A 60,617-nucleotide genomic window follows, 5' to 3' on the forward strand; every position below is an offset into this window, starting at 1 on the left:
ATAAAATTGCCTACTTCCATTTCACGATTGCAAACTGAAAGGTTGAAGAATCGGGAGACGTTTTAGTTACAGTGACTCAGGATATTTTACACCTTTTCTACCTGGTGGTTTATGTATTGCACATTTTTATGACAAGTAAGGCTTTTTTTTCTATTTCATGTTTTATTCTGTGACCTTTCTCTACTTGTAGCCAAATGAATATAACTAAGCAAAGTATGGTTTCAGTGAAAGTTATGTAGTTCATAACTTCAATTAGCAAAAATACAGATTAGTTTTACTCAGAGGCTAAAGCTAATAGCTAGGTCAAGGAAGACCAACAGCTGGAAGCACAAAAATATCACAGTTGTTCATGTGAACGCTATTATGGGCGTAACGAAAGAAAGACTGAATTTCTGCAGGTTTCGTCAACTCAAACTTAAGACTTTTTAGACCATTATGAGTGGAATTTAACATGTATGTCTTCACAGAAATGGACAAATTTTGTTCAGCCAACTAGCCATAAATTTGCATTTACCCATGGCGGGCACGAAAAAGCTAGCTAGCTAGCTGCTAACATACACTTGCTAGCTTGAGAGCTTGGCAGCTAGCAAAGGTAGCCTCAACCGTCTCAAGTCACAGAACGTAATGAAGATGTGCGACTCAAACGTTTGCCTGAAAGAAAATCCCCGCAAGAAAAACATTAAATATACGAGGTTATGAGATTTTGCCCCGTCGAGATAAAATTTAAGATGTGTAATTAATATATTAAAGGCCAACTTACTTTTTTAAATGAATTCATTTTAAATTAAAGACCATTGTGAATGCAATTTAAAATCTATATCCTCACAGAAAAGTACAAACTTTGTCCAACCAACTGCTGGTAAATTTGCATTTACCCACAGTAGATGCCGAAAAGCCAGCTAGCTAACTGCTAACATACCTTAGCCAGCTGGAGAGCAAGGCAGCTAGCAATGGTAGCCTCAACCATCTTGAGAACGCAATGAAGAGTGCGACTTAAAATTTTGCCTGACTGTAAAGTCCTGCAAGAAAAGAAATTGGATTAAATAATGGTGATTACGAGATTCCGTCGTGTCAAGACAAAATTTGAGACCTGTGATTAACATATTAATGCACAACTTAATGTTTAAAATGTATTTAAGACATTTTAAGGCCTTCATTTTAGATACATAAATTTCAGACATAAGGATGCGGCCACACCTTATGTAATTAATTTCTGTCTGGCGCAACTACCTGACAGAAAAGTAAAGTGGTGTAAAAGGCCGAAATATTATAAACATATTACAAATAAATCATGAACCACCGCCTTAAATTAAGGGTTTTAATAACGCATGACGCATATTTCAAGCGTAACATTTTGTGAAACTTTCAATTCTGTTTTCTGAGATACCTCAGAAACAAGTTGGCATTTTTGTCAGACCTATTTTTTTAATGGTTTTTGGTCGGGTCAACACAAACTTCTAGGGTTGTTCAAACTGATTCTCTGCGGTAAATCTTTTCTTCCAGTAGGTGCACACGGAGTTGTTCTTTTGGTTTGTTTTAAACTCACACTACATATAATGGTTTCAACACGTTCTGACGTCACTGGTCAAGATGGGTAACAAAAGTCCACAATAGAAACTTTTACAGCAAAAACTCACTAAAATAAAAAAAAGATAGAATAAAGAAAAAAAAGAAAATAACCTTTTAGTTTGAGTAAAGAAAAAAAGAAAATAACCTTTTAGTTCGAGTACAGTGATTCAGTGGGGAGAAGTAAATGTTTTTGACAAAATTACCAGTGCCGTTTTCAATGGCTCCCCTACTGTAGAACAAAACCTCTAACATTTAGAGAGACACATAGAGTGAGTGTTAGTATTTTCAGTCAAAGTCATGTTACAGTTGAGCAAACTCCACGTTTAGATTTGTTACAGTAGGTCAGAAAACACCCTTTGTTGTCTCACAGGCTTTTAGATTTAGAAATCATACAATGGTTGTCATGGCGACCTGAAAGTGGCACTTTTTGCTCCAGTCCTCTAGCAGATCCTTCTTTCCCATCCTTGTCGCTTTCCGTAACTGTAAGATAGACATGGGTCGTCATCCATTCTTGTCTGCATCTTCATATAAACGTTAAATTATTTCTCTGACCAAAGATTCGATCAAGCATACACAAGTGTCTATTTTCTTCTGATTGTTCAACAAATATCTGACTTACTAGGATGTTATGTTAGAAGAATAATGCCACGTCACGTCATATTTTTTTTACAAAAATTAAAATGAAAGTTACAAATTACCTACTAATTAAAATTTGCCAAACCCCCTGATCTGATCGACCCAGAAAGAGAAATTCAAACCACATAAACGCTTTGGATTTACTTTGCCGAAAGAGTGGAGTAGGTTTGGCTAAAAAAATTTCTTACTGTACAAGGACCTGACTTGAATATGTAGCAAACCATTAAATAAATTAGCTAGATAAGACGTTTGTTAACGTTTAGGTTCATTCAGTAAACAAGATGTTTTTTTGTTTTTTTATCAGTCCAGCGTTTGCCTCAGTTGTTTAGTTTTTTTTCTGTGTAATCCGACTCTACTGCGGAACAGGCCTCGTCCTTTGGGATGCGCGTTTTTCAAACTCCTCTGACCTATCGACCTGACTCCATCATAAAAAAACAAAACAAAACAAAACAAAAAACACAGTGTCTTATCACCGCCCACCGATGGGAGTTCAAAGGTCACGATAAGCGCAACAATTATGCTGGAGAAGCTGTAAACGCCACTTGAGGATGTTTCACTTTGCGTGGAAACTCAAAGACCCAAGAGCCCTGCTGGTGCGTGTGTTAGCGGTGTGTGTGTGTGTGTGCACGTGGGTGTGTGTGAGGGGAAAACTGAGAGCATGGGCTTAATTATGGTGCTTGTAAACAGGAGTGAAATGATGCAAAGTGCCTTCTTCCAGAGATTGGCGAAAAGAAGCCACTGACCTTGCCGGGGTTACACGGCCAATTTCGATTCAGCCGCAGTGATGTCATCACATCTACTTAGATTTCATCTAAACCCATGGGTAAAAGTCAAATGAAGGTAAAGATACAACACACCTGTCGCCATGGTTGCGAAACGTCTTCCCCGAGTGCCATGGAAACGGACATATTGCTGGCATAAATGAGCCTTCGGATCGTCCGTTGATTCGCCTACCTCACCAAGCATTCATATGCATTAAAACAAATACAAATGTGTTTTTATAAATCTGGAATTACAAGAAAAAAAAATGCTTTTCACTGGAAATTTTAAATAGATTTTGATTGTTTCAATTTATATTCAACAGAATTTCTAATCTTTGTGCTTCTTCCTGTTTTTTTTCCACGTCAGAACCACAACCTTTGACCAATTTTGTTGGGAATTTATTTATGTGACAGAACAACACAAAGCGTCTCATACTTGTAAAGTAGAAGGAATATGTAAGATTTCATGCCTCTTTTTTATTACTTAAACCAAACAATAGTTTGGAGTGAAGCACATTCAGTTGTAATAATTAAAGTTCAAGCCAACATCCTGCTTAGAAAATGTGGTAAAACTTGAAAACTGAAGTTCTCCATCCAATCTAAGTTGAGTTGTGACTCTGAACCAGAAGTGATAACACAAATCCACGCTACAAGTCAAAAACTGAGTTTTATTTTTGTTTCCACGTCACAACTTTGTCTTACTTTGTGTTGGTCACTAATATGCCATAAAAAAGAAAAAGAAAAAAAGTACACTGACGTTTAAGTTGATTTCACAAGATATGGAAAAAGTAATTTGGCAATAACTTTTTGTTATTCAGTGCAAAAACACAAAATCTTATTGAGTATTTTTGGTCTAGTTTCTCTTGCTAATATCTTCGTACACTTGAAATAAGACAAAATGAACTTACAAATAACTTTTCAGCTTGTTTTGAGTCAATATTAATAAAAAAAAGATACTTGCTGGCAGATTATTTAACATATGACATTTTTTCTATTTTATAAATCAAATGAGTGCTTTTTCATCAAAATTAAGAAATTATAGTCTTCTATTTTGCTGAAAAGTTACTTATAAGTTAGTTTTGTCTTATAAAGATATTTCTACACTGTTTTTGCAGTGTTACAACTAACTCCAACAACTTAAGGGCTTTAAATTTCAGTCCATATCCTGATGTAGAAACTTGTCATCCATAAGTCCGTCGGCTCCTGGCTGTTTAGTCAAATCGTCCATGTTTCCAGAAATAGCTCTTTGGGTGCCTCTCTCTGGATCCTGAATAATTTATTTCCGCGGTGACATTTGCTCACGCGGTCCCGGGGTGAAGACGCGGCAGGCGCGTGGCTCCCTCCACGCCCCCCTCCATCCCCCCATCGGAGCTCCGCAAAGGTCAAGTGTTATTGATCCCCAAACACGATCTATAATGTCGGAATCAAACCTCCAAAAGTTTGGATCAGGTCGAACATGACGGATGTGTTGCGCTCAGGCTCATTATCGTGTCTCTCTCTCGCGCGCGCGCCAGCTGAGCAGTAGGTGATCAGACTCTGGTGCGTAAAAGACGCGCTCCGGGGCGGGGACTGATTTGGAGACGCATCAGTAAAAAAAAAAAAAAGAAAAAGGAAAAAAAAAAAGAGCACATCAGCACGACGCGCTGCATCTACAGGTTGTTTCTCTCATATTTTCTAACATTTTCTCAATCTGATAAAATCGAGCCTCTGGAACTGCTTCAAACATCTCCTTGTTTGACTTTTTTTTTTTTAACTGGTTGTTGCCAGAAACACAATGAAAGTCCACGGCGATGGACTTTTCCGAGTCCTCCGTGGAGCGCGTACGGTCCCCCACAGCCGCCGCCGCCGCTCCTTCGCCGCGGTGACAACGGCGACATAATGGCATGCAGGAGCGGCTGCTGCTGCGGCTCCTCCGGCCCCATCAACGAGGACAACGCGCGGTTCCTGCTGCTGGCGCTCTTCATCGTCCTCTACCTGCTGTGCGGCGCCGCCGTCTTCTCGGCGCTGGAGCAGCCCAAGGAGCGGGAGGCGAAGGCGCGCTGGGCGCAGAGGTTCGAGCACTTCTCCCAGAAGCACAACCTGAGCAGGAGGGACCTGCGCAACTTCCTGAGGAGCTACGAGGAGGCGAACGTGGCGGGCATCCGGGTGGACACGGTCAGACCCCGGTGGGACTTCACGGGAGCGTTTTACTTCGTCGGGACCGTGGTGTCGACGATTGGTGAGATTTGGCAGCAGCTGTCGCGCACCGACCGGTCGTTTCAGGTCGAACGCGTTGACCGAACCGTCTTTTGGGTCAATGTTTTGTTTTTTTCACTTTTTTTCTTCTTCTGCAAACATCAGTTCAAACTTATCCCAACTGTGAATGTGCCTCTAAATTCAAAATGTAAATATGTAAAAAAAAAAAAAAAAAAAGTTATATTTTCTCTCTGTCTCGTTTCTGTTCATGGATTGAGCCAACAGAGAAGCACAGAGGAAAAATATGTTCGTATTCCTTCAGAACTGCACAGGCAACAGCATTTTCACCGTAGATCTAGACCTGTCGCAATAAGCAAGTAATCGATCAATCGCATGCTAAATTAAGAATTTCCACTTTAATGATTCTCTCTCTCTCAACTCTTCAGTCATGGTGCTTTGGTCTCAACGTCTTTTTTTTAGGAACAATTTTGTTTACAGAAACTTCATACATTTTTTATTTGTTGTTTCTGCTGTTCTATTTATTTATTTTAGATATTACATTACTTGTGAACGGTCTCAAAATAACAATATTATCATTTATCGCAATAACTTATCATCCAGCAAAATGTATTGTAGTGACAGGTCTAAAAATGACTCAGCTGAAGTTCAATTAGATGAAGCAACAGAGATTTTTAGCTAGCTATCATAAGATGTAGCACAGACTCGTTCAAAAACAGTAAAATATCCCTAATTGGTTGCTGAGTGTAAGTGTTATAGTATGTTATCGTTTGTTCCTCGTTATTTACGTTACCTGATGCAGATTTCCTGTTGACATGATGAAATACTCACTTTTGGGATGTAACTGATATAAATGTTGTGGAAATCTTGTGCCCCCCCCATTTGCTGTGCCTCCCAGAACAGAGAGCCATGTCATTCATTCGTTGACGCTGTGCTGCAAATGTATTTTTTCACTTGTCTCGTCACATTACTGGGGAGGACCAAGCCTGGCACAGCTCAGAATGACTTGGAAATGAAAAGGCAGTCTCATAAATTAATTCTTTTGTCATTAAATGCAGCAAAAATATTAAAACATGCAAGAGTAATTCAATGATTAACAATTAATCCGACATAAATTAGCAGCTCTGAAGCTTCTTGACTACTTGTCAAACTGTCAAATTAGTCAGAAAATAACAATATCAGTCATAATTAGTTATAATTTTGACTGTAAACCAGAGGATATTCTGGTTTGCTTACGTTGGTAGCTCTCACATTGGTCTCGACCGAAGTTCTGGAATTTTATTTTGCTTTTGGTAAACACACTGCTTCTCCTACTGTGAGGTTTCCAGGGCTTAGTATAAGGCAATAAGTGGGAATTTGGTCTCAGCAGAGATGGAGCTGATCTGATCCAGCACTGGTATCGAATGTTTATTTTTCGAATGCCTGCTTCAGTATTTCTGAATCTGATGTCTGGCTGATAGGGTGACTATCACAGACCAGATTACGTTCCTGCAGATTAAACTGTCAGTCAAAAACATTCTCACACCCTTAAATAAACATAATAATCTCACCTTGTTTACATAAAATTATTGTTTTCATATGTTATGTACGTTGAACAAATTACATAAAGTTCAGACCTACAGATGTCAGACTGGTATCTGAGGACGTACTCTGCCTGTTAGCATTAGCTTCGTAGCATATAGTTTGGTGTTGAAAGCTTAAAATAAATGTTTTTGAAATGTGTTTTATGGAAACATTAAGAGCTTATAACCTACCCTCAGACTGCTACAGTAATAATAACTGACGTTAAAACTGTAGCTATAAAGAGGAACAACAAGGAGCGTTAGCTAACAGGAAAGCTAACTGTATAACAGAACTGTTTCCATATTCTTTTTTTTTTTTACCTTTTTTACTTTTTCTGCCACAGTACAGTAAGTATGTTGCGATCCGTTGGAAGGCTTTCACACTAGTTCTAAAAATGTACAATGTAGAAATTACAAATGTAGACGTTTCTGTTACAGTTACCCAATGCTAACTTCAGTAATTCGCAATAACAGTTGTTAGAAACTGCAGTTTTAGTGATCTTTCTTGTGCAACTTCACTCAATCTAATGTTCTCTGATGAATAATTGATACCCTGTAAAGAAAGATTCATCTTCCTCCCGCCGGCACCTTCCACAAGGGAATATATTTATTTATTTATTTATTTTTATTTTTATTTTTTTCTAAAACAGATTTCAAAAACACCCGATTCCACACAGGACCATTTCCAGAAATCTTTTCATCCACATGGAAATGCAGAGAACGTCCCAGAGCATTATATTTACTCCCCCCAAACCAGAAGTAATGCAATGCTGAGTAGATAATATGCGATTGTTGTTATGTATGACTCGTTTAGGGTTGTAGATCATGTTAGATGTTGGGCTAATATATAACAGTTTTTTTTTTTATGCGTTTTCGCTGTCCACATTAGAATGAGAGGGCAACATTTTCACTGTGGAACCCATTTAAACCAACCCCCCCCCCAGAAAAGCAGTGTTTTCCATGTAGACACGGGGGAAAAATAGTTCAAAACTATACATTTTAGGGGGAAAAAGTTGTAGTTTGGATTCTGTTTACACATTTATCAACTCTCTGCCATAATGTAGGAATGGAAGGATTCTCCTGAACCTTTTTTTTTTTTTTTTTTAGCAATTAGCAAATAATACATGGGAAGATATACACAGTATAAGTTGACGGGCCTCTGTTCTGTTGTTGTTTATTACTTTATGCAACAACAGAACAATTACTACCCACAAAATGTTTTCTGGATTAGAAAACATTAATAGTGGATGGTTTTTAAATAATATACTCATTACCATAACATTGTAGAAATACATCGATTAGAGTAAAATGATTCAAGTCCAGTCAAAGTAAAGTATCAGGTTTGACGTTGAAAAGCAGAGGGAACATCAGATTAGGCTTAGATGTAATTCATATGCAGAAACCAAAGTGCAAAGACAGAATCTGCTTCTGTTCTAACAGTCTCCATCCCGTAATATGGTGGTGGCAGCATCATGGTGTGGGGAGGCTTTTCTCAGCCTGGTTGATTAGAACATGGAAGGAATATTGGTAAGCCCACTTATAGCTGCAAAATGGCACCGCACTTTTCAGATTTTCAGGCTCAGTAAGATAGTTGCATTCTGTCAGAGGGTTCTTCAAGAGTCGCTGTAGAACAGACTGCTACAGGAGATCCTTCAGCAATCAGCATTTCAAAACCTTGGATAATATGAATTACAATAACATTTAAATTCCCTGTCGGATTAGTAAAGTTTTTCTGAATCTGAAATTTATAAAGCAGTTTGGTTATTTTGTATCACTAAAAGACTTGTTGCTCAATTTCAAGCTTTGGACAAAAATAAAATAAAAATAAAGGCTGACATTGAAAAAACTGAATTCACAAAATTAAAGTTTTTCAATGCGCTCTCCACAAAATAGTGTTTCTTTTATTTTATTTTTAAAAAAAGTGTTGCTCAATTCTCCAGGGACAGATAAGAGTCGGCCTCCGGTGCAGAGCGCTATCTCTCCTCAGCACACAGCAACAGTGGACAATAAGTACCATCACCAGTGCTTATTGTAGGGGCGTTATCACCCCGGCAGCTAAACGACATGTAAATCTGAACGACTTGTGTCTAAATATAGAAGAGGTGTTTCAGATGGACCCAAACAGCCCTGAAAACAGGAATGGTCTGCGCGACTGTTTGACATCGAGAGATTTGTGGAAATTTCTCAGGTTACGAGAAAAGAGGAATGTGGTTCAAAGACGGCCGCAGAATAAACAAGTGAACAAGTTATTAAATCTTCTCTTTGAATATTACAGTCAGTAATTGACAACCACAAAGATCTATAAATAGGTGTGCATGTGCAGAAGTATGGAAGCGTTTGTATTCAGTGTTCTGGGTGTGGACTGTGTAGACTGTAAGGGAAACCGAATGAAACATTTACATTTAATAGAAAAAAAACAGACCAATTTATTTTTTATTCTTGTTTTTGTTTTTGTAATATCATCAGTATGCTTCAGTATGAGACACACCATCAGTCGTCTTTACTGCATGAAGTAAAATGGACGCAGAAAGAGAATTAGTCTGGACTGCATTTAGCCGCATTGCTTGGCAACAAAGTCTAAGTGAAGAAGATGAAACCAGAAGCAACTTTTGTGTTGAACAGAGTTCAGATTTACAAAAATAGATGCAGCGAAAAAGAGAGGTCTTGTTGGAGAATGTGTTTCTGATTTCCATCCAAATTATGCAACTTTGATTTAAAAAAAAAAAAAAAAATTGATTTGGTCACACTTTATTAAAAAAATACTGCAGGTTGAAGGCAGGTTTTTTTGGCACTTTGGTGAAGAAGAAGTCTGCTCCTTTTACAAACACCGTCACTTATCCCAGGGACAAAATTTCTACCTGAATTCAAAATGAAGAAAAGAAAAAGTTCTGTCATTTCTGTCAATCCATGAAATCCCCTTCAATATCTTAGTAGCAGTGAACAAAGGAATGGAAAAACGACGTATTTGTGTAAAATTCTCAGAACCGTCAGCCTCCGTCAGAGGCCTGGGTTCGCTGGTGTCGGTGTGAGACGGAGACAAAGCGCTGAAGTCCTTCAGATCTCCTCAGATTTGTGTCTTCATTTCGCTCCTGTGTCATGATTGGAACAAATTTACAGTCAGCGTCAGACGGTGTGGCAGAACCTCTGATCGATAGCAGGCTCAAGGCGTGTATGAGGGAGAAATCCATGACTGGCAAAGTCATCACCATCTCTTCAGAGACATATTGTGTCACACGGTGTGAACCCCGCAGATTCATGTTGCTTAAAATGTGGAAATAATCATTCTTTGGCGAGTTCATTGGTTAAGCCCTCAAACTTGTCACGCGTTGCCTTTACGGCCCATCGGAAAGGTTTGCCGTGTATTCGCGTCAGGGATCAGCCAAGAAGGATGTCTTGCATGTGGCCCAAAATGTTGCAAGCCTTAGTTTTCATCATGATTGGTCCTTTATTCAGCTACTTCTGACTATCAACTTTGACAAGCTTACATATTCGCACTTCAAAAAAGCATCTAGTTTTCTGCGACACGTTGGGTTTTGAACAAAAAGTCCAAATTTGGCCAAATTTGGCTTACGGTACATTTTAAAATGCATCACATTTACTACGATATTATCGGCATGGTATCAGTATCGGTCGATGTTAGCTGTAAAATTTAATACCAGATATTGGCCATTCAGGTCAAAATAATTCACCGATATACAAGGCGTAGTTTTTATGATACCATATCGAGTATCGACCAAAAATCCAATATCATGCATCCCTAGTATTTATGGTCTAGGTTTGCAGCTGTATTAAATGAGATGGAGGCTTCTGGATAATTATATGATTGAAAAGTTATTAGATGCACTTGATTTTATTTGATTCTGTCACAGTAAAGAGGGGCTGCCACCAATTTATCGGCCAGCCAATTTCCTTAATTATTGGAAGATTGTTGATGGGCTGATTTTTACATGTGAAACCGATCTTATCTTCGTCTGCAAAGGTCTAAAAATCAACCTCCGTCCTCTTCTGTTCTCCCGTCAGAGAGGTTTGACTGATGGACCGCCCCACCAGGTCACGTCTGCACATTACAGTTAACAATAGTCACCCCATTGTTGCCAATTCAGTTACTGTCGCTATATTTAGCGACATTTCAGACACGCACACACAAAAAAATTGGTATCGACCAAAATCAGAATCGGCAGGTTAGACTGCAATCTGTGCACCACTATTTGCCACATGCTTTATCTGTGCTGTTTTTTCTTCAAAATTATGCCCTGATAATGCATGTTGTTCTAACCACACAAAATCCCAGCAAAAATAAGTTGAAATTTGAGGTTTTAATGTGACGAAATCTGAAAGTGCCTTGGGAATACTTTCACAAGGAAGTGTGTGAAGCATTAACATTAAATTCTCAGTAAAAAAAAAATTGTAAAAAGATGTGAACACAGAACAAAATGCTTGTGTATGTCCAAGGGGTTAAGACGGAGAACGTAATGAGGCACTCAGTATGTGTCGGCAGAATGGTCAATTTTATCTTTTATTCATTGTTCCTTCGTCTACTCTTTATCCCACATACCACTCACTTTGATAAATCCTTTTCAAAATAAACTGTCATATTGGATCCTTTCTAAAATCACTGCATGCATCATGACAGGCTGATGTGCTGTAGAGCAGCAGAGAGTGCAGGATTGTGACGGTATCATTAGTGGATCTCTTAATGCCTGTGCATTTCCTCTCTACCTTTCCGCATTCTAATGGGAGAGTTATATCTGGTTTGGAAACAATGTTATCCCCGTTCGCTGCCAATTTACCTGGGGTGATACGGAACCCATCCACCTGTTGTCACCTGCCATTTCAAATGACGACCAGCAGGACACTCAGGGGACCAGAACCCATTTCCATGAGGCTCAGTCCATGGATTCTCTAGAAAAGAAAAAAAAACCAAACCATGTATTTTGCCAACCTTCTGAAAATCCTATGAAGATGAAAATTCCTACTTTAGTAAGGACCACAAATGGTCCTTACGCATCTTAAGCTGGGATGCGTCGACAAATTTGTCAGTAGATTAATTCCTCTGTGTAAATAAGAAAAAATAAAGTATCCAAATTATCGTAAGTTAAGACTGGAAGGTTTCAGTTGCGTCAGCCTCACCAGCAAACATTCAGCCTGAGTTTGTTGTTTTGACCTTTTCTTTCCTGTTTTCAACTTCAGATGGTGATATAACAATGTGGCTCGGGACTCCACCGAAGTTGTTTGCAGTGGATTATAAATATTGGAGCGAGACTGCGCCGACTTAAAAGCACACCGTGTCTTTGTCGTGAGCATCCACTTTCACGGCTCCATTTCAATATTCGGATTTGAATCACATCTGTTGTTAGAATCAGTTATTTTAATTTCCAACCTTACAACAAACACGTCGGTCTGTGAAGTCGCAAGCATGAAACAGGAAAGTGATTAGCTGCGCAGAGGTTATTGCTGCAACCGCGACTTATTAAAACAAGTCTATTTACTTTGTGATTATTTTTTACTTCTGTTTTTGTTGCAGATTAAAATAACAGCAAGGGCTTTTTGAGAACATGGTAAACAAAGGTGATGAGTCAGACCACAAGGATCTAAGGCACGACTGTTTTCTTTCCTCCACAGGCGATCTAATCAAGTTATTATTCTAAAATAAACACACAGAAAGTAACCATTTTGTCTTTTGTCTTACTCTGAAAGATTGCCTGTGAGAAAACTAAACATAGTTTTAAAGAACTAAAACACTGTTGATCTTTTCCAAAGTGTTATCTGGTTGTTCATAATAACCTGTACCGTAAGAATATGGTAAAGATGTGTAAAAGCTGTGGAACACATGCAGCAGTATAAACTCCATTATGAAAATTTAATTCTTAAGATTTACATCATGTTCTAATGTTATTTCCCCATCAAGCAGCCCTTCCTACTCAGCTCCTTCAGACTAGCCAGCAGCAATTAGCGCAGTTCCACCAGGTGTTTGCTATCAGCTGAGCTCATTATAGGAGCTACTTCTCTGTGCAACGCTGGTAAAAAATTTTGTTAAAGGGTTAATAGTGGAGCCATGTTCTGATGACTTCCTGAAGGCGGAGTTTCAGAAACTGCCAGAGTTTTTAAAGGGACAGAGGCCCAATTTCAAGGCGTTAAATCAGGAAGTAACATTTATTTTAAAACAACAGAAGGCAAGATAGTTTTGATAACACTTTAAAATGCCTGGAAAACAAACAATAATGTCCCCTTTAAGTTTCAATGTAGTGACATTTTAATAAGAGTAAAAATCTAAGATTTTTTTAAAATTTATTTCTCATTCAAATTAACCAATGCTACACTAATAGGAGCTCAATGGGCTACTATGCATTGGGTTTAGAAAAATTATTTTTCAAATTTGCTCTTTCCTAGTTCTCTCAAGAGGGGCTACATTTTTTAAGCATTATGTATTTATTGTTTTCAAGCAGCTCATGACCTCAGTGGCTGCACGGAAGTCTTTATTATATGGCTATTGCTATTTTTCTGTAAAAAATCTATAGCTACCTGAAAAATACAAGGGTTAAAGCTTAAAACGAGCCGCATGGTTAATCTTTGGTATGAATGTTAGGACGTTAGCAGCACAACTCAGAAACCGTCACCGACACGTCTAGTTTCATCTTAACTCGTGTCATAATGCAGTTCCTTTCATGCCTGTCTAACTGCAATATTATTATCACCATCACCGTATCTTAAATGGTTCAAATAGCTTGTGACATTCAAGTAAATGATATCCTGAAACACAAAGAGAAGAAAAACAAAGCCATAAAATCCAGCTCATTTGGCTTTATTGTCGTGTTTGGGAGAGAGCTCTGGCTCAATTAGCACCTTGACAACCAATTTGAATGAAGAGGCAATCAAATGCTCCCCAAGAAGCCACCGTGTAGCGCAGCCAATTAGTCAAGCTGAAGCTTTTGTTTTCCGTCTCAACGCTGAGAAAAAAAAAGGCCGCAACATTTAACTTCCCTTTTTCCATCTGAAAAGGTCTTGTGGGTCACATGCATTCACTTCTACTGTACCTATTGACGTCACCAAAGGTGCTAGATGGCAAAAACTGTAAAAAGTACTCAATCGTATGACATACAGTTTCTTGTTAATACATTTCAGTGTACTCTATAGCTTAGTAAATACTTTGTAGAGCCATTTGTCAATGTTACTGAAGCTACAGGTCTTTAGAGCGTGTCTCTGCCCGCTAGCAGCTGAACACTTTTGCCCATTCTTCTTTGTGATGAAGTTCAAACTCACTCGGGTTGAGCTTATTGTTCGGCTTCAACTTTAAAGACTCAAATTTAAAACTGGTCTGGACTTTAAGTGGGCCATTCTAACACCTGAACATTCTTTGATGCATTGGATCTTGTTGGGATCTAGTAATGACGAACTAAACTACCTCCAGGGACCAAAAAGAGAGGGTAGGAAAGCTATCAATCCCAGAATGCACTGCAGTAATCCACCTTCAGTTCTAGGGTGAAAAAGGAGGAGGAGTTTCACTGACATCATGTTTTAGCAAAAACTTGCTAAAGTACAGCAAGTCTGAAACAAATATTTTTATTTGCCAAACAGTCCAAACAAGTCCCAGAAAACTGTAATCCCACTAAGTATTAAAGAGACGAGCTTTGACTCGATCACATTAGGTGCTCGTCAGAATCATTAAGAGAGCAATGGCAACCCGGTGGAGGGAAGCATCCAATTTAAAACTTGGAGAACACTTAATTGTAACTGGGTAATTGTTTTCATTGCCAAGAGATTTTATGCTTAGTTCGAATGATAAAGCAACAGGAAGCGGCTATGGCTCTCCTCTGCTATATGCAAGTAATCAATTTGTTTCCTGATTTGTTTGCAAGACCATGTGCATGAATGAAAATGGAGGTTTTCTTTAGAAATTGTGTTTGTCTAGAGACAGTAATGCTCTTTGTCCTACTCTCTCTCTCTTTAGTCTTTTATGTATGCTGTGGAGAAACAAAGATTCAAATTAAGCTACCACTCCTAATGTTTACCTCCCCTTGTCTCATTGATAGCTGCACAACCCTTGTAGTCTGGTCCAGACTACAAAGACACTATTGAATGTCTTTGTGTGTTTTCCAGGGTTTGGGATGACCACTCCCGCCACCATTGGAGGAAAAATCTTCCTGATGTTTTATGGACTGCTGGGCTGCGCCGCCACCATCCTCTTCTTCAACCTCTTTCTGGAGCGCGTCATCACCGTCATCGCTTTTGTCCTCAAGTCCTTCCATGAACGGCGCCACAACAAGGCCGTCCTGCCGCAGAATGGACGCCGGGCTTCTGAGGGTGAGAAGGCGGGCAGAGCCGAGGTAGGCGCAGTAGGAAAGCGTGAGGAGCTCGCCGGCTGGAAACCCTCGGTTTACTGCGTCATGTTCATCCTCGGGGCGGCGGCAATCTTGGTGTCCTGTTGCGCCTCGCTGATGTACTCGGCGGCTGAAGGCTGGGGCTACTTGGACTCGCTCTACTTCTGCTTTGTGGCCTTCAGCACCATCGGGTTCGGGGATATGGTCAGCAGTCAGAGGATCTCCTACGAGGGTCACGCCACGGCTGCTTACCGGGTTGGAAACTTCTTCTTCATCCTCACCGGTGTCTGCTGCATCTACTCCCTCTTCAACGTCATCTCCATCGTCATCAAGCAGGTCCTCAATTGGCTGCTCAGGAGGTTGGAAGCCTCTTGCCTCTTGCACTGCTGCTTCCCTAGGAGGGGTCCTCACCCGCACCGGCACCCTCGCCGGAACGTGGTGGCCCCGGGACATCTTCGTGCCTGCAGGGACCCTTCCATTGAGACGGACGCCATCAACGAGAGCGAGACCGACCCGGGCCGCAGGATGTCTGGGGAGATGATCTCCATGAGGGACTTCTTGGCTGCCAACAAGGTGAAAACTTTGTCAGAAACAATTTAAGTTGCCTCACATCCGGCCTTGGATTTAGCGCTTTTAATGGAATAATGCTAATTAAGTCAGATATGTGGCAGGTTTGAACAGTGGAACCTGGGTAGTCTCAAAGGTGACTAAGAACCACAGATGCCCATCAATAGCTAAATACTTAAGACCTTCTCTAAAAGTGTTTCTGTCTATATTAATAGTTAAAATACTAAATGTATCTTAATTTGCATTATTGCGTAGTGTAAACCATCTTATTGCTTAAGCTAACATCTAAGGTCTTCCTTACCCTCTTGAGGGTACAGCCAGTCAGTGGCAAGGAAAATAAATAGGACTTCTGGATTGACTGCTTTGCAAACACTAGCCAATAACATGTCAAGTAGCATTTTGCCGGTATTTTTACTTCCCCAGCTGAATTTTCCTTCAAACATTTTTCTTCTGAGTCTGCGAATACTTAACCGTAAATGTGCTAGCTATATTGAAGGGGTTTTGAGGATGTAGGTCTCTTAAGGTCACATCATCCAAATCCAAAACTTTCCCTTTGTTTTATTTTGGGTATTCACAGTTGGACCTTCTGGTGTGCGTTGACTATTTATCCTCCTGTATAACCCTACCGCACTCTGGCAAAAAGTCACAAACTGAGCAACAGCAAAACATAGTATTGTATTGTAACATAGTGGGGAAATTTTTGGAAAGATAGCTGTTTGCTAATATTAGCGGGGTTGAAGAAAGATACGATGTCTGTTGTTAGCATTTTAGCTGAATTTCTCCTTTCTAGTTCATTTCTAATTTAAGTTTCACCTCTAAAACCAAAAAAATACATATCTTTTTCTGGTGGAATATGAGTTAATGCTTGAAGGTCACTCCAGCTTTAATTTAAACTACAGAGGAACAGCAGGCTCTGATGAACAACAACCTCGCTTACCGGGAAGGGATTAGAGCCTGCTTACATCAGTCCACCTCCCACACAGAAACAAATCTGGTCTCATTAAAGCTGTTGTTTCTCTTATTATGTTTTATCTTATTATATTTTTTTAAACCGTGTGAATAGACTCAATTAAAACACACTCAGTGCACCACCAACCCGTCTGCCGAACACAATTTGCGGCGTATTGATTTTCAAAAAGTCATTAGTGAGAGCAGCGACGACTGAAAGCAGAGTGAGCATTCAGAGACGTTTTTGGTCCAACACCTTCGTTTTCTGATGAGACCTAACGCAAATGTTGTTGTTCTTTAGCTTAATTCCTTCTCTAAGGACTTAAGCTTAGAGACATGAAAAAGGTAAAACATGACCTTTGTCATTTTTTACAAGTATCACGTTTAATATCTTAAGCCCAATATTTAACTAATGTTAGGCTTAAAAAAAATCTTAAAGCTGCAGTGTCTTTTATAAAAAAAAAAGTTTTTTTTTTACATATTTGTTAAAACTGTCACCCAGTCATGTCAGTACAACATGAGATGTATAATCTGTGAAAAGATTGATCTCCACTTCCTTCCTGAGACACTATCACGGTCTGAAGATATGCACCGCCCCCTACCAAAAACAGTAGTTGTTTTCATATTTTGAATGTGAACTAAGTGTCACTCTGACTCCAAAGCTCAGCATTATTTTTGAAAGGTAGTACTTTGAAAATAATGTATTGCAGTAAATAAACAAGAAGTTCCCACATTCTCAGTGAAACCAACCTCTGACCTTTTTCATGTTTTGTTACATTGCTACCCTCAAACATCAGCGTATTTCTTTTTTATTTTTACGATAGACACAAACACAACACTTAAAAAAAACCCCAAAAAAACCTAAACAGTGGGTCATACATTTTTATTGAGTCTGTATTTTGAGTCATACTTTGCTGCTGTTGAGTTATAAAAAGCCAGCTGGTTCTTCTTCTCTGTGGTTTTTTCAAGCAATGTGTAGCGACCAAAAACAGATTGACAGAAAAACGTTCAAACGCGTCTCTGTTTCCATGTTTACATCATGCAAACAGATGCATTGTTTGCATGATGCCTAATGGATTCCCCTTTATTTAGCTCCATCAGCTCTGCCCAGCTTCCCACATGATGCCGGTGGGGAAGAGTGTGTTCAGTTTGCTCTACTCTTGCATGTGGACGAAGTTTAATTTTCATCACAATTCTTTAATCAAGTATCATTTTCAGTAATGTCTAAGCTAGTTCGCAGACTAGTTCGCAGAAAAAAAAACTTATGCTGGTGTGATATTTAGGAAAAGAAGCACTCAAGTCTTTTTGACTTGCATAAATCCCATAAAAATACAAATTGGTAGTAAGAATATGTAGATCCTTAAACAGATGAGCAGAGGGACGATTACAATTCTAACAAAACATTTTCAAATACTTACAATTTCGTGCAAAGTTGTTGGAAAATTATTTTATAAGATAAACATAGGTATATGAGACTATAATAAAGTGTAAGCAATGCCTGTATACCTTATTAAATCTAGCCTAGCCAAGTAGAGCCAAGAAACGAAAGAAAAAGTCAAGTTATCTTCTTCGGTCACCTTTATTTTATTGAAATTCCAAGCAGACCATAAGCGTCTGCAACAAATGTCACGCTGCTCCCTGCAATACTTTTTATGAAAAATACAGAAAAAATGTAAATGTCATGTGGAATACAATCCAAAGACTTTCCCCCTCCTCGCTAAACATAATCGTATGGAAGAAATGAGAGCCTTGTTCTTCTCTACGTGGAACTGGGAAACGTTGCCTTGTTGAACCACAACTTCTGGTTGCCTCTGCTGACGCTTGTTAAGCATTTATCACCTTCCTGTCTAGTTAAATTGTCGCACCTAAGCACAGGAAAGATCTGCGTACTTTATATATCGTCTGTGAGAACAGGACGTGCTAGGTGTCAACACTTTGTATTTGTCTGCTTCTGCAGGTGTAAAACTGAAGTGTGTAACCTTTATTTTAAAAAATATGTTTTTTACATAGTTAAAATTATCGTGTTGATCAGTATAAGATAGATAAGCTTAGAAAATCCAGCTCCTCTGCCAGCTCTAACTGCAGTCAGTCAGAAGCAACCAATCAGAGCCAGGAGGAGGGCCTTAGCGCTGTCAATCACTCTCATGCTCACACCCTCCCTGTTTGCTCTTTGCTAATCAACACCTGGCTCACCATAACGTAGCCTTCCATTAACGCTAACACTAGTTAGCTAGTTAGCATAGCCCTCGATGACAGCAGGTAAACAGTTTCCCTGTAACTGTAAGTTGTTTCTCCGCCACTAGCACATGAGTTAGCATACATGAGGTTGATTGACAGTGCCAAGGCCCTCCTCCTGCCTCTGATTGGTTTAATTTTTTTCCAACCTCAACAGTAGCTCAGATGTTACCTGTCTCACAACGTCCATGCTGGCAGTTTTAGCATGGAAAAAAAAACAAAAAAAAACGTATTTTTGTAAAAGTTACATACTGCAGCTTTAACTGGAGGATGTTGCAGGATGTTGTTGAATATAGAAAGCAAATGTGAACTTTTTCTTTTTTTTTTTTTCCTTTCCTCCTGCTGACCGGTTTCTCCTCCCCCGCAGGTGAACTTGGCCATCATGCAGAAGCAGCTGTCGGAAATGGCGGTCGGACACCCGCGGCAGTCCGGCGGCTCCTGCTCGCATCAGAACGGATTCTCAGGAGGGGTGGGTGCCCTGGGCATCATGAACAACCGGCTGGCGGAGACCAGCGTGGACAGATAAGGTGTTTTTAAAAAAAATAAAAGATACAGAAGAATGAAGAGGAAGAGTCTGAGGCGGGCGTGGGCTAACTGAACCCCCCATAGCCACCTCTCAGCAGGTGCAAGCGAATCCATCTCCGTCCGCTTTCCTTTGAGGAACTTGACTCTGTGTCAGTTTGCTGAAATCTTTCATTCGGACCGGAGTGCTGGAATGTTCCCTGGTGATGAACCCAGTTTCCATGGGGATAAATAAATAAAAAAACAGCCTGCCTAGAGTGTCGTTTTCTGAGCTCCTTCACACCTAAACGCAACATCCTGGGTTTGTCTGTTGTTTAAAACATGGTTCATGTTCAGGAAATGAAATGATGCCAAATACAGTATGTTATGTCCAGATATTTTAATGCATATAAGTAATTTGTCTATTGGCATTTTTAAGCGAGAAGAAGCTGGCAATCTTCCAACACATTTCTGTAATTCTTAATAAAACCTGTTTAACTTTGGTTCGAGCTCTGGGTCAGATTTGTTTTTTCTCCCCAAAGATGGATGACAAACGTCTCCAAAAGCATCACAAGAATAATAATTCCTAACTGCTTAAACAAAACAACTTTCTTAGTTCCTCAAAATGCCACCAAAAGCTGTAAGAAAGTTAATGTTTGGATCTGTCTACGCTTCATTGTGTGGTTTATTTTTGTAACATTTTATTAGGCTCCCTGTGTAACTAGAGCAATCGGTGAAAGCATTGGCAGCCATTTGAGGTGCAAAAACTCCTTTATCGCGCCTCACATCACCTTTTGTCCAAGTGCTTCAGGTTTATTTATAAAATCTGAAAACCTGCACAATCTATTTGTTCCAAGAATTAGTTTTTTTTACAGTGGCCTCACTCTGATTGCAGAAAACCACAGAAGGCCCCGATGGTTGTTAATGTGTCAGTGGAGTCGCTGACCGCGAAAAAATGGAAAATGACTTGTTGACACGTGAAAGAGCTGGCGGCGCAGTTGTCTTCTTTCTCTAACACGCAGGTTAGATGCTGATGTGACCATTTTCCAGCCGCCGCCTTTTTGCTTTTCCAGCACTTGAGCTGAAGTGCTTCTGATTTCCAAAGAACGAAAGCAGATCGTCGGGACATTTAATAAAAAAGAAATACCTCAAATCTATCCCAAGTATTTCAATATACATTGTGATTGGATATAGGGCATCATTAGCTTATTGTCTTAATATCTCTCTCTGAGGGGGCGGGACATGTGTCATAAACTTTTAAGATCAGCTTTGTTGTTCTGGTCAAAAAAATAAATAAATCAGTTCTTACTACAGCCTGTTAGGGGGCGATAACGCCTGGCTTATATGCAGTGTTTGTATTAACAAAAGGAGAAGAAGAAATGAATCGTTAAAAAAAGAAATAAAGTGATTTTGCACCAGAATCTCTTCTCATGAACTTAGTTTTTTTTTTTCTGTTGCTGATGATGTTCTGATCCTTCCATGTGAACGTTATATGAAGTTGTTTTTTTTTATGATTTGTGAAGTTATTTCTATGCTTTGGTGGATTGTTACTACAATATATAACTTTGATAATCAGTAAAAAACAAGACCTGGGGGAACAACAGAAGGTTTTCTGTTTACTTGGTTTTTCTCTATAATTTGTAGAAAACTTTAAATAAAACTAAGCTAACTCACAAGTACCTTTTCAGCAAGATATAATAGTTTGATTTAAGTCAATAATTCCTTAATATTGATGAAAAAGTACTAGCTCCATTGGCAGATAATTTCATTTATGACAAGAAACGTTCCCATGTTGTAAGTGAAATAATCTGCCAGTGCAACTAGAACGTTTCCATCAATATTAAGAAATTATTGACTCTAAACAAACTACAATATTTTGCTAAAAAGTTACTTATGAGTTCGTTTCAGATGTACTAGGATGTTGCCACAAGAAACCAGACAGAAATACTTGGCAAGATTTTGTGTTATTTTTTCAGTCTTCTGTCAACAACAACGGAGGAAGAGTTGAAAAGGCAAAGGTCGATTCTTTTGTTAAAAGTAGCCAGATGTTTGTGGCATCACTTTTCACAAACATCTGACATTTTGTTGTTTTTTTTTAAAGTTATGTGTCTAAAGAAAAATAAAAATGTCTGACTACTTCTATTTTTAAACAATCGAAAATTTCAACCATACTCTTGCACTGCATCAAATTTGCTCTGTTCTTCAATTGGCACAAAATCGTTCCTCATCTTTGGACGCCCCTGTCCTTGAGCCTTCTTTGCCGCAGCTGAATCTCTCGACTCGAAATCTGTTCTTTCTCAGGAGCAGCGATTTCCAACACGACATGATGTTTTGAGTGAAAACCGTTACACACTTGTCTGTGGAATCAACGGAGGTCTAAGACAAGACGACAAAGATTTCAAGCACAATGCTAAGCACCTGTCTTTGTAGGCCGCAGACACAAGCTGTCAATGTTGTTTTTATTCAACTCCAGACTTTTTCTCAAACTTTTCTCTTCCTGCAAGTACAGAACATTTGATACATTTTTCAGCATTGACACCAGGGCACAAACGCCCCGAAATAATTTGAATTCTGAAAGATCCACTATTCACTATGGAAACAAACTCTTTCACATGGAATAGCTCAAAAATATTCTTAACAGGGAGTCAGAGAAGCAGTGCCTACACAGATAATAATAGCTTTGAACCAGTGCCTGTGTGCTGCTAGCTCCTGTTTGTGTGCAAAGAGCATGCCATGCACTAATGCATGTATGCATGTGGGACAGCGGAGGCTCGGACTGGCATACAAAGATTCTTTTGTTGAGGCTCCATTCTGAGACACGGCTGCACCAGGAGAGTTACTGATAGCAGGGCTTCATTCAATATGCAGGGCTGAAAGACACACGCACAAACGCACACACACACACACTCCAATAGGAACACACTTGTCAATACCTTGAAGTTTTACTCGTTCTCTACAGATAATGCATTACAGTGAATTGCAAAAGACTTTCATGCCCCTTTAATCTTTTCCACATTTTAACTGGTGCATAGAATTAAACATACTTTGGATAATGCTAACATTTCTGTTTAAAATATGATTTTACAGGATCTTATATGATACTCTAGCTTTCTGGGACACTGGATTTGGAGTTTATTATCTGTAAGCCATTTTTGTGACTTACTTCAAAATGTCAAGAAATAATATCAAAATCTTTTTAGACAAACTTGTATCACTGGGTTTTGAAAAAGTTATTTTATTATTATTATATTTTGTCAATCACACATTGAAAATAAAAGATGCAGACGCCCAACGTGGGGCTCGAACCCACGACCCTGAGATTAAGAGTCTCATGCTCTACCGACTGAGCTAGCCGGGCTGGCGGTGTATTCGCCTACGAATGTCTCAATATGCACGTGGGCTGACAGGATGAGCGCCTTCTATTTTTTTGTGCCCTGCGTTGTTGCCGTATGATGTGACGTCACATTCAGTCGACAGGCAACCATGGTAAGTGAGCAAGCAATTTTTGCCACGGATAATTAATATATCATTTGTGGTCTAAAACCTAGTTTTGTGACTATGGCTTCACTTTTAGCGTCACGGTTTACACCGCGTAGTCACTGTTTATAGCTGCGTATTTTATTTGTGAAATGGCGAGCTATTTTAAAGGCAGCTGACGATCATTTAGCCTAATGCTAGCAACATTAGCTTCTTTTTAGCTACCGGGGTTTGTGTTTCTCTTTTCCATGTACTAAGTTATTCACTTTTGAACTACACTTTAGTCCGTTGTTTTGTTTTTATTAATTTTTCTGTTTTTGTGGATTTTTAAAATAGTTTTGCAATTTTTATAGTTTGCATTTACAGTAAAAAGCTAAGTGACTTGGCAGGTTGCAGATAGCAACAAGCTAGCTTTCTCAAGGAAAACAATGCTTTTAGAAAAATAACACATTCATAGCGATTCATTCTGGACTTAATTACTGCTTTACTGAATCTTCTTTATTTTCCTAGGGTCAAAGTCAGAGTGGAGGCCACGGTCCAGGAGGAGGCAAGAAGGATGACAAGGTGACTTCTTGCTACAGTTGTGGGAGATAGTACTATTTGGTGCCTCTGAATATATCAAAACTGCTATAAAAGCTGAAAATCGTGCACATTGTGAGGTTGTTTCAGTTAATCGCCAGTTTAACATCACAGTTGTGCTTCGAAATAAGCTTCAGAATCGTAATACATGTTGACAGCGTGTTGAGATGTCAAGTCCCGGTTCTGAAGATGTTTGGGCACAAGAACAATAATAGAAGATAATAGAGTGGACTTTTTACTGTCATTGGTCGATTAATCGACCACAGTAAAATTGATTCCAGTTCCATTCAATAGGAAAACACACAACATAAAAAATTATTTAGCAAAATTATGTATCCTTCTGAATAGTGTTTGTTTGTGTGAAGCGTGATCGCTTAAGTACTTCATTACTATATTCTATTGCCAAGTCTTTAACGAGGTTCTTTTTTAAAATTTTGCTATCATTCATTTCTATTCGAAGGATAAGAAGAAGAAGTATGAACCTCCAATTCCAACCAGAGTGGGGAAGAAAAAGAAGAAGACAAAGGGTCCCGATGCCGCTAGCAAACTTCCACTTGGTAAAGAAGTGAAAACGCACAGTTGTCTGGCAACATGTCCATGTTTTGCATTATGTACAAAAACCTGCCTGTATGCAGCATTTCAGTGGAAGGAGTCCAAACTAAAATCCAAATTGTCCAGCCATATAAAGTAGGAGTAAACTGTTAAGTTAATATCTCAGTGATTTATTCTATCGATTATTCCGCCGATTAATCAATTAATTGAATAGAAAAATTGGTACATTCTTCAAATATCATAAATTCATAAAAATACAAATAAACAAATAATTCCATTCCTTTTTAAAATAAGAAAATAAACATTTTATTGCATAAAATGCAACAACAGCATTCCTTTACTGAGTGCTTGATCATTTGTAGCAAAAAAGCAGCTAAGAAAGGTTTCTAACGTCAAAAAGTTCAGCCCTTCCCGCTTGACTTAACATCAACAAGGTGCAGGGATGATCTGTTGATTTCCTTTTTGTATTAACAGATTAATAATTGGATAGAAGAACGTGCTTAATAGGATTAAATTTTTTGCACAATTTGAACCAGGTAATGCTAATAATAAGCATTACCTGGTCTAGGTAGAAGACATTTACAGACAAAGAAGAATTTTTAATTTTTTTTAACCTTAAATGTAAAATGTATTCATTTTGTACAATTTTGGCTGAATTGCTGATTGGATTATGTTGTTCTGTCAGCAATTGGCTATTTCTTTTTGTCTTTCTACTCCAGTTAACGATTAATCGCTAACAATCGATTCATCATGATTACAGTTTTGACTTAATTACTGCTCTAAATGTGTTGTCCTTTCAGCAATTAGACTTTTTTTAAGTATACAGTTAATTAATAAATTGCTAAATTAATAAATTACTTGTTAACTGGAGATTAATTGTGATTAATCGATTGTCAAAATTGTTTTGACAATCGATTCATCACGATTAATCGGATGAATTTTTTCAGCCCAGTTTATTTCACACAAAGCGGTCTGTCTGCGTTCCAGTTACACCTCACACTCAGTGCCGCTTGAAGCTGCTGAAGCAGGAACGGATCAAAGATTACCTGCTGATGGAGGAGGAGTTCATCAGGAACCAGGAGCAGATGAAGCCTCTAGAAGAGAAACAGGAGGTCAGCCTTCGTTCTGACGCTCGCCTCTTGTCTCGTCTCTCTGGTGATCACGTGTGTGTGAGTGTTTGTTTTCTTCCTGCTTTAACAGGAGGAAAGGTCAAAGGTGGACGACCTGCGAGGAACCCCCATGTCGGTGGGCACCCTGGAAGAAATCATAGACGACAACCACGCCATCGTTTCCACGTCAGTGGGATCGGAGCACTACGTCAGCATCCTGTCCTTCGTGGATAAGGATCTGCTGGAGCCAGGCTGCTCTGTTCTGCTCAACCACAAGGTGAGGTGTGGGGCAAAGCCTCAGCTGGTGTGTATCTGTTTGTTCCACGTTTAAATAGACTCTGGTTGTGTGTGCCTGCAGGTTCATGCTGTGATTGGGGTGCTGATGGATGACACCGACCCCTTGGTGACGGTGATGAAAGTGGAAAAAGCTCCCCAAGAAACCTACGCTGATATAGGAGGACTGGACAATCAGATCCAGGAGATTAAGGTTCAGCGAGGCACACAGTCAAACGAACGTCTTAAATGCATTAAGTTATTTTTTCGTCGTGTCTTTTTAAGCTGGACTCCTACTGCGTTTAGGCAGAAAAGGAAAAAAATTTATTTCAGTTCGTAGCATTTAGCTTAGCCTTTTGTAATGCCTTTTGACATTACAAAAGGCAAAACTTTTTAAATCTCTCTCTCTTGTTGTATGAAATATACTGTATAAATAAAGCTGTCTTGACTTTGACTGTTTGCTGTTAGGAGTCTGTGGAGCTGCCGCTCACACACCCTGAATACTACGAGGAGATGGGCATCAAGCCTCCCAAAGGTGTCATCCTGTATGGACCTCCCGGCACAGGTCCGTCCATTTTAACATTTTTTGTTGTTTTTGGCGCAACCAACCAACACAAAATAATTTAAAGAAGCTGGGTTGATACGTTGTATCTTAATATCAACCAAGATTTTCAGTACAACTCTAAAACAAAGTCTAAATGAGGATTTTGTGATTTAAGATAACTTTTATTAACTCTGAGGTAATCGGTCAAATATAGACTTAAAGTTTTATCACTATATTATGTGATATAGTTGTGATGACGATAAAAGTAATGCTAAAAAACATTTATTACTTTATACTTAAGGTCACAGTCTCACACACATAAATGTACCACACCAGTCACATAAACAAGTGTGATTTGCATCAATACAATAACTGCGTTCAATCACGTTTTCAAATCTATTGATATTGATTGACAGTCTTATTGAACAAACACTGGGATAAGTAGTAAAAACAGAAATTCTGACAAAGCTGACAGTTTTGAGAGGTTTTTTTTAAACAATATTTTTAATTTATTGGGAAAACTGTGAATCAAAATTCTTAACATGATAATAAATTTATCACGATAAATGATAAACGATACGATAAATGCCCAGCCGTACAGGTGTGAAATGCTCTTTCCTTTTTCTGAGCCGTTCTAGGTGAGATGTTCACAGCTTGTGATGCGTTATGCTGTGTGCCTTGGTTGCCATGATGCTGATTAATTTATCCAAGTTGATTTGTGCAGCACATTTCATCAACAAGGCACTTTACACCATAAAAACATAACATAACCGCTTAAACAAGCAATAAACATTACATTTTGTCAAATGCTTTCATAAATAGATTGATCAATGTTCCAGTAATTGTTAATCAAAGGCAACTCTAAATAGTGTTTGATTAATAAGGAACTCAGTGTTTCGACTGTTTTGCAGTTTTCTGGAAGTTTGTCCCAGATCAGAGGCGAGTACATCACACTGTTAGAGTCAGGATTTGTTTTAAACCTCTGTCCTCCCAGGTAAGACGCTCCTCGCCAAGGCCGTGGCCAATCAGACGTCGGCCACCTTCCTGCGTGTGGTCGGCTCGGAGCTTATCCAGAAGTACCTCGGAGACGGACCCAAGCTCGTGCGGGAGCTGTTCCGGGTTGCGGAGGAGCACGCGCCGTCCATCGTCTTCATTGACGAGATCGACGCCATCGGCACTAAGAGGTACACGGAGGTCTGCTGAGCGCTGGCTCAGACTGAGAGCGGTAATGAATCACCTGTGCTCATGTCGAGGTGCTGGATTGGTGTCACAACGTACCGTCTCTAAATAATCTGTGTTTGTGTCAAATTCTCAACAAGACGAGGTGATGCAGAGCGGAAGGGTTGTTCTTTTTATTGTCTTGTTGAAGATATGTTTATGCCAAATTCAACATTTGCTAAAAACATTTAAGTATCCTGGTCAAAATCTCTGTTTCGTGGATCATTTATAATATAAAAACTTTCCTTGCAGCATCTCTGTCATTATAGGCTAAAGTTCTTCTATTGTCTTTGATACTGAGGAATAATTTTAACTAAGTTTTTATCTTGAAATCCTAGGTATATATAGATTTATATATTAATTTTCACATCTGAAATCTAGAAATATTTTTTAAGAGTGGAAGAAACAGCAGGAGGCAGAGCGGGAAGGATCTGAATATTCATGATTTTATGAGTTTTATACCAAATAATTCAGGCATTAGCTTCAAACCGAACCAGATATGGTTCGGTTTGAAGCTCCACTGATGTGTGGATATTTGTAAAACCTGTTTTCTGCCTTTTTCAAGGTACGACTCCAACTCGGGTGGCGAGAGGGAGATCCAGAGGACCATGCTGGAGCTGCTGAACCAGCTGGACGGCTTCGACTCGCGGGGTGACGTGAAAGTGATCATGGCCACCAACCGGATAGAAACGCTGGACCCGGCCCTCATCAGACCCGGTCAGCACGCCGTCTGATTGGCTTGGAGGCCGCCCGGCTCTGGCTCTCGTCTCGTATCTGCAGTACTGTAAATCTGTCTGGCACTCAGGAAATGGCTCCATTCTGCTGAGTCATGGCAGGGAGGGGGAAATTGAAATGTCAAGTCTTTTTTTCTTCTGGTTTTTTTCTCTTCTTTGGGATGTGAATTTATAATGCCCGTTCCCTTAGGCAGCGCTCTTTAAACAAAGATTGTCACGTGCGGCAAGAATTACATTCACTTGACATTATCAACAGCTCTCTTAAGACGGGGAGTTTTTTTTCTATTTTCTTTTTACGCAATCTAGTCACCGAGAGCAAAATCCTGCAGAGCTTTCTTAAATAACAACCCCTCCAATCCTGTTTGTTTCGCAGATATTCCCTAAAGACTCAACGCTAGTAAATGCACAGTGTGTATAAAGATGTTATTAATCCGTTTCTGTTTTCCGTTTCTGCCACACACAGGGCGAATCGACAGAAAGATCGAGTTTCCTCTGCCGGATGAGAAGACCAAGAGAAGAATCTTCCAGATCCACACCAGCAGAATGACGGTGGCAGACGACGTCACCCTGGACGACCTCATTTTGGCCAAAGACGACCTATCAGGAGCAGACATTAAGGCGAGGCGTCCTCAAGAAACAGGAACCAGATACTTCTGATTTCCTGTCACAATAACCTATTTTGCTGGATGATAAATTGTCCCAGAAACTATTGCGATAAATGAGAAAATTGTCATTTTGAGACCATTTTCATCTAATATAATAATAATAATAATGGCATATTAATGTGAGTGCACACTCTCAAAGATCAAAAAACACTTTAATTTCTAAAGAACATTTAACACTGGAACTGAAAAACATTTTAAGTACCAGAATGGATTACGAAGTCTCTGTAACCGAAATTGCATCTCAAAGGTTTTTAATCATTTAGATTAGACAGGGAAAACAGGCAAAAGTGGCAGGCAGGACTTTTGCCAAACAAAAAAAAAAACAAAAAAACAGTGCAAGCTAATTACTTAGTACTGAGTAATTTCATTTCCCTTCAGGATCAGTAAACTACATTTGAAGTGAATCAAATGTTTTTCAAAATTTCAGCAATATGAAACGGGAGTGTCCTTAAATAATTGTTGTCCGAATGGAAAATGCAGTTTATTCTAATTTATTGTGCGATTAACTGATTTATTGCTTACTTAGAAACTAGACTGAACTGTCAGCATGTACTGCATCATAGCTGCACTTCTTCTAATTAAAATTCAGCATCTACATTGACCTCCACACAGAATTGAAAAAGTCCAGTGTAGAAAATCTTTCTTTCTACTTTATTTACCAGATTGAAAGTTATTTACTTTAAATCTGGTAATCTGCAGGGACTTTTCAGTTGGAATGTGTTTGGTTCTGTATTTCCTGCTCTTCCTGATGGGTTTCTTCTTGCGGCTGCAGTCACTTATTGATTAGATATCCCAACCTCATCCAAACAGAGGGAGGGGAAAAAAGACAAAGTTGCTCAAACGGAAAATACTAAGGCTGGCTTTGTAAATAATTAATGTCAGCAGTTAATTAGGTGAAGTGAACTTTCCATTCAATAGTATCTACCCGCTTTAGCTCAGGTCGCTGCTGTAGCTTTGCTGCCATCTTGTGGCATATGATGGAATTATAACAAAAAAAACCCCCAGAAACTTTCATGAATTTATGTGTGCTTCATACAGCTTTAGTAAACAGGTCAGTAGTGTTTTGTTTTAACATTTCAGCAGGTTTTGCACAGTTGAACCTGCTGAACACACTAAGCTAACCATTGTTCCTTTTGTGATAGTTCATTGGAAAATATACCCCCCACCCCCAACCAAACACACACACACGTCTGGCTATGTTTCTACATTCTGTTTCACATCTTTGATACCTAAAAAAAAAAAGAAAAAAGACACAAGTCTGACACTTCTCCTCTCCTGTTTCCTCTTTTCTTCTCCAGGCCATCTGCACAGAGGCAGGCCTTATGGCGCTGCGAGAGCGCCGCATGAAAGTCACCAACGAAGACTTCAAAAAGTCCAAGGAGAACGTCCTGTACAAGAAGCAGGAGGGCACACCGGAGGGCCTTTACCTTTAACGCTCCCATCTTTATTTCTTGTCTTTGTTTCTTTATACCCCCCACCGCTCCCCCACCCAACCCTTTTGTCATTTATTAGCGAGTGGAAGAGTGGCAGCAGCTGACTCGGCTCGTCAGCGAAAAGCTTTGATACGTCTTGTGCACGTCACGTCTTGCTCCATCCCCTCCTCCCTGTTACCGTTATGTGTTAAAACAGTTAATAAAAGTGATAAATAGAACCAGGCGTGGGGTGTTAGTCATCACTTTTTAACAGCTTCGGTTGCAGGAGCACTTTAACCATCTGCTGACGTTTACTTCCTGCATATGGAGGATTGCATCATTTTCATACATTCGGTATTTTAGAAAGTAGTAAAAGTAGTCACTTCCTTTGAACTATTTTATATTTTGTCATTTTGTAATCACAAATGTGACGTGTTTTATTGGACTTTATTAACTCAAATAAGTGGTGTCCGTTTGCGTTTCTGTTGCAATTGTGCACGAAACTTTGTCGATATTTCGCTAATTTAAAAAAAAACACACAATTTCGTGAATAAGTTCGTTCAGGCAATAAGTTGTTAAAATCATACGGCGCCATCATCTTAGTACCACTTCTTGTTGTGGTTTGTGCCAGTGGCAACATCTGGTTGTTGATCCTGTGATTAATGTAATGCCAAAAAAAAATGTCACTGCAGTTTTGCAAAATAAACCAATTCAATATGGCCGCAAAAAACACCTCATCCCACTTTTTTTTTAAATTGGCATGTTTCCAATTGGCAAATTTATTTTTGAAATATCAAATTGCTGCAATTATATGGTGATTCAAAACGACGCTGCTACAAACATCAACCTACCAATGGGACTAGAGATTGAAATTAGCCACTTGACTATAATGCTACTATATAATGTCCCATTATAAAAAACAAAAGAACTTTGAAGTAATCAACAACAAATGCCCATCATAAAACAAAAACATTTTTGTCATCTGACATGGGGTCTGTTTTCCGTTGTAGTTTTGCAAAAAAAAAAAAAAACACCTCATGCTAGCACAAAATTTTTTTGCTAAACATGAGGGTTTTTTGAAATGGGTGTGTTTCAATACGTAATTCCAATTTGCTGAGTTTTATGGTCAATGGAAACGTAGCTACTGTGTCATTTCTGGAATATTTCAAATTACAGCCATAAACTCAACAACGGCATGTAATTTAAAAACTCTAATCCACTATTTAATCTAGTGGTTACCAACAAGAGCTGCATTATGTTAAAGGACTAACACTCAAATGTTTACAAAGGTCTGCTTCAAAGAAAGAAAAAAAAAAACGCTAAGATTTGGTGCATGTTTCCATTTATTCGCGCAATTACAAGCAAGTAGGCAGATGCATAAGTTCAGTAAATCCAGCCAAGCTGCTGTTGCTGCAGTCTTGACATGCGGACAGCGGCGGCGTTGATTTAATTCCCCCTGATGTGGAACCATGTGGAACTCGGTGCTCAGCAGAAAGTGGCCCCATGCAGCAAGCATCGGGCCGAGATGCAGGGCCGGCCTTGAGCCGTTGCTGCTGCACTTCAGGACCCTCATCGAAAATGATCAGGCATTTCAAATGCAGCACATTTAGGGCGAAAATCAAATACACACCCGTTAGGGGTAGCATGTTGCACCCCATCAGCTGCAAACAGCTTTATGAAGATGCGTTTTGGTTCCAACGAGGCGCTTGTCCTGTTGGCTCAAAGCAAATTTTGGGATGTTTATAAATCACAGCAAGTTCGTCCCAGATTAGTTCCTAAATGCCTTTTATTTGAATTAGTTGTAATAAACTGAGGCTGCACAGTGGCGCAGTTGGTAGAGCTGTTGCCTTGCAGCAAGAAGGTTCTGGGTTCAATTCCCGGCCCCGGTCTTTCTGCATGGAGTTTGCATGTTCTCCCTGTGCATGCGTGGGTTTTCTCCGGGTACTCCGGTTTCCTCCCACAGTCCAAAAACATGACTGTYAGGTTAATTGGCCTCTCYAAATTGCCCCTAGGTGTGAGTGTGTGTGTGCATGGTTGTGTGTCTCTGTGTTGCCCTGCGACAGACTGGCGACCTGTCCAGGGTGACCCCGCCTCTCGCCCGGAACGTTAGCTGGAGATGGGCACCAGCAACCCTCCCAACCCCACTGAGGGACAAGGGTGTTAAGACGATGGATGGATGGATGGAATAAACTGTTGATTATTTGCCTCACAAATTCTCCACACCAAACTTAAAATAAAGTCTCATCAAGGGAGCCAAGATCCAGTTCAGACCTTTCTAGACATTGTTTGGCCAGGTTTTGGGGAAGGAGAAGAAAAATGATGTCGATATGGTCATATTGAATATGTGAAGCAAAACAGAATCATTTCAGCAAAATGTTCTGATTAGTTTTCAGCAAATTAACAGGGGAAAAAAGTCTTAACCTGAGTTAGTAGGCCTGATAGCAAGCTAGCAAGTGGCATTTTTTAAAAAACTGAAAACTGATGTTATTGTATTAAACCCTCTTTCCACAGATAGCCCTAAAGAAAGTCCTTCAGAAGTGGATTCCTTGTGAGGAATTGAATCATGGCGAAAGTGACATGGCAAACATTAAGATTGACGCATTTTTGTGTTAGAATGGCCTAGACTTAAATTCAAGATGTAAAAAATAATGTTTACAGACATTCTTCACCTCATCTGGCTGAGCAAATTTTTTTGTTTGTTTCAAAGATGAAACGCGGCATGCTGCTTCAACTTTGCAATCAGCAGCACTGCTTTGTGTCGCTCTGTGACATAAAATAACAAAATATGTTGAAGTGTGTAAAAGCTTCAGTTAATTGAACATTTTTTTTTGCAACAAAAAGATCTCGTACGGTAATAAAGACATATTGAAGATACATTATCACTGGGATGCAGCAGCAGAAATCTTTATAGCTTCTTGTTGCTTATTTAGGAATGCTCCTCACGGTCCATTAAAGACTAAAGCACGTCCCCATTTTAATGGAGACGCGAAAGCTTCCATTAATTTGTCCACTAGGTGGTGCTTTAGTCACAAATTGTGAGGGGAGACATTACTTTGCCCCTTTCTGCATCGTCACTCTACCAATCCAGGTTACAGCCCATTATTGAGGAAAATGGAATATTTACCATTTCCACGAGATTACATATTAATAATAAAAAAAAGGCTCGTTTTTGTGTACCGTTAAGCTACCACCAGTCCTGCCGTGGTTTATGGCTCGTTTCACACCGCCACGCCAGTCCAAAGTGAATGTGCGCACTTCTTTCACCGAGCCTATCAAACATTTCCCCTGTGAAGACCTGTCGCATTTCTATCCGACTCCGTTATAAAAACATTCTCGTACTATAAACAGTAATGGATATCGCTAAGCGGACGGAATTAAGCAGTGAATATGTTTAGCTTTTTACGGGGGGGAAAAAATCCAGTATTTTTATTTATTACGTTTCCATCAAGTACCACTGCCTGGTGCAATGCAGGTCCCGTGTAGCCAATCGATGCGTCCGGCACATAGAATATAATATTGCAGGTCTGCACTGGCCAATCAGAGAGCTCCTTACATACAGGCGCAGCAAAATCTCATGTGTCAAGCGCGCTTCTTAGATTTTACGGTATCCTTCCGCAGCTACGAACTAGTGCCTTGTGTCAAGAAATTGTAACTTCCAGAAAAACGACGAAAAACGTATACGTGGTTGAAGAAAACTCTTAATTTATCTCTTTTTAATCTCGGAAGGGAGGGATATTTATTTGAATGTGAACGTTATCACTCAGTTAAGTTGCAGGAGTTTAAGTTTGTTATTAAAATGTAAAGGAACAGATTGTTTTCTGTGAGAAGCTATTAAGTAAAAGACAGCTACAAAAATAAGACAATTTAGCAAAACATGAATTAATATTTAATTGTCAGTTTTTTTTATGTAATTAGAAATAATCCAAAAAATAAAAGTTGTGCCAGATGTAAACAAACTATTTGCTAGCCATACAGACAAACTAATTTAAACGTCAATGTTTACCAAGCACCCCAACAAGCAATATTAGTTTTTGAGTGGGAAAATAAGTCACTATATGGAAAAGGTTTACATTTATTTTAACTTATTCGGTGTCTAGAGGCGCGGATAAAAACATTGCGCAAGTTTGAACTTGATTTATATCCGATTTATTGGTGTGTTAATAATATGAAAACTGCTCAACAGATCACTTGTCGCATCATTTAAATATATTCTTCCTTACCTCAATTCAAACTTCTTTGTAGTCTGTTATGTGCTCTACTTTCTGTGCAGCAAAACACAGTTCACGCAGGATCATTTTATCAATAATTAATTGCGTGTCAAAATGAGCAGGAGGATGCTCCTCTTCTGTGCACTGCAGACGTTTGAACCGCGCTGATTGGCGTGCCGGGCTGCTGGAGGCCCGCGCTGCCACAGACGGCTCTGAATCGCAATAAGGAAGTGAGTGATACGTGCTAGCGTGGCGGAGGGATACACAAGACAACCTGCGGCCCCCCCTCCTCCCACTTCCCCGCTCTGGCCACGGCCGATATACACACTCCAAAAACCGCCAGTGGAACTCCATCTAAGGAACGAGCACACTCCTAGTCTGCTTCCACAGACCAACAAGCACACAACCCATTCGACATGGTACGTATAGTCATTCATTCTTTGTGCTAGGGGAGGGAAAATGGCGCTTCAAGTGTAGGTACACCTGCGTTATGAGTGCTTGCTGGTCGGAGCCTTGCTTTATACTCCATTTCTGTATTTGCTGTTCACTCATTGATTCCTGTTATGAGCGACTTGTATCCGTACAGGAGGCGGAAACTGCCGGGGAGGCGCATTTTGTATTTCAGCCGATTCGAATATTAAAATGGCCCTAATATTCGCCATTTTTTTGGCTTGTTCTTGCGGGTTTATGCCTGAAAATGTGCTCTACTATGCTTGATAACTGCGCAATTAGCTAGTTCATGGCCGCATGCTGCAGCTCGAATTAAAACTTGGACGACATTTGGAGGTGTCGGGGGAAACTGGTGTGCTATTCTGGGTTATTGTGGGATAATTCTGTTCATGAGCGATACGGTACTATTTTATTTTTTTTATTCAAAGCGCCTCCGGAGCACAGGCGTGTTGAGAGGGGGAAAAAAAACGTCTTGAAGTCGTACGCTTGTATTTTTCCTTCATATGGATTCACACGGCTCAAGATGTGCTTCATTTTTCGTTCTTTTTCTCGACACACACAAAGGTACAGTCTGGGTGAAGAAACTGTTTGGTTTCCACTTTTTCTTTTTTTTTTTTTTCGAGGGGTTGCACCATCGCGCCGCCGCCTCGTAGCTTCGCCTTGCCGCGCCTGAACCTCCGCGGTTCTCTTCGGTGCACCGCAACGAAAATTGACCATACCTATTCCGTAAACTTGCGAGGTCACATCTCTATCGATGGGAGCGGGAGGAGGGGAACTGTCGGAGCCGAAAACGAGGTCTGTCGGACGGTGTTCCGCCTCTCCCGCAGCCCTGCGAGGCTTTATCGCAGGCAAGCTGGGTTATCTAGTTGTGCTTATGTCTGCTGATTTGGTTGCCTCTTTGCAAATTTCTCGATATTATGCAAATATGGCACCTGTGGGAGTCGTGCAAGAAGCTCTGTGTAAATAAATACATGAACAGAAGGTGGAACAAGTTGAATCGACTTTTTCTTTTTCTTCATCTTCTGCACACCTAGCTGCCATCCTGCTGTACAGTTCCTAATAATTACGTATTCTGCATGTCACTCTGTTGCAGCTGACTTTCTGGTCATCTCCGTAGGCCTCGGTGACTTGCAGAAAAAAAAAAAATCCTTTTTTGGTGCACACATTAACTTGACATCTGCAGCACAGGAACTGGAAATGATCTGCATATTGCACAGAAGCCTCTCTGAGCCTTGAAGGAGTCCAGAAGCTGTAAACCTTTCAGCTCCGCTGCGATCAGATGACCAACGTACAGTATCAAGCTTCCATTCAGGTTCACGTTGCAGCGCTCTGCAGCAACCGGAGTATAAACCCACCAGCATCCATGAAAAGTTTCATTCCAACCCCCCCACCACCACCACCATCACCTTATCTAAGCCCACTCAGGTGGAAACGCTCCAACCACCCACCCCCCTCCACCAGCATTGAGGTGGAAGTATCGAGTAAGTGTGTCAAGGCCCTATCTTGTTCCTGCTCGTCCCTTGTTTGCTGATGTATGTTTAGTAACTCACGGCGCATCCGATACGCCGCGGTGAATAATTGATGTGTTTGGCAGCAACACCTAGCCCTGCCCTACACCTCCCCCCCTCCCCATGCGTCTCGGAGCTAAGGTGTCCCGTCTGCGGCGCGGCAGGCGGAGAGCCCCTGTCACCACAAGTCATATGGTGCACCGGTTCTTGTCGCTGCGCTCTCGAAGCATGGTGTTGTTTACACCACACACCCTACCTCTCTTTCTCTGTGTGTGTGTGTGGGGGGGGGGGGGGCTGCTTGGGCCTGAGGCCTCTCTGTCTTTTGTCCAGCTATGAAGAGAATTGCCCCACAGTGGAATGAACGCCCCGCCACCACTGCCGCTACTACCCCACACACACTTGGAGTCTTTGTTTCCCTCCTGAATGTTTTAGCTCGTCACACCCCTCTGTCTGGGCGATGGCTGCTTGATCCAGCTCAACAAACTGGTCGGCCACCTGCATAGTAGATCACAGAAAAAGAAAGATCCATGATTGGTACTTTTGTTGTCTAAAGGAGGAAATGCCAATTGCGTAAGAGCAAAAGAGGCCTGGGATGGAATGTGATTCTCACAGTGTGATAACGTCACCAACATACCCTGGTGTGTAGTGGTGTTTACACAGATTCAGACCCAAAAAAAAAGCAGGATTCCGTCGGTTTCATGTTCAACAGAATGGGAACACATTTCCCTACTGCTGCAAAAGTTATCCAACATTGATTTTTATTTTTTTTTCCTGAACAACACCAATTCCTGTTTTTCTTTTCTTTAGCTAGCGGTAACAAATTTACAAATTTTGCCAGACGATAAATTGTTCCAGAAGTTAAGTTAAACGACAACCTTGTTGTTTTGATGCCATTTTTGAGTAATATAACGTAATGCCAGAATAATGCGAGTACTCCCTTTTAAAGATCTGCAAACTTCAGTTTTGTACAGAACAGTCCACACTGCAACTGGGAAACATTTTACATATTCAAAATAAAACAAGCAATTAATAAAGCAGACATAAAAACCACACACACATCCAAAACCATAAATAAAATGGATTAAGGTCTTAAATAAAATTGCGATTCAAAAAATGTTAATAATGAAAAATTATCAAGCTCATTTTAATGTTAATTGCTTATCACGGCAGGCTTGCCTGATGCAATTTATTCACTTCCCGATACAATACTTTGCGTATTGGCCGATATGTTCCCAATACAATATCAACATCAATCCGAAATTACATATTACATATGTTGTCGTGTTAATTGCTAGAAAAAGGCTTGATCAAGTCATATTACTCAAGAGATCAATGGTCAATAATAGATATGACAACAACTGACCCATTCTTTAACCAGTGGATCAGTCTGTGGGATACAAGCACTGCTGAATAGAAATGCTGGGCTGGACTAAACGATTATTATACCTGATATTTTAGATGTCGCCCGATGTAATCTGATACTCATTTTTCATGCCAGCAACAAAAAACTATGTTTTTGAGGGGATATAAAAAACTGCACGTGCTGCAGTTTCCTTGATCAAAGTTTGATTAAAAACAAAACTAGAAAACGAAAAGGGGGGGGGAAAGAGCATCAATGTAAGTCTTTGTTGATGTGTTAACAGGTGAAAATTATTTTAGTATTTGAGGAAATAGGAAATATGAGTTGTCAATCACCGTGAAGGGAAAATTCTGGTTTAACAAGCTGATGTTTGCTTTTTAGTTATTGGGACCATCTGCTAAGGTGTTAGCTTAGCTTTACAACTATTGAGTGACGGTTTTCGCTCTGTTGGTTTTATGAAGTAAAATATTTCCAAATCGCGGAAAATATCAGGGGAAGAAACGGTTTTTTTTGTTTTTGTTTTTTTTTCCTCCACCAGCTGACCTGGATTGTGCAGCTACAGGAGGGGGACATCACTGTATCTTACAAAACTTCCCAACACCTCCTTTGATATGTCTGTAAAAGGCATTAAAGTAGGGCACTGTGATAAATCGATATCGCTTAATCAAATTTTTGGTATTTGATTGGTTAATATTTGAAAAAAAATAGGATTTTGTTTTTACCAATGCACTCACGTTTCCATAGTTCAGGAAACACAAGTGCAGGTTAGCACGCCCAAGGTCGCCATCTTGTTTGACGAGCATTATTCAAAGTCAATGGACTGTATTTAGACTTTGAATTCATGTCAATTCTATGATTGAAAATTCGCATCAGAATAAATTGGTGATATTATGAAAATTAAGTAGAACTCAACACGAAAAACAAAAAAATTAAGAGGATTTTTGAGCATCTTGTGAAGTTATACTTTGGTGTGTGTTTTACAGATGACACTTTTAACACATCAGCATCAAATCATTATTAGTAGCAGGACTTAAAATGATAACTGCTTCTGTCAAAGGGAGAATTCAAAACAACTTTGTCTTGCAATTTTAAGATGTTTTTTTTTTTCTGGTAAAATTGTCTTCATTTAATTTTTTTTTCCTCCTAATACAATTATTCAAAAATGTGCATAGCCTGACCCCAATTCTCCGACATACAACTCAGAGAAGGGGTGATTGAAACAAAACTACTTTTTGACTATGTTTTCTGTAGCTTTTTCTTTTAAAAAAGAAAAATTTAACTTGCATTGAAAAAAAATCTGACATTTTAATTTTAATCCATAGCCCAGCCCCATTTAAAGCAAGAAATGTTAGACCCTGGAAAACCTTAACACCAGGAACCAACACATGCCTGTTCCCGACCGGCTCATGGAGCTGCTTCCTGCCTGTTTGGACTGCTGCCATGGGCAACAGGGTATGCAGTCGACCCACTCAGGCCAGCATCCACAAACACACACAGATTCCTGTTCCCCTACAAGCTGTTATTTAGACCGACGGACGGTGAATCACAGGGAGTTTCCTCCGAACAATGAGAGTCGCCGCCACACAGAGAGGTGAAAGGGAAAAAAATAGGCCCGGCGTTGCTGCGGCACCAGAAGCCCTCGGCAGCTTGGGTCACAGCCAGGGGAGGAACCGTAGTGCTGAGTCACCAAACCCTTCTCCCCCCTCACACACACCCTGTTCAGTTTGGACAGACGGGAGGCAGGTAGAAGGAGAACATACAGAAATGGAATCTAGTTTGTTTCATTTTGGCTGCACAGAGGCGGAGCAAACGGTCACATTGTTGTTTATTGTAAGCTCAGATTGTCCTCACCCTTAAGTTTTAAATGTATCCATCTAAAATTAAGGCCTTAAAATGTCTTAAATTCACACAAAAAAGTAAGGGGGCCATAAAAACTTCATTTACAGGTCCTAAAAGGGCAGTGCTATTTTTTGATCTTCACATCACGATACGTTATTCTCTCATCAAAAACATGTTGTCTTGTTTTTTCATGCATGTTTGAGAAATCCTTTAGTCTCCCGTAGCAACCATTCAGCTGTGCAAAACACCTTGGTGGACCTAGCACCATCTTCGAGGACAATGCTCCTCCTTGGAGCGGCAGTTTCCAAGCTTACAGAGCATCCCTACCCCCAATCAACTCCTTCAGACTAGCCAGCAGCAATTAGCACTTGGTGGAACTGCGCATCTGTCCATTATACTGTAATTATAGTTCATTACAGGAGCTACTTTTCATTGCAAAGCTGGTAAAAATGGTTTTAAAGGATTAATGGAGAAATGTTGGGATGACTTCCTGAAGGCGGAGTTTCTTAGAGACAGAAGCCCAATTTTCAGATGGTAAAAGAAAATTTACTGCAGAATCTAAGTCGTATTTGATATAGGCATCAATATTATTACAACTAAAGTTAACATAGCTATTGATTGGCACTATGTACCTCTAAAACACATATTGTCCCTTTAAATGTTGAGGCATCTCATGAATGCAAACGTTGGAGCTGTAAACTTTATTATTGCGTTCGGAGACTTGAGGCAGTTGCAGCTACCGCCAACTAGCTGCTAATATAACCTAGCCAGCTGGCTTTTTTCATCATCAGTAAAGTGCAAATTTATCCCAGATGTTGGTCTTTGAGTCATCGGCTCACTTCTGTTGTACAATGCTGTTCATACAATCTTGTTCTAAAAGCTTGAAACTACTACTATATAAAATTTGTGATTTTCTTTTGGTCCAATTTTGTTGTGATACAAATCTTAAATTTAATTAATGGTCTCAAAATATCCTAAATTTGCGTCGGTGAAGCTTGCAGAAACCCTGGACTCATTCAGTCGGGTCATCTAATCATTCAAAACTCGACTACGTACCGATCGATACCTGCCGCCGCCCGGTCCACTGCGACGAGACGCCTCTCTGTTTGAGAGGAGCAAAAGGTCGGCTGGCAGCGGTCATGTGGCACTCTGCTAAATGCCAACCCAGCCTAAACTAATCTAACCCTTATGCAACAAATTCAATTTGCTGACTTAATTTCCAAAATGGAGCGGCCTCGTCTCGGAGCGCCGCACTCGTTACGAGGTCCTGGTCTCCGGGAGTCACAGGACTCCGGGATGATTTCTTCATTGCATCAGCACGAGAAACACTCCATAAACACGCAAACGTAACAATGGAAGCAGGGCTGGGCGATTCAGAGGAAACGCAGGGATGGAAAGTATTGGTGTGGAGGAAGACTGCCATTAGTGTCTGTGTATATAAAAGAGTTGCTCTGTGTGTGTTCCCCCTCCTCTTTACTGCCAAGTACACGGATGTCAGTCAGACTGGTCTGTTAACAATGATAATAAAAATACCTCCAGTCATTTACACCAGTAGCTGTTTCTTCACACTTTTATTCTAGTCTTTTCTTTCTTTTTTGATGAGATTAAAAAGAGGGTGGGAGCTAGTTGGTTTGGAAGCATTTAAAGCTTGTGTGAGTCAGCCATGATGGAAGCCAAGATGGGAGGGAGGGCGACCGCACCAGGCTAGCCGGTTGGTCTTTAGGCAACGCTTCATCCATAAGCAATTTATCAATTAATCACATGATAAATTAAAATGAGCTCAGTCATTTCCATTGTGGTGATTAGTATTTTTGGAAGGTCAAATTTTGTTTACAGACAGTCCATTTTAGTCATGGTTTCGTTTGTGTGTGGTTTGTATTTTTTTGTTTGTTTTTGGCTCCGTTTTATTTATTTTGAATGTTTAAAATATCTTCTAGTTACAGAGTTAAAGTTCTTTACAAAATTAAGGTGTTGAGAGTTTGAGAGAGCGAACTTGCATAATTGTGCCATTGTCAACATGCTTCTTAAAAAAGGTCTCAAAACGACAATATTATCGTTTATCGCAGTAATTACTGGGGCTATGTATTGTCCAGCAAAATCTGTTCTCATGAAAGGCCTACTAATCTCTTTGTTACAGTATCTTGAAGTCTTGTTGCCTGCTTATTTTTTCTTAATTTTTCTTTTTGTCAATATCTACCTCCTTCTTTTTAATCTTTCAAACAAGACAGCTATTCAGAAACTGCTTTGATAAGCCTTTACTGTCTGGGCAAGCCAGGTCCAATAACTGATTCTATTTTATGCCAACGTTGGACTGGAGACGGATTGTTTCAAAACGACAAAAAAATCCTGCCACTCCTGCAGATTAAAGTCCTTCAGTGTTATGCTGGAGGAGTTTGTTTTGTCTACATGTATGAAGATAAATTAACACAGCACTGCCCCACCCCTACTTGTTGCTGTGCACTGCTAGCTGATGGAAAGCTTCTATACGTTCTCCCCTGCTTTCCAGCAATATGAATTTGGCTGCTTGTAAATATTTGGGGAAATGGAGATGAACAACCAAGCAGTTTGTCACTCTCTTGATTGTTGCTGATTTGAGCCCAAAAATTAGGGCTGAAACGATTGATTGCGATTAATTGATTATTGAAATCGTCAACTAATTTAGAAATTGTCAACTGGAGTACACAAACTCCAAAACAAGGATATTTGCTGAAAAAATAACATGCGTCAGAGCAGTAATTAAGCCAAAACTGTAAACATGTATATACATTTTCCATATAAGGTTAAAAAATTTATAAAAGTAAGGCTTTTGTCTATAAATATTTTCTACTCAAAATGATCTATTAAGCAGCTTTTGCTGTCCAATCATTAATCAATGCATCCTTTTCTACAAATGATCAGGCGTTCACTAAATAATGTCATTGTGTTTTAGGCAATAAAATGTTTGGGTTTTTTTTCTCTCTTTTTTTTGTTGCATTTTTAAGTGTATTTTAATGCATAAAAATGGCTGAAGTGGTTAAATGAAAAATCTTGCAGAATACACAAATTTTCTATCTGCTTTATCATCAGAATTGTCAATTAATTGTCAGAATAATTAATGGTCTGAATAATCACTTGCCAAATTAATTGTTAGTTGCAGTTGCACATAAAACGAATCATTTTTAGTTTCCTTGTGGCCTTTATTTTGAAGTTAATAGGTTGAGTGGAGATATTTTGCTCTGACTTATAGCCTGTAAATATGAGCCATCCATCCTCACCGCTACGTCCCAACATATCAAAACTGCTATTTAAAAAAAAAAATTCCAGCCTTGTTAAAAATATTTGCTTTTGTATGTGTTTGACCTCCATAGAGTAGATTGCAGTGGAGCCAGTCAGGGTGGGGCTTCATGGGGAATTTCAGATATCTGACATGCTTTCCTTGTTGACTAACCAGTCTGTTCTCCCTCTCCTCCCCCCCTCAACCACAGGCTGACCAACTAACAGAGGAGCAGATTGCAGGTACGAACTCCTTCCACTCCCAACAAAACTTTGCTCCTTGTTATTTTGTTTACTGGCTCTCGGTGGATTAAATCCAGCCCCGCGTTATTCAATAAAGTCCAGCAGTCGTGTAAGGTAATGTCTCTCATTAGGCGTTCTGGCTGCTTCCACGTCACATGAAGGGAAACAGAACATTGAAGGACTTGGCAGCAGGCTGTCCCTTCCCTTCCCTTGGCAGATCATTAGCTGTTCAAAATGAGCAGTACATAAGGGGATGAAGTATTCACAGCAGTTATGAGTCACAACTGCAACCTACAAAGTCGCACTGAATAGACACTTTTTCGTCCAGGCCTCTGATTGGTCTCAAACACAATAAGCACCTTTATGTTCTCACCATAAAGACACAACGTGGCGCTTTGGTCTAAAACTGGAAGCTCTTGTTTCTTTTCAGCCGAACCGCATTTTGTGCTTAATTAGCTGGCGCTAAGACCCCCAAGGCTAAAGCTCCATACTGCCTCCCTGCTGCATGTATTTAGTTGTTTTAAAACTTTCTGACTGTCACAAGGTCAGCTGGATTTCTGGGGAGAGTCAAAGCTCATCAGATTCACAACGGCGTTCCAGACGATCCCAATCGGAAATCTTTTAGCCGCTGGAAAGTCCTGGTGTGACCCGTCTGCGTTTGCCTAACTCAGACATGTTTCCCTCCTCTGACCCCACAGAGTTCAAGGAGGCTTTCTCCTTATTTGACAAGGATGGCGACGGAACCATTACCACCAAAGAGCTGGGCACCGTCATGAGATCGCTGGGCCAGAACCCCACAGAGGCCGAGCTGCAGGACATGATCAACGAGGTGGATGCTGACGGTCAGTGGCACACGCTTGTTTCGTTTCAACTGTTGCTCATTTTGCTTTTCCTGACCAGTTCAGAAAAGAAACGTGCTGGAGATTTTGTGATGAAAGTTTGGAATCACACCAAAAATGAAGAAGTTACAATATGAGGCTTATTCCGGCATCAAATCGGATGTCAGACTCACAAAATTTGATGTTGCACTGCAAAAACACAAAAATCTTACCAAGTATTGTTGGTTTAGTTTCTGGTGGATATATATCTTGGTACACTTGAAGTAAAATAAAACTTTTAAGTATTTTTTTCAGCAAGATATAGGAGCTTTTTTAAGTCAATAATTCTTTGAAATTGATGGAAAAACACTAGTTCTACTGGTAGATTATTTCACTTATAACTATTAGTTTTTCATCAGCATTAAGGAATCTTTTACTCAAAACAAGCTCCTACATTTTGCTGAAAAGTTACCTGTTGTTTTTGTCTCATTTCAAGTGTACCAAGATATCTACACTAGAAACTAGACCAAAAATGCATTGTAAGAGTTTGCAGTGTAGCTGGAGCATTTAAAGTGAAAATCTTAGCTATGATGCATTCAATGAAAAGGAAGAACGGGCTGATGATGACTGGAGCCAATTATGGAAAACATGTCTGGTTTAATTGATTAAAGTATCCCTACTGCCATTTTTTAAGCAGAATTTCACAATTTTCTTAATCAAATTGACAATCATCCTGTTCTACAACAGTGTCTTCAGTCAGAGGCTTCAGTAGAACCTCTGTAATAAAGACTGCTACAGGAGAACTTACCTTCCCACATCCATCAGCTTCTACAATAACTCTTTAAAGAATCTCGAATAATATGAGTTATAACATCTAATTTACCTTTGGGCTCAATAAACTGTTTAAAAATTGGATTGAATTTGAAAATGTAAACTTTGGAGTTGTAAAAATGAACTAAGCTACTTAGGAGTTGAAATTCTCTTGCAGTTTTCCTCAACACCACAATCCAACATGGTGGCCGTGCATATAGAAAATAGTGGGCAGGCACAAAGTACTGTGTAGCCTCCTTTAATGAACATGTTGCTAGTGCTACTAAAAGTAGTTGACCATTTGAGGAAGCGAATCAAACTGGGGTTTTTCCCAAAAGTTTTTAAGGTTTTATTGGCTCCAGTGGCCTTTATTTGATAGTTAATTGACTGGAAAGTGGGAAATGAGAGAGGGGGAAGACATGTGGCAAAGGTTGCCAGGTCGGGAATCGAACCTGTGACGGCCACGTTGAGGACTAAGGCTTCCCATATGAGGGTTGTGCTTAACCCCTACGCCACCACAGCACACCCCAGGTTTCCCAAAAGTTCTGAATGCCGCTGCAACTTGAACTCAGCAAAAGTTACCACTAAAACTCCTCCTTGGTTCAGTTCATCTGTTCACATTTACCTTGTAAATATTTGCTGCCAACATTTTTCGGCACGTTGAGAACCGTGGGGTTCATTTGCATGGGTCATGTTCAGTCAACCAAAATGTGTCGCAGGAAACGGCGAGTGCTCTGCTCTGGCCCACATGCTGGCAAATCCCCAAATTTTGCAAGCGAGGTGGAAGGCTTTTTAATATTTAGGTTAATATGATGCTCCCTCGTTTTTAATCTGCAAAACGACCGTCAGCTGCTACAGGAGCGCAGAAAGTGAGCACTCCCAACCCATTTTTCTTCTTGGGGAATTAATTTGAGTTGCTGCTGTTGTCTGAGGGATACGGCTGTGATTTTTCTGTCATTGCGTGACTTTGGTGGTTAGACCCTCCCCCTCCGTTACAGATAACAGGGGATTAGCTGAGGCATCCATTATTGTCCTGCCTCCAAACACATCAGCTGTGTTGTTGCCCATCTCCCTGCGTTTCTCTGCCAACTGTTCGCCAACTGTCCGAGCCAACTGGCGGGCCAGGTTTATTGTCAGATGACGTATCCCTCTGTGTCAGCGGTTTAGTCACTGTGTGTTCAGCTCCATCCGAGTCCACAATGTCATTGATATGGATGAGCAGGTGGAGTTTTCAGAACAAGCCATGTGTCAAAGAGTCGGCGTTGCTCCTCGGCGCTGCACGATCACAGCCGCCGTATTAGCAATTAGCGCTTTTAATTTACAGGAAGGCGCTAATGGACCAGCCAGAGATCAGTTATTGTGATAAATGATAATATTGTTTTTTTTGTTGTTTTTTTTTTAGAGCATTTTCAAGTAATATGATGGTAATGGCATAAAGAAGCAAGAACACATTCTCCTTCAAAAACACACTAGTTGTCAAACTGTTTTTGGTAGAGAGAAAAGAGAAAACCAATAAATTATGCAAATGGAAATTATTGTGCTCGTTTTAATTTATTGTGTGATTTATTTCTTATTGTGACGGGCCTACACTCAAATTATTAACTATCAAAACTAACCATGTTCGGCTTATAAACACTTCAAACAACAAAAACATAAACTCAACCAAAAACTGCTCCAATTAGTTAATAAAAATTAGTAGGTCAGACTGAAGCAATTAATCATAATTAATTGATTATTGAAATCATTAACTAATTTAGTAATGGGTTAATTAACTGGGGTGTACAGACTCAAAAAGAGGTAATTGCTGAAATAACAGCCAGAGCAGTTGCATCCAATGGGGTACAAGGGTCCAGCGCAGGACCAGGTGCCAAAAACCACAGCTAAATAAATCTCCAGTTCCAGTTTTATGTTGTGAATCCAAAACCAAAATGTTGTACCCAAATATGCAGAATGATATAAAAACTGTATGGGGGAAAATATGTAGAAGTTTGAGTCTGGAAAAGTAGGGAATGTAGAAAATGAAACATGCCAATTCCCCAACGCGTTGGCCTTGTGACAGCTTATAGGAACCACATTGATCAGAATAAATCAATTGCCCCTTTAGTCATAGATTATCCTGCCACCCTCGCGAGTTGCATTTAAGAGCCAACACACACGCACACCATCACCAACATCCCCTTGTTCTGCCTCTGCCTCCCTTGGCTGATGCAATCTAGGTCAGACGGCAATGAAGCTAGTAATGGAAAATAAAAGTGGTTACATAAGGCCTCTCTGCCCGCTGTACATCCAGTACCCCATTGGATGTGAGCCGGCCCATTGAAAATCAGCTTTATTTACCAAACAAGCGGACGATGACGAGCGCCAAGCAAGGCGGACGAAGCGGCATCTTTGCGACGCGTTTGGAAAACGTGATCTGGGAAGAACACGGACACTGGTTTCTGACCGGTTTTGGCCGTTCTGTTACACAACCTGCTGTTAACATGCGATAAAGCAACATGCACCCCAAAACGAATCACTCTCCATTACACAATCCCACCGCTGTGGGGGGAGGGGGGCTAACGCGATGACCACACGTACGAGTGTGCCGAGATGTCTCAACCATCTATAGTTTGCGTCAGCACCTCTTATGTGTAATCGCACCATCTCCCACTCGGTTCACTCCTTATATTCTCTCCTCTTCACATCTCTGTCGCCCACTCACTTCCTTCCGCCCTCTCTCTCCTTTTTTTCTTTTTCTCCCACCATCTTCTCTCTCTTCTAGTCTGCCTTCTTCCCCATCTTCATCCTTCCTCGCCGATCTAGAACAAACAGCCAAGCATTCCCATCCCCCTTCCTTTCCCCTCAGATTGTGTTTTTCCAGTTGAGCTTGTACCGTTATCCCTTCACCAGTCTTCCTTGTTGCTGCTTTTCAGACGGTCACCTCTGGTCATGAGATCACCATTTGCCCCCATCACACCACCGCATCCCTTTTTGTTACACACCCACAGTCTTTAGTTGGTTACTTGTATGTCTTGCAAAGACTGCTCTCTCATTGGTTAATCAGCCAAACAAACTCGCCCCAGAACCAATTGCTTTAGCTCCTTTAATTAATTCGTGTTCCAGACATTTTACTTGATTCAGGATGTCGTGCATCCTTAACAAATACTTTTATCTAAAATTAAGGCATTGGAATGCTGTTATTGCATTTTAGACAACAAAAAGATTATTTTCTTATTTAAAAAATGAATTGAATTGTTTGTGTATTTGCAACTTTTAATGTGTTTCTGATATTGTATGAAACAGGCTTAAGTGGTTAAATGAAAAATCTGTAGAATGTGTCAATCCAACTAATCATCTAGATTAATCAATTACTTAAAATCAATAGTTGCAGCCCTAATTATAGACCTTATACCTTGTCGTGGCAGCGTTGCTTAATCTAGAACATTCTAAGCAGTTTTTTTTTGTTTTTTTTTTTCCTGTCAGGTTAAAGTTTGAGTCACGCAAAAACATCTTTATTGCTTTCTGTGACTCAACTTGGTTGATGCTAGCGCTAACAAGCTGCTAATATATCCTTACTAGCTAGGTTTTCTGCATCTGTCGTGGGAAAGTGCAGTTTTATTGCCAGTGGGCTTGATGACGTTTGTCTTCGCCATTGGCTAACTTCTGTTGCCAGCCCATACGAAGCTAGGTGCATTCTATGCAAGAAAGGTTGGCAACAATGATGGTTAAGGCTGGAGAGAATCACAAAATGAGGTGAAACCTGCAGAAGCCCTGTATTTCTGTGTATTTCTTTCCCTTTATTTATATTTGATGATGGCTAACAGTTCCAGGTCTAGATGAAAGGAAGCTCTCATTAGATTCCCCCTCCTGCCATGGAGCCTATGAGCTCCTTCCAGTCAGGAGAGTCTGATCCCAGTTTAATCCTGTTGTGACAACGGCTACATGGATATTGATCCGACAGTACACACACATGACACTACCGGCACAGCAGCTGCCGTTAGGGCAACCTGAAGCGAAGCCACTCATTCATTCATTCTGGCTCTCACAGAGTCGAGGATGTGCAGCTGTAGCATCTGGTTTGAAGTGCAGAATCCTGATTTCTCTCCATACCCAATTCATTCAAGATCCTTAAAGGAATACACATATGACTGGGCTATTTTATTCATTCATCAAATTTTTGATTTTTGAAGTTTATATGTTTGGAAAATCTGGATTTTTTTTCACCAATGTGTGTTTCCATAGCTTCCATATCTTGTTTGACAAGCATGTTCATTTTGAATTTGAATTTAGGTCAACTCTATGACGAAATACTAGAGTCAGGCCAAAATGGTTTGTTTTTCTGAATGCAAAATTAATGTCATGTTAAAAGAATGAAGTCGGAATTACAAAATTTCTTAAGAAATTTAAAAGGGACCCGCTAAAGTGTGCATGTCAATTGGAATCCAGTATTCTAATGTAGATAATTAGCTAAAGTGCTATGGTTGGCTTCAGTTGTGTTGGTAGCATGTGTCTGACGTGTCAGTAACAAGTAAGTAAATACCAATGTGGACGCTCATCGACTTGCTCTATTCAGTATGCTATATGTGACTAATATATCAACAATTAGCTAAAATTATTATTTTAGCTGTAAGGCTAATATTAGCATGGGGCTATCACTAGCATGTAGAGCAACTAGCATACTGACTAAAAGTGACATATATTACTCAATATGCAAACATTAGTGTATAAGCTAAAATTAGCTGACAGGCCAAGGTTAGGTTAAATGTTCAATAGCATGTGGGTTATCACTAGCATGTTGACTTACTCCATTGAGTATAATATGATAATTATCCAAAATGTGTATTTTATCTTTAATGCTGAAATAAGCTAAGGAAAACTAATTTATTTGAGGTTGTTGTTTTTTTTCCCATCATACGACTTTTTTGTAATTTCAAGACGTCCTTATAAATTTGTGTCATTATTCTGTAAATGCTCACTAAATTCTCATAATTAAAAACAATTAACACAGCACGGCCCGTTGTACAACTTGCACAAGGGATGATTAAAAGCCTTTTTTTTTTAATATATTTTGTCATTTGTAAATTCTTTTTCAGAAAAGCGAGCCGATTTAAAATCTGATCAGACAAATAAAAATTTAAAAAAAGCATCCCACACTTTTCAACATTTTCGGAGCAGTGTGTTGTTTTTCTTCCAATTCGCAACGGTGATGGATCAGGTCCAGAGCTGCGGCCTCTAAAGAGCTAAACCACTGGATGAACGTTTTCAGTCAGCTGCTTCTCATCAGCCAAATGCTGATATAATGTCATTATTTCGGCTGATCACTCGCCTTTTAACTGATTGCCATATTTGATGATTAAACGGGCCTCCTTGACTCGCTCCTTTCCAGGCAACGGAACCATCGACTTCCCTGAGTTCCTGACCATGATGGCCAGAAAAATGAAGGACACAGACAGCGAGGAGGAGATCCGCGAGGCTTTCCGGGTATTCGACAAGGTACGGAAATATCGCAAGCAGAACCTCTGCTGGAATGCGGTGACTTGAGGAGAAAGAAAACGGAGAAAAAGTTGTTGTTGGTGTTTTTGTTATGAAATCATTTTAGTCTTTTTACTAAACAATAAGCTGCAAGATGAATTCTTTCACTTTCTTCCAGGACGGGAACGGCTACATCAGCGCCGCAGAGCTGCGCCACGTCATGACGAACCTCGGGGAGAAGCTAACAGACGAGGAGGTGGACGAGATGATCAGAGAAGCAGACATCGACGGAGACGGACAGGTCAACTATGAAGGTATGGGATCACCGAAAATGAAATGCATGATTTTTTTTTTTTTACAAATGGGGGATCAGACTGAAGCTCATGTCTCCAAGCTAACTGTGTCCTGAATCTGGAAAGTGTGGCGTGATTTTTATGTTGACTTTTTTTTTTTTTTTTTTTTACTCTCATCAATAAACAATACCAAAAATGTGAGATAAGTACAAACCTCCCAATAGTTTTAGATCATCATCTAAAATGTTGGATAAGGAGAGTTATTAAAAAGTAACAAAAAGGACTGATCTTCCTTCCCCACTTTAAAACACGGTGGTGGCATTATCATGCTGTGTGAATGCTTTCCTATAGCAGGGACAGGGAAGCTGGATGGAGCTGAATAAACACTTAAGTTTTAACCAGGGATGCACCGATCCACTTTTTTCACTTCCGATACCAATATTTGATTAGTATCGACTGATGCCGATCCAATCCAACAGTGCTGGATTAACTTAAAATGTTTCCTTTATTCTAAATTAATTTGATATCGCTGCACCAGTACAGCACACTTAAATACACCAATAGCTTTACAAGTTTGGTCCAACATGTAAAAATAACTTTAATTTGTTCAGTCAGTTCAATTAGAAGTATAACGGCCAATGGAAAATAAATAATAAAGAAACTGAAATTGACAAAAAAAAAAAACACCCAAAAAAATAGGTTGACTACTTTGGTCAAACATGTAAACATGTTCTTGCTCTTGTAAATAGTTGAGAAAGTACAACTAGGAATTCAAAATATAATGCAAAATAATGATGAATGACACAGCTCAGAACAAACCATAGAATTAGACTGAATATACCTGCCACACTCCAAACCAATACAGATATCGGTATCGGATCGGTGCGTCTCTAGTTTTAATTATACTTTTCAGAAACCGAAGCTTCACGACGATGCACTGCTTTGAGTTTCTCTGTTGCACAACATCCAGATTACAACACATCGATTGTCATAACGTGACACCGTCTCAGCAGAGTCTCGCCGTATCGGCGCACGTTCTCTACGACGTTTATCGTTTTAGCTTGTGTGTGTACCGCTGCCGCCCTGCGCACAAAGCCCTGCGTTTTTAATCATGGCGGTTTAATGAGCCAAACGCAGAAGCTGTTTGGAGGAGGGGGGTCAGTAATTAGGATGTGTGTTCTGAACCTGCTCAGCTTGATGAAAAAATTAATAAAGCATTTAACAATTTAGCAGGTGACTGCCCATCGCGGCAGAGCCGTAAAGCTGATGACCTCATTGTCCTCTTTTTTTTTTTTCTTTTTTGTCTCTCCAGAGTTTGTACAGATGATGACCGCAAAGTGAAGCTTGCCCGCCCCGTCCTGACCCCCCTCACCCTCCCCTCTTAGAAGAAAACAAAACAAAAAAAAAACAGGAAAAAAATGTTTTACTTACCTCTTGGAAGAAAATGTTCATTTATTCATACTGTTTCTGTATAGAAAATAATTGAATGTTGACTTAAAATATCCTTCTGTCCACACAGGAAAAATATGTAAAAAAAAAAAAAAAAAATACAAAAAATGCATGAAAATGATGGTTAGTGATTCTGCACCCTCTCTCCCGTCCCCCCCTTCCCCCCCAACATGAAGATCAGTTTAGCATCAGTACGAGTAAAAACAATAACAAACCCTGTAACTACGACCTTCAGACTAAATTTAAAGCATCAGGCCAACTCCTCCCAGCTCCATATGCTCGTGGTAACCGTCTGGGCTGGCCATCTCTCTTCTTCTTCTTCTCTCTCTGTTTTCTGTTCTTCATGCATGCAGCTTGAGACCGGAGCACTAACCTCCACCCAACCAACTCATCAGTCCCCCCTCCGGACTACCAGAGCGTGCTGATTCCACTATAAGCTGTCCTCTTGTTGGTTTGGTACAGTTTTTTTTATTATTATTTTGTATTCGCAGAGGAACCCTGTACTGTTAGTTGAGAGAATATACCAGGTTCTAACTTAAAAGCATTAAAGTGGAATGGGATTTAATTGTATGCTAGATAAAGAGAAAAAAATTGTACAAAAAAATGACATTTTAAAGCGTTTGGCATGTTTTTATGTTATTCGGACGGCCATCTTAGTAGTCGTTTGTCCTTCCCTTCGCAAAAGGAGGGGAGGAGTTAGTCTTACAGTGAGCTTTTTTTTTTCTTCTTTTCGCTGAGATGGAGTGTCTGTCCTCTTTTTCTTGCAAGAGAGAATCACTGGCCTTCACGTTTCTTTTCTTCTGTTGTTTCGACTCAGACGGGGAGCATAGTGAGGGGGCGACGCCGTGTTTGCCGGCGCCGCGTCGAGTCTGCGCAACTGTTCGTCCTGAGTTCAGTTTACATTCATTCCAAGTTGTACATGCTAGTCTTTAATTATTTTTTTTTTTTTCAAATAAAAGACCATAAACTTCAAAATGTCTCGTGTCATTTTTCTTATGCTCTATTATAAAAGCGATCACTGAAGACGGCATAACAAGTCTGTATGTTGTTTACCTGACTAGACAAATGTGTCAACATTAAAACGATTACAATCAGCTCCATGTGCCATGTCTTTGGGTGAGCTGTGCTGTGTCAAACTGTGTGAAGGGAGTGTGTTTGCCTTCGCGTTCAACTGTGGATACACACACACGCATCTATGCCAGCTCTCTTCCCTTCTAAGAAGACCCAGCTGGTTGCTAGGCAACAGGAGCATGCTGGAACTGGGATGTTGGAGGAGGAGGAGTTGGGGGTGGAAGGGTTGGAAAGACAAGTGGGAGTTTGAATAAACCCTCCTGCTTCTGCTGATGACTCCATGTTGGCTTGTCCTAGTGAGGCAAACCAGGCCAAAGCACTACTGGGTTTGCGCTGCTTCATTATCCTCTGCACTGACTGCAACACTTGCAGGGCATTACTCTTAAATATCTACAAACTTGGGAGTCGCATCACTTTCGCTGTAAGGGGAGTGTTGTTTGAGCATGTGTTGGCCGGCTCTCCACCCACGCCGCAGCAAGAAGGAAACACTTGCACATATGCCTTTAAGAGAACGAAAAATCACCCAGAGAGGAGAGATTCTGCTTTCAAGGGAACAAATATGGATTCTATGTTCTCTAATCTGTCATATCATAGGAAAGGCGCATGTGCATCCTTAAGTCTTAAATTCTTCTTTTTTTCATTAAGTGGCCAGTGATGTTTTCCAGTCACATTGTATTTTATATTAAAATTAACAGGTCAGTTATAAAAATGCTATGTATGTTAATTATACAATTCACATACAATCAATAGGAATTTGATTACATAATTAAATGTCTTGAAATTAAGACTTTGTCTCTTTCTAAAACTCTGCCTTCAGGAAGTCATCACAACATGGCTCCTCTATTAACCCTTTAACATTTTTACCAGCATTTCACGGAGAAGTAGCTCCTATAATGAGACTCAAGAGATGTGCAGTTCCACCAGGTGTTTGCTAACGCGAGAGGCTACCGCTAACTAGCTGCCAATGAATCCTTGTTAGCTGATAGCTAGTTTAGTTTGCATTTGTGATCGCAAATAATCGCAAGTTGGCCAGACCACATTCGTCTTTGGCACTGGCTCACTTATGTTGCCAACCCGTACTGTAATACGTGTATTCTGGGCAAAATAAGCTTTTACTACAATATAAAATATGACATTTTCTTTTGTACATTTTTGCTGTAATACATGTTTTAAAATTCATTCATTTTAAAGCGTCTTAAATTTGAGTCGGCGAGACCCGCAAAAACCCTACATCCAGTAATTTCAGCCATTGGGGCAATAGACTAACACATTGAGCTTCCCTTCTATTTCAGTCCTTTCTTAACCTGACAGGTTGGGCAATAATCAATCCTGGATGTATCTTAACCTGAACCTAAACACTCCTAGCTCCTGTTTGGACCCATTTACCCTGTTAAGTGTGAAATTCAAGTCATTTCAGAAACTTCTGCAACACTAACACTCCAGTGAGAAAACAGTATACAGTTACCCGTCGGCTCTTACAAACACAAGCACATGCTAGAACTTGTACAAAAAAGGGTGTGCCACCTTGCTCAACCGCCAGCTGCTCGCACTGACCAGCAGCAGCCAAGCATAAAAAAAAATACCCAAACACAGACCGTCAATGAGGGCTCAGACGGGGTGTGGTTTTGGTAATGAGGCTATGGGTTCCCTGGAAAAGGCGTCCCTTCCTTTCAGGGGAGGAAGGGACATCTGAGCACCGTGCGGGTTAAATTAAGAACATCAATATTTCATGTGTAAATGAAGCAGCGCACTGTGGAGGCGGTAACGTGAGAGGGACTGACCGGGCAGAGCTATCGCGTAGCAGCACCCCTGGAAAGAACAGGCCCGCTTGTGAGATGACATACGGTGTGACTGTGTGTTGCCTGTGTAGGACACATCCTATAGTACACGTGTGCAAGAGAGGAGGGTGGAGTCGGGGACTGTGTGTGTGTGTGTTAGAGCCGTGGAGCTCTGTTTGTTGGTGTAGCGTTGGGTTGCTTTAGAGTGTTGAGGAAGTGGATGAGGATGATCTCAGACTGTCAAATCTTCAAAACAAGAACGCTTCTGGCACTTTCTGCCAACGTCTGTTGAGCGCAATGACCGAATGAAGTATACAAGCAATTCTTGTAAAGGTATTCATACTTTATGAAATTCTCAACATTGAATTGGGATTGGGTGTGCTGTTCTGGTGCAGAGGTTAAGCACAACCCACATATGGAGGCCTTAGTCCTCGACGCAGCTGTCGCAGGTTTGATTCCTGGTCTTGGCAACCTTTGCTGCATGTCTTCCCCCTTCTCTCATTACCTACTTTCCTGTCAATTAACTATAAAATAAAGGCCACTAGAGCCAAAAAAATCTTTTAAAAAAAAGCCATTGTATTGGGACTTTATGAGACCAACAAGTGGAAAGAAGATGAAATGTTCTGCATATGGACAGATTTTTGCTGTACTGTCCACAAGAACAGTTTTGTGGCTTTTACAGATGAATGGCAAGAAGCCATAAAAGAAATGCTTAACTACAAACAACAGAGGACACAGCAAACATGTAGAAGAAGGTTCTCTGCCGCATGAGACCCAGAATGAACTTTTGGGCCTATAAAACTTTGAGTGGCATCAGAGTCATCAATATGGGACAATAGTTGAAGAAAACCTGTTGAACGTTGTAGAAGACTTGAAGGGTGGAAAGATCACCCTAAGAATACAGTCCAGACTCCAACAGAATGATTGATATGTATGTGTGATTGGAAGCACATTTTGAAGTATCTTAAGACATTTCAATGTTGTGAGTTCAGTTGATTTAGATTGAAGATATTCATCCAGTAAAGAGGTTCACACAACATACAGACCTAAATAGAATTGAGAATTTGTGGCAAGACTTGACAAGATGTCAACTAATGCTGTGTACGCAGTCTGACTGAGAAGGAGCTAATTTGCAAAGAAAAACAGGCAAAACCTTCAGTGTCCAGGAAGCTGGTAGGCAAACCCTGAAGGGTGTGTCCCTATAAACTCAGCAAACTGTACAAACTGTAGGCCTGCACTGTCGCCTTGCAGCAAGAAGATCCTGGGTTCAAATCCCAACATGGGGGTCTTTCAGTTTCAGCCGGAACACTGTGTGGGTACTAAACTCTGAAGTACGAGTCTTTATGTCTTAAGTTCTTTGTTCAACCTTAACTTCTGCAATGAGGACTTTACCCAACATCACTATCATATTGCATCTTCTTTTAAATTCTTCATGAATCTGTGTTACTGCACCTTTCATGCTAAAAGAAGAAGAATGGGAGGCATTGTCAGTGGTTAGCTGGTGTGGATGATTCTGCAGCCTGGCAGCTTCTTTTGGTCCTTGGAGGGTCGTTTTCTCCATGTTGCAGTAATGACAGCTGTAGAGGTGGTGGAGCAGAGCACCGCAGGGGGTGGGGGTTTGGCACGTCTTGCTTGTCGTACTCTGCAATGCAGCGTGGCCCCCTCCACCTCCACCTCCACCTCCACCCAGCTAAGCTCCCGTCATGGTGCCTTTGCAAGTAATGGCAGCAAGCGTTGCTCTCTCCCAAACACTTTCCCTTACCTAACAAAAGCTCCATCTCTTGCTTTGGTGTGTTTGAGTTTATAATCCGGCCCCCTGCTGTTCCTCATGTTTGTCTTCATCTCTTGCTCTGCTTCCCCCACTCTCGTCCTGTCCCTCCGTCTTTCCCCCTCATTTACCTTGCTGCCTCATCTCGGCCCGTTCTATTTGTCTTACGGTGCACTTTGTGTGTGTGTGTGTGTGTTTTTTTTTTATGGATTCCAATCACTCTTGCTCAACCTCCAGCCCGCTTTATGGTTGCGTCAGTGTCGCCGTCACCGGCTCCGGGGTCGCTGCTCATTGGTGCCAGGTCTCACTCTATTTACTTAGAAGAATGGGCTCATCCATCTTTGATTGTTGTGCAAAATTACTGTGATGTCACGAGAACCGAGCGTCTCGGAGCCTCATGCAATATTCAGAGGCGATGATATAAGATTCCTGCTAATGAAAAAAACAGCAGGCAATACAAACAGCTCTTTAATAACGGCCGGGCAGAACAGCCTGCTCCCTGTTGATCTCGGGAGTGCAGTTAACCGGCGCTGGGCAGAAGCTGAAAGTCCCCGTGACTCAGCGACGGGCGCCTGATTGCGAGGGCACCACCATTCACCGACTCGTCTGCTCTTCAGGCCGCAAATCCACCACATTGGTCCAAAATGTAGACAAGTACCGCGTGTCACAGCTAGTGACAAATACAGTTTGAATAAAGATGAGCTGTAATATCTGGCCTGCGACAGACTGGCGACCTGTCCAGGGTGTACCCCCGCCTCTCGCCCGAAATGTTGGCTGGAGATGGGCACCAGCACCCCTCCCGACCCCACTGAGGGAAAAAGGGTGCAAGAAAATGGATGGATGGATGGATGTAATATCTGGCCAGGAAAAGTTAGTTTCTGCTGTAACTGCTTTGATTGTGGCGCTGAGATTAGAAAGGTGGATTTAGTCTTTTTTTTTTTTATGTCAGACAGTTTAGAAAGGACTTCGTAGAAGGAATGAAAAGGGGATTTATGATTCAAAATGCCTTTCAATCTGCTGCTTCTGGCTGACAACTCGCGCTGCAGTTATCGTTTAGAACAGCAGATGTCACTATAGATGAAATCTGCCTCGCAACAATAAGTGCGAATTAGCAAATTATTTTTGATATGGCCAACATTTGCAAAGCAGCCCATCTGGTAGCAGCATTCATTGTGCAATTTGACATTTTAAAAATAAATTAACAATGGAACCAATGGCAATTTCGAAATAACTAACTCACTAAAACATTTTGCTGGTGTTGCCCCCTCAGAAAGGAGGGGACTTTCTGATTGGCTGAACCGTCAGCCAATCAGAAAGCACGGTGACGTAAGAACAGAGGGAAATCCCAAACCGCTGACATATCGCGCAACAGAGAGTCCGGTGGATATCGGAGATGATATGTGGAAATGTTTATTATTATATGTGAAGGTCATTATTATATATGTTTATGTTAATTCAGTTAAAAATGTTAACCATGAAAAAACACAGTTACCTCCAAATCCTAGAGCGGCTGCTCCCGTCATCTTTTATCCACCGCCTTTTTTTTTGTTATGTCTTTTATCTCTTAAAATGACTCCACAAACTATCACTATTGCTTCTACATCGTCATTCGTGTTTGTTATTCTAAATTCCCGTATGCTATGTTGGGAGTTTTGTGGATTTTCTTCTGGAATCGCAATGTTCTTGACTGGAATCGGTTTGTGTTGCTCCTGCCTTGGACACACGAACCAATCAAACCTGTTGTACTTTTACAATCTTTAAATCTTGTCGTCTAAACCAGACTTAAGACTCACAAGCTCTACTCATCTCCTCTCGACCACTGCCCAAACGCTCTCTGACTCTGGTTGCTATGGTAACATTTACATATCCCTTCAAAATAAGATACAGATGCGCCACAAAAACGAACATTTTACTTTCGTGAACATTTTAACTCACGATAATGACTAACGTGAGCCCTGAGCTTGTTTCTCTGCAACGAGACGGTCCCATCAGGGAGTGACGAGAGACAATGACACCTGAAGTGAAGTGTTGCTGATATCCACAGTCTGCTTGGTCTCTACATGGCAAAGCAGCTTGAAGCTTCATTGCCTCATTAGCAGCCGGTCGCCGCATGTTACGCAGAGCGGGGTTGTAATGTCTGACTCACCTACCGGTCCGGGATAAATCCATTCTCCTGTCTCTTCTCTGGGCCTTTTCCCCTTTGCAAAGAAACTTTCCAAAGACATCTGATCTGTTTCTTACTCATTTTGCTGCTTGTGGGCTCAGCGTTGGTGCGCAAGTAACCAAGAGAATCCGGTTAAAGGATTTTCAAAATAAAAGATCCTACAGACTCAAATAATACATCAAAAGGAAATATTTAATTATTTCTTGCGCGGCCCGGTACCAATTGGTCCACGGACCGGTACCGGTCCGCGGACTGGGGTTTGGGGACCACTGTCCTAGGCCACTGTAAAAAAACAAATCTATTGCATTGTTTTTGCATGCTGAACAGATCCACGTGTTTTGCTCAGGTAAATAAATAGTTTTGTATTGAAGTTTTGGCCCATTGTAATCTTAGCCTGCATTTAGATAAAATTGCCATTTTAGTGCGACACCTTCAACAGTGTGTGCCTCTACCTGGCTCCACTGAGGAAAAAACCCGCTCACTTCCCCGGCTCTGGTTCGTAGTCAACTGGTGTTTCCTATTTTAGGACAAAATTTGAGGGGGTCAGGCCAAGACCGAGGCTCTACCACCAACCCTAATGAAGAGCTCAATCCGACTACGATTGTAATGCACAGGAAACAAGAAGCAAGGAGAGAAAATGAGGCTGAGTAAGGAAAGAAGAAGAAGAGGAGGAGGAGGAGGAGTGTGCCACAGAGAAAGCACTGAGCTGGAATCCTCCTCCTCGGGATTTCCTCTCTATGATGAACCCTCTCCCCTTTAAATCCTACCAACAAACCTTTTTCTTCCTCTTCTTCTTTTTTTTTACTGCAACGCAATCGTTTTCAAGCTAATTGCTTATTTCCTCTCCAATTCCCCAGCACCGTGACCTGTGCAGGCTACCCCAGCCCTGTCCGCACCCCAACCTTTACGCCTGACAGCTCGCTGCCGATCCCCCCAGTGCCCATGCACACACACACACACACACACACACACACACACACACACACACCCAACAGGCTGGCACCGGCCTGACACGGGAGAAGAGAGGGAGTCGGAGAGAGGGCAAGAGAAAGACGGAGGAGCGAAAACGGGGCCAGGCTTGCAGAGGCAGTGCGGAGGCAATACGATGCAAATGCAACATAATGCAGTGGCTTGGGGGGTGGGGGTAGTGAAGGGGTAGGGGCATTGCAGATGAGACACGGCAAGGACATCCAAGAGAAGGAAAGCTGCTCACCGAAGGCCCCATAGGGTGACCTTGGTGAATCTAAAGGAATAATGCACGCTGCTTATGAATACGTAATTGAAATTTGCAACAGAAGCCACGGATGAAAGTGAGAATGTCGGCGGCTTGTCACCGTCAGAAGACAGGCAGGTCGGACATGACATCAGAGCCAACGACAACAACAAGCCCTCCTTCCTCTAAGCAGCACATAAACATTCAACGGCTCTTAAATGCTGCCACACGCGGGCCTAAGCGTCTTAATTATTTATGACCGCCATCTGAACAGCAAGCAAGGAGGCTCAGATGAACCTCTGGCAGAGCAAGTCACTGCTGCTACATGGAAACGGCTTACAGGAGTTAAAGGGGTGGTAGGATGTAAAATCCCTCATCAGAAACCTGGAGTATTTGCTTTGATTCTTTCATGCATGTTTGAGAAATCCTGGAATCTCCCGTGGCAACCATTCAGCCTGGGTGGACCTAGCTCCGCCTTCCCGGTCGAAGCTCCTCTTTGAGCTGTAGCTTCTAAAAGCTTATGCCTGACAGAGTCGCCCTGCTCCTCCACTCGGCTCCTTCAGACTAGCCAGCAGCAATTAGCAAACACCTGGTGGAACTGCACGTCTGCTGAGCTCATTACAGGAGCTACTTCTCACTGAAACGCTGGTAAAAATGTTGTTGAAGCATTTTTATAATAGCAATGCAGAATCAAATGTACTTGTGGGCCAGAAAAAAAATACATAAAAAATATATCAAATAACCAAAGATTATACTGAAAACTATTTATCTGCTCAAAAGTAAACTAAATATTTTACCTATAAATGTATTTAATTAATATGGATAATACAAACATATTGGTGTTAACTAGATCTCTTTATAGCAAACATGCTGATTTTCAACAGGTGTCTATAGGAAGCTTTTGCATATGAATATGTTTTTAATTAATCGAATAACTCTTACCAGCAACCCTCCCGACCTCACTGAGGGACCAGGATGTTAAGAAAATGGATGAATGGATGGATGGATGGATGGATGGATGGATGGATGGATGGATGGATGGATGGATGGATGGATGGATGGATGGATGGATGGATGGATGGATGGATG

The 60,617-nt window shown here is 40.6% G+C and overlaps 3 protein-coding genes and 1 non-coding gene across 4 annotated transcripts; 3 read left to right on the top strand and 1 right to left on the bottom strand.

Annotated features, from left to right (window-relative positions):
• Nucleotides 1-4,321: 4,321 nt before the first annotated feature.
• kcnk13b (potassium channel, subfamily K, member 13b) lies at nucleotides 4,322-19,793 on the top strand. The gene is made up of 4 exons (XM_017302214.1): nucleotides 4,322-4,621; nucleotides 4,734-5,184; nucleotides 14,819-15,612; nucleotides 19,157-19,793. The coding sequence occupies exons 2-4, from the start codon at nucleotides 4,845-4,847 to the stop codon at nucleotides 19,313-19,315; spliced, it is 1,293 nt and encodes a 430-aa protein (XP_017157703.1). The 5' UTR covers nucleotides 4,322-4,621; nucleotides 4,734-4,844; the 3' UTR covers nucleotides 19,316-19,793.
• Nucleotides 19,794-22,575: 2,782 nt separating this feature from the next.
• On the bottom strand, nucleotides 22,576-22,648 carry trnak-cuu (transfer RNA lysine (anticodon CUU)). The gene has a single exon. It is a non-coding gene; the product is annotated as a tRNA-Lys (tRNA).
• A 78-nt stretch (nucleotides 22,649-22,726) lies between these two features.
• On the top strand, nucleotides 22,727-30,097 carry LOC103457809 (26S protease regulatory subunit 4). The gene is made up of 11 exons (XM_008398221.2): nucleotides 22,727-22,776; nucleotides 23,278-23,331; nucleotides 23,807-23,903; nucleotides 24,886-25,010; nucleotides 25,099-25,284; nucleotides 25,366-25,494; nucleotides 25,749-25,845; nucleotides 26,819-27,008; nucleotides 27,608-27,759; nucleotides 28,240-28,394; nucleotides 29,740-30,097. Exons 1-11 carry the CDS (start codon nucleotides 22,774-22,776, stop codon nucleotides 29,872-29,874), a joined length of 1,323 nt encoding a protein of 440 aa, XP_008396443.1. The 5' UTR covers nucleotides 22,727-22,773; the 3' UTR covers nucleotides 29,875-30,097.
• A 4,299-nt stretch (nucleotides 30,098-34,396) lies between these two features.
• Nucleotides 34,397-52,083, top strand: LOC103457807 (calmodulin). The gene is made up of 6 exons (XM_008398220.2): nucleotides 34,397-34,480; nucleotides 42,683-42,713; nucleotides 43,412-43,555; nucleotides 49,707-49,813; nucleotides 49,971-50,106; nucleotides 51,398-52,083. The coding sequence occupies exons 1-6, from the start codon at nucleotides 34,478-34,480 to the stop codon at nucleotides 51,424-51,426; spliced, it is 450 nt and encodes a 149-aa protein (XP_008396442.1). The 5' UTR covers nucleotides 34,397-34,477; the 3' UTR covers nucleotides 51,427-52,083.
• The last annotated feature ends 8,534 nt before the right edge of the window (nucleotides 52,084-60,617 follow it).

Source organism: Poecilia reticulata, linkage group LG21, assembly GCF_000633615.1.
Source record: "Poecilia reticulata strain Guanapo linkage group LG21, Guppy_female_1.0+MT, whole genome shotgun sequence".
NCBI lineage: Eukaryota > Metazoa > Chordata > Actinopteri > Cyprinodontiformes > Poeciliidae > Poecilia > Poecilia reticulata.

Coding starts and splice junctions, on each gene's coding strand:
- LOC103457807 (XM_008398220.2), top strand. Junction 43,556..49,706: donor CAACGAGGTGGATGCTGACG/GTCAGTGGCACA, acceptor GCTCCTTTCCAG/GCAACGGAACCATCGACTTC. Junction 49,814..49,970: donor CTTTCCGGGTATTCGACAAG/GTACGGAAATAT, acceptor ACTTTCTTCCAG/GACGGGAACGGCTACATCAG.
- kcnk13b (XM_017302214.1), top strand. CDS start 4,845: ATGGCATGCAGGAGCGGCTGCTGCTGCGGCTCCTCCGGCCCCATCAAC. Junction 5,185..14,818: donor GACCGTGGTGTCGACGATTG/GTGAGATTTGGC, acceptor TGTGTTTTCCAG/GGTTTGGGATGACCACTCCC. Junction 15,613..19,156: donor ACTTCTTGGCTGCCAACAAG/GTGAAAACTTTG, acceptor CCTCCCCCGCAG/GTGAACTTGGCCATCATGCA.
- LOC103457809 (XM_008398221.2), top strand. Junction 23,904..24,885: donor CGCTAGCAAACTTCCACTTG/GTAAAGAAGTGA, acceptor TCTGCGTTCCAG/TTACACCTCACACTCAGTGC. Junction 28,395..29,739: donor TATCAGGAGCAGACATTAAG/GCGAGGCGTCCT, acceptor TTTCTTCTCCAG/GCCATCTGCACAGAGGCAGG.